Below are 72089 nucleotides of genomic sequence, written 5' to 3'. Positions count from 1 at the left end.
CTCAAGCTTCATAAATGCACTCAGGAGATTTTTCTCCATCCGAGGCTATGCCAAACAGCTCCGCTCAGATTGTGGGACCAATTTTATTGGAGCATTCAATGAACTGAAAATGGGTTCACATGGTCCTTGTGACTTGGACATAAGCGATTACCTCCTTTCACAAAAGTGCACCTGGGTTTTCAACCCTCCACACGTGTCTCATATGGGCGGAGCCTGGGAACGCATGATTGGAGTTGCTCGATTCAATGCTTCTCCAAGTCGGACCTTCAAAACTTAATCACGAGGTTCTAACCACCTTCATGGCAGAGGTCAGTGCCATTGTAAATGCAAGACCGCTAATCCCTGTATCTGCTGACCCTGAGGCACCTCTCATTCTGACGCCTTCTATGCTGCTGACACAGAAAATTGGCACCTTTCCTCCTCCACTCAGTGAGTTCTCAAAAGGAGATTTTCTCAAAAACCAGTGAAAAAGGGTCCAGGCCTTGGCAGAGACCTTCTGGGCTAGGTGGCGTCGTGAGTATCTAAGCACATTACAGAGTCGACAGAAATGGCAAGCACAGAAGCCCAACCTCAAAGAGGGAGATATAGTTCTGTTGAAGGACAGTCAGACAAAAAGAAATCAGTGGCCAATGGGAATTATTGTGAATGCAATTCCAAGCAAAGATGGTCTGGTTAGGAAAGTGGAAGTCAAAGTGACAAGGAATCAGACGGTCAAGAACTTCTTCAGGTCCATTTCTGAGGTGGTTCTGCTTTTCTCACAAACGGACAAGGAAATTCGCACAGCTTCCAAAAACTCTTCAACATGTTAGTAACAGCACGACTGACTCAGGTGACATTGTGTAAAAAACTGAGTAGAAAAAAACGTTGGTAATATGTTGAAAGTGGCATATTTCTTAATATGCCAGACGGGGAGTGTATTGTAAATCAGTTAATGTTTATCTATGTGTTGTGGTCGCCATCTAGCAGCAGAAAAGTGTAACTGCACTGTATCAGAAAGGGCTCAGATAACCCGGAAGTAATGTACTTCCTTTTTTGACCTGTCCACACGCAACGGAAGATCTGTGTCCGTCCAGTACAGCTAAGTCTTGCATCTAAGTCCACATAAACGGCTTCATCCGTAAGTTATGCATTATATATCATTGTGTTACCATGTTTGGTTTATTTATATGTACTTTGCATACTTTTTTGAGTGGTGTTTTGGAAGATGGCTACGAGCTAACAGTTAGCATCAGATAAATGTGCTAGTCCTATAGTTAATAACTTGAGTGTTATGCAGACTTATTTACATGTGTACATTTCTTTGCATGTATATATGGTCATTTAGACATTTGGGATGTGTTATGTTAATTATCTCATCTTTTGTTGGAGCACAAAAAAGAACATTTATATTTGTATTGTTTGTGTTCTTTTTTCAGTTTTACAAATTTAATGTATGAATATTCCCAATCATTAAATCCTGCCACGACATCACCAGTCTGATCCTTGGAGGATGCAACATTGGAGAATTAGAATACTATGTTAAGCTAGCTGAATAGCTAAAAATCACGTTGCTTGCCAACAACTTTTAGTGAAGACAGCATAGTTGTCCTTATCTTTGGAGATACAAGCTGCATTGAACCACACAGTGGGATCAATTCACATTTTACTCACTAGAGGGCACTGCCTGCTAAAACATCAAATGTCACTTCTTTGTATAAGTTGCTCGCTTAGTTTTAAAAGAGTACATCGGGGTTACATCTTTACCTTTTTTAATTGGTTACTTGTGTTTGTTGTGGATGTTTGTCATTTCCAATAAGTACATGCACACATACTGGTAAAATAGATACTTGAGAAGATATTTTCTCTAAAACTGAGACTGACTCAGGAATAGTTACCAACAAAACATTGTCCAAATCAAGCAACATTTCCTCAGACATTCTACGACTAATTATTTAGCAAAGCTCTTCACAGATACAAGTAGGAATGTTTTTAAAACATAAAATATTAATAAAAAAGATCATCACTAAATTAGCGTCTCACCGAATCCTCGTGGCTCATCGTTCCCGTTGTGATACGACAGCTTTCCGTCTTTCTCGGAGCCCCAGTTACTGAAAAACAGCAGGAATTAGCAGGACTATTAGAAATAATTAAAAAAGAGCAGTCAGAGACAGTGTGTGTGTGTGTGTGTGTGCAATCAGTGCATTAAGATGAAAACAGTTTTGTGATCGCAGAATTCAAGTTCTGAAATGAAAAAGCAAATACACACTGTCTCTTTTTATTACCTTTATTTAAAATCAGGCCTAAATAATGACAATGATGACGTGCATGTAACGAGAAAATAACCACACATTTACACGCAAAACAGAAACGAGAATACTCTGAAACAGAATTTGGGAAATTTTGACAGGAATAGGAAAATCTGAGGTTTTTATGAAAATGTCAACCACTGATCCATGAAGATCCTAGAAATAGTTTTTTTAAGTTACATTGTTCAGTAGCACTTTTTGCTTGAAAATCCTGTCTTTGTTAGGGATGTAATGATTCACTCAACTCCCGATACGATTCGATTCACGATACTGGGTTCACGATACGATTTTCTCACGATTTATTTTACAAAATGGGAATGTTGACAAATGACTGAAAAATATTCCTTTATTTTTTTGGGGAAAATACTGTACTATTTTCCTTTTATTTTTCATTGTCAAAAGAATCCCTTGATAAACTATGCAAAATGATGCAATTTAACTAAAAATAAATCTTGAATGAAATACATAAAGGAATAATACAAATGAAGAAGAAACCTATTAATTTAAATTCTGGTTCTATAGTAAACAATTCAAAACTGCATAATAGTTCTTTTTCTTTTTAAAAGTGCAACTGAAAATGTATTTTGTGCCTAAACAATTGGACTTTAAAAAAAAAAAAAAAACAGTCATTTTACTGTATTTACGTCAGATATTTGTTTAGACCAGCAGAGGGCGCTGGTAACCCAGTGGTCGGTTGGCATGCAGTTATTCCACCAGTGAAGAAGAGAAGCTACGCTAGCAGACAGAGCTAATAGAAAAACGTGACTTTTACAGATATTCAGGTAATATTACAGATATTCTTTCGGTGCTAAAGGAGTAAAGAATCATTTATGAGCATGTTTAACAGTAAATGGCGGCCAGAAAGAAAATAGTAGCAGATTCCGCCCGTCACGTCCGCTTCTGGAAGGATTAATATGTAGCGCCCTCTGCTGTTTAAAAAAAAGTACTGCGATTCAATTTTCAGAGCATCGATGTGAACCGTGGTACCTATGAATCGATTTTTAACTGCCTTACGATTAATCGTTACATCCCTAGTCTTTGTTCATTTCTTGGTCATTTTTTTTTTTTCTTTACATACATTTCAAATATTTTGTCTGCTTTCTTTCCATTATTTCTTTCATCTTTCTTTAGATTACAGTAATTTCCAGTTAATTTAAATTAAGTTGTTCAAAACTTAATAAATAAACCTGCTTAGATTCAGTAAACCATTGATTCCTGAGGGGAAATTGGGTGACATTAATGCCGTTACATTCTACGTTACGTACTAAGTTAGCGTTCTACGTTACATACTGCGTTAGTGTTCTACGTTACTTGTTAGCGTTCTACGTTACATTCGTACTGTGTTAGCATCCTACGTTACGTGTTAGCCTTCTTAGTTACGTACTGTATTAGTGTTCTACGTTACGTACTGCGTTACATTGCGTAAGCGTTCAACGTTACATTCTGTGTAAGTGTTCTGCGTTACGTACTATGTTACGTAACGTACTGCATTAGCGTTCTACGTTACATTACACAACGTACTGCATTAGCGTTCTACATTATGTTCTGCATTAGCATTCGACGGTACGTTCTGCGTTAGCGTTCTACGGTACGTTACGCACTGCGTTATACATTACGTACTGCGTTATACTTTACGTACTGTTATACATTATGTTACGCACTACGTTATACACTGCATTATACGTTACATACTGTGTTAGCGCTCTACGTTACATACTGCGTTATGTTACGTGACGTACTGCATTAGCGCTCTACGTTACGTCACTTACTGCGTTACAAAACGTACTGCATTAGCGTTCCAGGTTACATTCTGCATTATCGTTCTACGTTACGTTCTGCGTTAGCGTTCTACGTTGCGTTCTGCATTAGTGTTCTATGGTACGTTCTGCGTTAGCGTTCTACGTTACGTTACACACTGTGTTATACATTACGTACTGCGTTATACATTACGTACTGCGTTATACATTACGTACCGTTAGCGTTCTACCATATGTTATGTACTGCGTCACCGTTCTACAGTAAGTATTGTGATAGTGTTCTACTTTATGTACTGTTAACGCTCTACGTTACCTACTGCGTTATATGTTACGTTACGTACTGCATTATGTTACTTACTGTGTTAGCGTTCTACATTATGTTACATACTGTGTTTGCGTTCTGTTTTGTACTGCATTAGCATTCTACGTTATGCACTGCGTTAGCGTTCTCCATTACATTTAGCGTTAGTGTTCTACGTTATGTACTGCGCTAGCATTGTACAGTACGTACTGTGTTAGCGTTGTACGTTATGTACTGCGTTATGTTACGTACTGTGCTATCTCTACATTACAATACGTTCCACGTTAGCGTTGTACGCTACGTTCTGCGTTAACGTTGCCCGTTACATTACGTACTGCGTGAGCTCCACGGTAGCTCGGCGAGAGAAGGTCCAGGCCGTCCTCTCTTTGAGATCCTGAGGGATTTCTCCTTTCTCCTCGTATCCCAAGAAGTAGAGGGTGAAACGCATGGAGGGGAAGTCGATCTTCTGCAGCAGCCTGAGAAAAAACAAGCACAGAAAAAGACTTCACCCATCACCGTGGTGACAGAAGGCGGAACGCCACCACGAGGAAGACTCACGTCATTCCCAGAACTCCTGTGTAAAATGAAATGGACTTTGCCGGGTCTTTGACTCTCAGCATCGTCTGCTGCATCATGAAGTCCTGAAAACACAACGTTACACACAGTGAACACAAACCTTCCCAAATCCTTAAGATTGATCATTTAAGGAATATTAAAAAATATTAACTTTTCATAGGAAATATTCATTGGAATCATTCAGAAATTGGGAGTAAATTTAACTGTTTCATATCCAAACTAGGGTTGAAACATTCTAGGATTTTTTAAAGTTGGAAATTTTCCACCGGAATTAATGAGACATTTATGAAAATTGAACATTTGCCATTAATGGGAAACAATATTTGAGCATCATGGAAAACATCAGCATCAATTATTAAATTTTACTCCCAATGTATGTGTTCTTTTTCTAATGTCCCCTTGTGATGTTATATATACTGTATGTAACTGTAAATTAAATAGCTCAATATTTCTCTAAAGATAAATATGATATAATTAATATGAGCTATTTAATATACCATACAACAATATGTATAATCTCTTTTTAGAATGATACAATACTTCAATAGGAACTATTTGATGAGATAGTCAATCTACAATGAGATATATATATATAATGATAAATATACTACATTAATATGAACTACTTGATTAGCTTCTTGGTCTACATTGATGTGTATAATGTTTAATTTAAAACTGTCATAATTATTACTTAGGTTTTACTTTTGCCAGTTTTTTTTTTTTTGTTTTTTTTTCAGTGGCAGGAATATAATTTTCATCCATACAAAAGACAAAAACATTTGATCAGTAAACTGTTTAATCATAATGGGTAATTATTTTATCCATCGTTGTGATGTATTTTTGTGATAAGCAAATACACTGAACTGTGGATATACACGTAGATATTTATGTGGGTTTTTTTTCAATTGATTTGTGTTTCTGAAAAAATATATATATCTTGATTTGATCTTTATTGAGCTTGTGTTCGCATAATTATGTGATTTCACACGTGGCATTACAAACTATCGGGACATCTTCAGTGGCGGCTGGCCAATAGAGGGCGCTAGGGCGCCGCCCCACCACTCACCACGTTAGTTTGCGTAAGACATGAACAAAATAAAAATAATAATGAATTAAAAATACTACAAAACAAAGTTATATCTGTATTTAGATAATCAGAATAAATATTATATAGATAATGATGTGTAAAGTTGTTTCGTTCATCTGTATCTGATTGGTGACGTGTTTCCTCCTTGGGGCGCAAAAATCTTTACTGTCCACTCTCGTTACAAGTTGTACATGTGCAGTAACTCTTCTTCAATATGAGTCAATGGAGAGACTCTGGGCGTAGTTTACCTGCGCTCAGAGACACTCTGCGGCTGTGCAGAGTTGAATGCAGCTGGAACATTTACACAACGTCTCCCTCCCGCCAAGGGAGGGGCTGACGTCACAGTGGTCCGTCATAAAGTGGGTTTGACAGGTGAAGCCGTGGGACGTTAGAAGCAGAGGCAAAGTGAAGAAAGAGAAATGATATAATTCTGCATTCTCTGCTGACTCAGCATCGATAAAGACAGGTAGGAGCATTTAAAGCACTTTACAGAGAAGGCAAAGAAACATGAACAAACTAGGAATAAACTACATTTGATGATTTCAAATCTTGAATATGTCCACATTTTGGGTCTTAAATTTTATTTTGTTTATGTATATTCATTTACCACTTCCTTTGTCATCCTGTTTGTATTTAATTACTTGTTAAAATAACTAAATTAAAAAAGGTAAAAATCTGAAAAAATAAATAAATTAAAAAAAAAAAAAAACATTAAATTCCAAGAATTATAAAAACCCTGAAACACACTCACTCACTCTATTGTATATACCAGAGTTTCTCAAATTAATAGAAATAAATCAACTCATGAGCCACGAAATATTGTTTCTTTCCACTTATTTACAAAATGAAATTCTCTAAAATGTGTTATCACTGGTTCATTCCATCATTACCCCCCCCCCCCCACACCCCCCCCACCAGCAGCCACTGGACATCTTATCGCGATACTTGACTCGAGCACAACATTAAAGCTTCCGAACTCCTCAATGTTGCATTAAGTCACTGATTTTCCATTTAAATGGAGATTGACGTGATTTATTTCTCACTTCCCAATGGTTTCGTGCGGTAATTGACGCTAAATTAGCTTAAAAACAGCTGATTGTCGCTTTGAAAGCAACCCAGGGCTTCACTGCCGCAGTGCCTTTGAGCAAACCCTCACCTGAGTGATGGGGGCTCCGTCCTTACAGCTGGAACTCACCGCCTCCTCAGACAGACCCTGTTTGGACGCCATGACTCCTGAACGCACCTCCGACACACGCACGCACGGTCCGTGCTGCCTTCAGGGGCGGCTCAGGAAAAATGGCTTCTCAGGTGTGGCTCACCTGAAGCCACGTGACAAGATGAATAGTGTGTGTGGTTTGAAATAAAACAAAGTGAGCCGCCCACAACATTATGACCAGAATCGGTTTACATTTAATGGATTTATATTTTTAAATACATTTTAGCATTATTATTGTGCAACAAGATATCGCGATATTATTATCATGGTATCTGTCCTGAGCGAGAGGGTCTTTACTGTGAAGGAGACAATAGTCAATGTCCATGTTCATCCGTCACTGTTGTTGCATTTTATTTGCAGTGTCATTTTTGTTTATGATCAATTAATATTTTGTTTTTTAAAATTCCTTTTGAATTAAAAAAAAAAAAAAAAAAAAAAAAAAGATTTCAGTGATTATTTAGAGTATGTGTAAATATGCCAAAATCAAACCATGGTTGTTTTTTAAACTGAATATTATCGTGAGCCCACTATCTTATATCATACCACTAACACAACAAATGTGTGGGTAATTTACATATATACAATTTGTGTATTTTGATATTGATTTGTATGTATGTTGTTTTTCTGTTATTTTGTAGTCATTTTGTGTGGGTTTTAATTTTTTTAAAAAAATATCATGTGTGTTTTTGTTGTGAATTGTTGTTTTTCTGTATAATCTTTGTGTATTTTTGGTTGTGGTTTTGTAAAAATGTTCTCTAGTCAATTTATGTTTCTGTAAAATTTAAGGAAGGAGGAATGGAAATCAAGAAAGATACAAGGGAAGAAGGAAGGACAAATAGAAATGTTGGCATCAACATTTGTTAATGGACAGCACGTGTGAGCTGTGACACACACACACATATATATATATATGTATATAGAAAGTCTTTTTAGTGATTTTGATGAACACAAACCAAAGAAGTCCCAATGAACTTTGGTTGATTAATAAATAAAAAGTAAATTACTGGTTTTTTTTTTCCAATGTTTACAATTTTCTCCTTCAGTTTTGTTTATTCTGATTAAATGTTTCTTTCTGTTGATCAGATCAGTTCCTACCTCAAGTGGAGACAGTGAAGAATGTGAGAGCTCCACGTGTTTTACCAACAGGTCTGAACATGATCCAGGAATGTCACACATGATCATCATCATCATCATCACAACAGTCTCAGAAGATGATGCACGTTTGCCGTTAAATGTATGTGCGTATTAGAAAACGTCAAAACTGTCGAAAAAATCCTGTGTTTTTCAAAGGTTCATTATCCATAAAAGGTGACATTAAATCTTTAAAAAGTACAAACTGAAAAAGTGGGGGAAAAAAGTTCAAAGTGTCAATATTGGAACAATGACTTTAAACTGGCAAATAATCAGCATGACATGTCATGAATGTGGTTAAAGTGGCAAAAAAAAAAGCATGAAATGTGATTAAAAGTGAAAAAAATTTATATATATATATATAAAGAAACAATAGAGCATTCGTTCTGCATTTAGTGCTCAGGCCCAAATAATGGATCAACATATGTGACATTAGGTGGAAAAGTAATGGAAAGGGTTTAAAGTGCTGAAAATGTCTTGAAAGTGGAAATAATGTGCAGAAAAGGCATTGAAATTTGATGGAAAAGTGTCAGAAATGGGAGTAATGTAGCAAAAATGCATAAAAAGGAGCAAAAATATGACAAGAAAAAGTGATGAAAATAGGTTAAAATTTGTCAAGTTTGATGAAGTCGCAGAAAAAGGGTAATAAGCAAAAACGAACAATGTGTTCAGAAAAAGTTCTTAGTTTCTTGAAGGCATCTGGCGACCGCCTCCCAGTGTCTCGCGACCCCAAATGGGATCCTGACCCAAAGGTTGAGAGGGCCTGTTATAAAGCAACCAAAACCAATTTAAGTTGTCATTTTGACTGAAAAAGCTGTTATAAATGACCTAATGGCTCATTTCCATTAGTAGGGGTGGGGAAAAATAATTGATTTCATGCTATATCGTGATTTTTTTTGGGTGCCAATTTGAAATCAATGTTTTTTTTTTTAAATCGATTTAAAAAAATAAAAATAAATTAGGGTGCTTTATCTTTTATGTTCTCACTTACAGTGGGTACAATGCTTTCAATGTGTTGCAATGGTTACTTGCTGCACTTTATTTTACGATGGCAGTAACACTGCATTTTCTTTTTTTTCAGTGAAAATGTGCAAAAACACTAATAATAATAATAAATAGGATGTTTTGAAGCAAATTGTTTTGACTGAATTTGTCCTCTGAATGATCAATATTTTTCATCTCTACATTTAATTTTGATATTAACTGGGTAGAATATCGCAATATCGTATCACGGCCCCAAAAAATCGTGATATGTATCGTATTGCAACATCCTTGCCGATACTCGCCCCTTTCCATTAGTGGTATTAGCTTTACACAGCTCCGTACTCCTCGCTTCCGGGACCGGATACTGTTTTTTTTGGAGCATTTCCATTGAGCACCAACCTGACACGTGAAACTGCAAAACTCCACGGATTACACTTTTTTTACCGCCATCTTTACAAGATCGCAAGCAAAAAATAATGGGTGCCAAATGCTTGCTCTCGGTGCGTGAGTTTACTCTACGCTGTGATGATTCTCTGAACCAATCAGTGTCTGCTTTGTGCCTATGTTATATTCTCAGACCAGGGCAGCTTTTTTTGGAACCTCAACAAAGGAGGTACTAAAGAAAGCAGCACCAGGTACCACAGGAGGTACTTTTTCCCAGGCGAAAAGCGCAAAAAGAGTCGAGCCGATACAGCCAGTAGAAACGCACCATAAAAAGCTACTAAAAGTTCTAAAAATCTGCTAAATGATCTAAAAATCAGGCTGAATGTTTCACTCCAACAAAAAACAAAGGAATGTTTACAGGCAGTGGGGCCGTGTGACATCATCAATCACGTGATTTCAAGATGGAGGAACAGGGGGCGCCCTTGGTTGGGGGCTGCTGTTCCGCACTGGGTGGGTGCCATTGGTGTGCCTCCTTCCTGCGGTGGCGGCCGCCAGTCGCTCACGTGCCGGTGGGTGGCATTGCCTCATGGCTTGCGCTGTCCGGTGGGCCCTGGGCTACTGTCCTTGGTTTGTGGGCTGGGGGGGGCGCTGCTCGGGAGCTCGCCCTTGGGAGTTCCTGGTCCCGGGGGTGCTCTTGGGGACCGGCGGGCTTGGCCAGTCATGGAAGGGGTCTTCCAAGGCGGTCTTGCATGCCAGTGGGTGCTTGGGTGGTACCCTGTGAGGGTGGGGTCTGGAGTTTTACCGCCTCTGGTCTGGTGTCAAAAAAAAAGGTGACCTGGGGTGCTCTGTTGGTGCGCCTGGGGGCTGGCGGTGCAGCATCCCCTCGTTGCCCAGGGTGGCTGGGGGTGTGGTCGTTGTCCTTGGGCGGGCTGTTCCCAGTGCTGCTTCTATTCTGTGTCCTTTTGGCCTGGGATCCAGTCCCTGCTAGCTCTGGGCCCGCTGTCGGTTATCCACCGGCTGCCCGTTCGGCGCAGCTCTGGCCGTCTGCTGGAGTCTCGGGCGGGGGGCTCTCTGGGGCCTCCCCTCGGGGCCTTGGGGTTGGGGTCGGTGGCAAGGGTGCGCTGGGTCCTCGGCTCCTTGGTGCTTTCTCGGGTGTGTATGTGGGAGGCAGTGGCTGCCGCTCGGCTTGGTGTCTTAGGGGCGTCTGGAGGGTTGCTCGGCCGTGGGGGAGTTGCCTGGGCTCCCTCTCTTTCTGCTAGCCTGGCTGCATCTTTGGGTCCGGGGCAGTGCTTGGGATTGCAGTGGCGGATCTTGCACATACATCGGTCTACGATGCACTGGCATGCCTTGGACTGTGGGATAAAACTTGTAGTTGGCTTAATTTTAGACGTGTTGATCCCAAATACCTGTTTTAGGTATTACCACTCACTCCTTCCCTCTGTCCACAGCCACCATCATTATACCTAAGCCTCACGCTTACAACTTCACATCTCACTCTCACTTTACAATAATCAACTCATCCCCACCCTTCATTTAATTTCAATGAGTTTAGGCCACATTTGTAAAAACAGTGGAGGATCCCTTAAAAAAAAAAACAAAAGAACAAAGTTTATAGAGCTAGTTTTGATCCTTTTCTGACTTTTTAGGTCAATGAATCTTCAGATCAGATTTGGAGTCATCAGATTAAACTCTGATACACAGCATTAACATCTTTATTTCAAACTATTATCGTTTATATTGAACGATCACCTTTAAAAACACTTTTTTCTTTTCTGTTTTTCTATTAAAGGTCTCCAGAGTCCAGGACAGATGGAGGTTCCTGGAAGAACCAGTGGTTGATCATCATCTGTGTTGTGTCCTGCGGTTCTCCAGCAGCAGAACCACCAGGCGACTCTTCAGCGTGGGGAGTTTACGGCTGTAGTTCTGATGGAGGACGGAGCTCAGCTGGAGTCTCAGACCCCTCAGGTCTATAGGAGAACTGCAGCTGCTAACGTTCAACAACACGTGGAAGAAATGCTGCCACAGCTCACTGTGAGGGTTCCTGTGTGTGTGTGGGGGGGGTGGGGGGGGGGGGGGAAAGAGGGTGAGAGGAAGGAAGGAAGTAAAGAAAAAGAACATTCCATCAAAGTCTCTCCTTTGACATCATCATTTGTTAATGGACAGCACGTGTGAGTGAGATATGCTGTTTTCAGACCAAAAAGGCCACGTCTCTAATCTGATTCTCTTAAGGTTAAATGAAACTTTTTTGTAGTTTGAGCTTTTTTTCTGTTCGACAGGTCCCTTAGTTTTATGGTTCACATTTTTAAGTTTTAAAAGTGTTAAAATCAAAGATGCTCTGGGTTTTATCGAACATTTGCACTTTTTTTTCTTCCTTGACACATTTTTTTTTACATTGAGTGCTAAATTCTCCAGGGCCTCATGTACAAAGTGTACGTCTCAATCCACAGATGTTTAAATTAGGAATGTCCCGATCAGAATCCGTGTACCGTTCATTTGTCATTATGAAACAAAAACACAAAAAACATTCATTTTTTGATATTTGTTTCCAAAACCAAAATGAAAAAAACGCCTTGTATTTCAAATTTAAGCTTGTTTGCTTTGGTACAGAAAACGAAAAACGTCAAACGAACACCTTTATCCATTTTCTCCATCACCGATTGGCCAAAGAACGTGACCCGATAACGAATCCACTGTCTTCAAACACATCTGATTGAAATGACCAGGATCGTTGTCAGGCTTCTGCAGAGCTTGATGATGAGTTCATCATTTCAATCAGGTGTGTTGGAAGAGAGAAACATCTAAAACATGCTGGAGAGTGGCCCTTAAGGACCAGGACTGGGGACCCCTGAACTACAGGAATAGTGCATTTATGGTGATAATCGTTTGTTTTGTCCAACCTCTGTGTCGCATTGGGTCATAAACAGTGTTGGGAACGTTACTTTAAAAAAGTAATTAGTTACAGTTAATCACTACTTGTTCAAAAAAGTAACTGCGTTAGTCACTGAATTACTCCATAATAAAAGTAACTCATTACCAAGGAAAGTAACTATTTGTTGTTAAAAAAAAAGTTGCTCTATGTCAAAGAATTCACATTTTTTTAGATGCGTGTGTCATGAGGTGCTTCATTAAATTTGAGTTGCTTACAACAGATGTGGACAAAGTCTTTACTCCTGGATATAATGAACACTTCACATGTACGTTCTTGCCTTTGACCACAATTAATTTAAAGTAGTGTTTGTATCGTCACCTTAAAAATGTCAACTTTTCATCAGACTGCTCCACGCTCACCATCTCTGCTGATTCATCAAATCTGCTGTGTGTGTGTGTGTGTGTGTGTGTGTGGTGGGTGTGCTGGCACGTCGCCTTAGCCAATCATAATCACTCACCTTGTTTTTCACCCGCCTCCTCACAACAGTCGAGTCAGAAGCCGGGGATACTTTCGGATAAAAGTTTATTTAATCAATGCATGTAACGCAGCGCATTTAACGTTCAGTAACGATAACAGCGTTGTAACGGCGTAAAAAGTAATTAGTTAGATTACCCCGTTACTGGAAAACAAACGCCGTTATTTTAATCGCCGTTATTCAAAACACTGGTCACAAACACGTCAGATCAGCAATACGAGGGGATAGATCAGGTACTACTGTGTGTCTGCTCCCTGGTGCTACCGTTACTGCCCACTGCTCCTCAGGAAGGGGTTAAATGCAGACAACACAGTTCATGTAGTATGTAGCTTTACATATATGACAATAAAGTAAAATATATATTCCTTTTTACTAGAACAGCAGGTTACACAGAAGTGCCTGAACACATATCACTACGCCAATGTGCCAAACCACAAGATGTGCTAGAAACCACAAGAGCTGAGTACACCTTCGCATGAACGAATAATGCATACACTTCGGGATTGGAATTGACAAGAATTTAGCGATTTCGATTCCATTATCGATACTTATCGATTTGATTCCTTACCGATTCTCTTATCGATTCTCATTGGGTGAGGTAATTAAATAATACAAATGGATTTGTTTGCTTTCACTGTTTATTATATTATCTTTGTCTCTTTAATTTCCTGCAGGGATATCAGCTCTCTTTTAATCCACCAGGTATAGATTGTTTTCACTGGATAATAATATATACAATTACAGTGCTCCTTTTGAACTTGAACAACTTGATCCAAAACTAATTCAGACATAACACAAATAATTATTCTGTAAAAAAGATCATATTAATCAACAGTACAGCTGCATTTATCAACTGTGGTAAATTAACTATTTTTGTGCAGAAAAATGAGAATGTTTGCCTTGTCAGGAAGGATACGAGATGGTTCTGGATTTAGGGCGTCTCCAGCTGATATTTATCAGCTAAACCTGACACCAATGGCAATGGGTCCTTCTTCATTCACCACCAGAGGGTGGCGCTGTCTTTGGTTGGGATGGGAGGAAGGTTTCTATGTAGTTGGACTTCTTCATCCACTCTTTGGACTATTTAAGGCCCGATAAAATCCACGTTAATGGAATCTCAGACAGAATCGACCACTGAAAACGGAATTCACTGTTGAATGCGAAAATGGACAGAATCGGCATGAAATGCAGTCACCGGAATTTTTCTTTTTTGGGGAAATGTTTCCGGAGGAGACTGCTCATCAGGTGGACCGCCCGCCCGCCGCCCTCCCATCCTGGCCACTTCAAACACCGTCAAAACTGCAAAATCCCTGACTTCTAAATACGGAGGCACCAGTCTGTGGTTTAAACAACACGCTGCTTGCATGTGACGTCATCACGTATTTGCGCCATATAAGGAACCGTCAACAGGCACTTCCTGGAGGGGGCGGTTCAGAGTCTCTTGACGTCACAAAAGTTTGAACTGGAGGAACCGTTCGTTTTTCAGAAGAGGGCAAAGCAGCAGCTCAGAAAGCAGAATTAGTGAGGATTGCTCAGAGATGCAGGAAGGAAGCCCAATAATACTTTGGGGGTATTTTTGATAAGGAATAAACATTGTAACAAGGTTTAGAAGCTCAAAAAAGTTGATTTGCATGATATAGGACCTTAAAGACAAATAAAGCGGTATCGGTGCATGTATCGAGTGTCTATTTCCCCCTTTTTTCTTCTTCAGGTTTTTTTTGCGGTAGTTTCCTCTTCCTTTTCTTCTGCATTTTTGGAGGTAGTTTGGTGGCCAAACAACATGTCTTATAAAAGTGTGTTTTATTCACAAGTTATATGATGTAATTATATATATATACGACTTATACAAATATAAAAAAGTGCGTTGTGAAAGTTTCCTCCAACAGGAGGGCCTGTCACTTGGTACCAGCAACAACTGCTGGTTTTGCACAAGATACATACAAGTATTAAAAAGTTACAGATCGTATTTGCCAAATATGTTCCAAAAGTCCCGTGCACAGAGACAGCCAATAGAATGTCCCCGTTTGATGACACACACATGCAGATGTTAATACAGACACACAGATTGGATTATGCACACACAAACAGTTTTGTTACAATAATGGCCTCATAGTCGGCTAATCAAAAAAATAATCAATAGATTAGTCGACTACAAAAATAACAGTGATGGAATCTTTACCTTCTGAACACTCCATTTGTCGTCCACACACCGCCGTCGTTGGTCACCTGCATGTACGTCCCAAAGAGCAGGCAGTGGACAGTTCCTGCTATGCCAAAGTAGTCAGTCTGAGAGAATAGGAAAGAGATTTAAACCTCAGTGGTATCACAACTAATAAATACTGGGTGTTTCTGTGTAAACAAGTGAGAGAAAAACACAGAAAAAAGGAGGTGTGTGTGTGTGTCACCTGATAGTTCCAGGGTTTCCCGCTGAGCATCTCCGTGCACTGGAATCCTGAGGTGAGACAGCGGGCGGTGAAAGCAGTGCATTGTGGGAAAAGCTTCATGTCAATGCTTTGGCCGAAGTCGACGAGGACGAGGCCGTGGTCTGAGATCTCTGGGTCGAAACATTTGTTCTCCAGGAATCTGACGAGAGTGAACAACATCCTGTCATTTTGGGCTGTTACGGCTGAATTTACGGTTGACCTCATTTGGAGACATGATTTATTGCTCTGGTTGAATGATGGAGGCCAGGCGAAGCATTGATGGTTTTATAAAAAAGGGTTTACTAAGAAAAAAAGGTACAAGATGGAACAAAGTGAAACAAAATTAGCGTCCGTCCAGGCGGACGTCCGAAGGAAGTGCCACTCTCTCTAACAGTTTCAGCTTAAGGTTTTATACAGATGAGAAAAGGTCCCAACCCTGAGAGACAAAAGGGAGGGAGTCAGATGCTCCCACAGTGAAAATGTTGGAGAATGATGAAGACATGTATAAAAGTGAGGAAGATCGGGCGCCACTCTTATCTGTCCTTGATAAGTGTGTGCGTCAGTGTATATCTGCATGTGAGCAGAGACTCTGTGCTGCACTGAGAATAATACGATCTGTACTGTTTAATCATGATTCAGCTGTTCAAAAGTGTAAAGAGTAATGCAGTCATCATGTATTAAAACATGACAAATTGTACACATGAACATACATTTGACGATATGATGATGAATACAAAAATGACCATAACAGGGCCCATGCTAAAAAGTTAGATAATTATATCCTGGATTAATCTCTGTTAGCAGGCTTCAACTAACCATACATTCCCTGTCAGAGAGAAGCTGTCCTACAAAGCACGATCACAACACGCTGAGTTAGCGTGTTGATTTCAGTCTGGTTAACCAGTAAGCTCTTGTAACAGAGGTAGCTATTACAGTGTAAGACCAAGCGCACAAGGAGGAACTGTAGAACGTCACTAGTGAGGAATAACTCTTTAAAAATATAAATAACTAAAATCCATAATTCAGTTACTGCAGCAAAAGCAGCAAGTAAATAATGCAGGAATTAATGAGTGTTAACTCATTCAGTGCCAGCCATTCTCAGAATTTCTACCGCCCTCAGTGCCAGCCGTTTTTGAGCATTTTGACTGATATTTACAGACTAATAGAATATTTTGTGCTATGACAATCTGAATTCTGATTCCATATTCTGAAAGATTAAAGTCTCTAATTTCGTCAGAAAAAAACATTGTTTCTAGCTTTTTTCATTCTTTTGTAATCCGCAGTTGAACAAGGGCAAGTTTCACACAAGTCACCAGTTTGTGACAAAACGCTGAGAAAAACGATTAGTGACTTTGAAGCAATTTTTTTTTTTGCTTTAGGAACACCTCAACATCCATGCTCTTCCCTTCTTAGCTAATGCTAGCATCAGTGGCTAATCTCTCATCCAAAGGTGCACTGCTGCCACCTTCAGGGCACATTTGGTCACTACATCAACAGATTAGCCTTATATTCACAGTAGAACTCCGTCACAGTGTATCCTAGCAACTTCCGTGAAAAAACGTAATTGACGTAATATTACGACTTTGGCACTGAGCGTTTGGATTTGAAATTAAGTAATGTTACATCAATGGCACTGAATGAGTTAAATGAGTGAAATTATTTTACATTATCTTACAGGACTGATGCTCTTTGCATCACCTCAGAATACATGAATTAATGAATTTCTTTATTGGTGTGAAAGCGCCCCAATGCACGCAGGCTTTATCAGCTGACTTATTTTACTTCATCAGTCAATCAGACAAAAATCTATATATTTCCTATAGGATGTCATTGGTAAATGAAAAGATTGCATCAATGTCTAAATATTCTCTCTCCTGTAAGTGTCTCATCAGATTCACACAGTGATGTGTTCACAATGAGCCACCTTTTATTGGACAGCTCGCTTTCTAAGACATTTGATTGGTCAGGAGGCGGGACTTTAGCACTCCTAGTCAGAACAAAATCTGGTCCCGACCAGGTTAGTTGTTCAGCCTAAATTACCATGATGATTTAGCTCCGTAAAACGTTAACCAGCTTCGTAGTCCAGCACACACTGATTAAATCCTGGAAGTTAGCGTGATAAGAGGTAATCTCGCGTCGTAACATACTCCCTTTGTGATTTGGTGTTTGTGAAATAATCATTTCGTATATTTTTCTTTTATTTTGAGTCAATTTTTGTATTTTTGTTGTGAATTTGGGCTCGATTCGTGTATTTCTGTTGATTTATATATTTTTCTCTCATTTGATATGTATTTTTTTTGTTGTCGTTTTGTGTTATTCTGTGTATTTTTGTTATGGTTTTGTATAGTTTTCTCTCATTTTAAATCAACTTGTGTATTTTTATTGTATTTTGGAATCTTTTATGCAGTTGTATATATTAGTATTATATATTTTTTGTTATTTTTCTGTTTTTGTAGTCATTTTGTGTGTTTTTCTGTTATTTTGTAGTCAATTTGTGTATTTTTGCTGTGATTTTGGAATCTTTCTTATTGCATTTTTGTCTATTCTTCTCTTGTTTTTGTAGTCGTCTTATGTCTTTTTGGGGTAAATGTGTGTTTTTGAAGTCATTTTGTACATTTACTGTGAGCTTCCAGGTACCCGTGTCTACACTGGGTGGCTAAAGTGAGCTGAAAGAAGGCTGGTGCGTTGGTTTAACGTACCTCTCTCCCAGCAGGAAGTTGTCAGGCTTGATGTCTGCGTGGACGATGCCGGCGTCATGGAGCCGCTCCACCATGTGCAGCATGCACACGGTGAAGTATAGGACGAGAGGCTGAGGCATCACTTTGTCGCTCAGCGTCCTGTAGATGTTCACGGCGTTCTGAGGGAGGAGGAGCCAGGCTTTACAACAAAGGTCAAAGGTCACTCGTAGGGTAACTGAAAAATCCCTAGATAGGTCGCTCTGGCACTTAAGTCGCAATTTGTTGTTGTTTGTCTGTTCTTTTTATTATCTATTATCTCTCTCAAGTACCCCCTGTAGTGCCATCGTGTACCCCCATTAGAGAAACACTGCACCACATGGTCATTTATAACAGTCAATGACGACAGAACATAAAGCATTTGAGCTTTCTAATGTCCTCCTCTCACGTGATGCTCTACTGAGGGGCCAGTTTGGATGCTATGAAGGGCTGGATTTGGCTCTGGAGCCTGGAGTGTGACATGCTCACCAGTAAAGTGCCGTAGTTATGGAGATCACACAGCAGAGCGCTGCCGTCAAGGAAGAGGTGAGCAGAGCGCACGTAAGTGTAGAGGTGCCGCATGTCTGGCTCCAGCCGAGTGTCCAGCTGCGTGTCGATGTAAAACTCCCAGGGATTGGCCGGTTTCTGGACCTGCAGAGGACACGGGAGGAGAACCTCTAAACACCATAAACGTTCAGGAATCCTCATCTTTTCAGTCAAAGTTTACTATTTACCGTAATTTCCTGGTTATAAAGCGCACTGTTTTACTGGCTGCATTACAATAATTTACCTTTTAATATTACCTTTACCATAGACGGAGCAGAGATCATGCCGTTTTGATCTCTGCTCCGTCTGTGCATCCTCCTTACAGAAGTGTCTCCATCAGCCTCAGAGTGCAGATCACCGTTCAATCCTGAACAAACCTAACGCGGTGATTTAACAATTTAGGTTGCTTATCCTTCTTTTACAAACTGGCTGACTTTTATTTCATCCATGCTGCTGCTGCTGCAGCGGGCTCTCTCTCGCAACATTTTTCCACGTCTTTACTATGATGAGGCAGTGTACATCATAACAAAATGAGTGCTCAGAATGATTCAGTGTGAGCAGGAATGATTTAATGTAAACAATTTCATTGTTCCACCTGGTATAATGTGACGGAGCTTAGATTTGTGGCGGCATGAAGCTTATAAATTCATGTTGGGTGTGGGATACATATGTATGTGTAGATACGTATATATGCATATGTGTGTATCCATAAAATGAAGAGTCCGTCCTTAAGACTGCTCTACTGTAAAGTGCCTTGAGATACCATTGGTTATGATTTGGTGCTATACAAATAAAGATTGATTGATTGATTGATTATAAAACTGGGAAAAATCCACAATTTAGCCACGTCATTGTTTAAGCTGCAGGGTTCAAATCGTGAGAAAAAAGTAGCGGCTTATAGTCTGGAAATTACGGTAATTACCACTTTTAGGGATCTGATATAAAGGCTTGTAAACCATGTGCATCCCAAAATCCTTTGGTGGCACTGTTTCCTCACCTGCTGTAAAGAATTCAGTAAGATTGGCCACGTTTACCTGAGAGCTTTAATTCCTTTTTAATTCAGAATAAAAGTTAAATCCTCTTTAAACTGACCTTGTAAACACTTAATTCCTAATGCTAATTTAATTCCGAATTAAACTTAAATTTGAATTAAGTGGCTGTTTTTTTCTGATTTCAATTCCGAATTAAATAATTATTCTATCTTGTAAACACTTAATTCCGCCTCAAGTTAATTCCAGTCGTTTTGCGCATGCTCGACTCGCCGCAATGACATAATCCAAGATGGCCGCCTGAACTGGAGTCGAGACTATTTATTTAATAAGAGCTTTAAAAGACACAGATATAATGCAAAGAGCAGATGGATGGAAGAATAAATATGAGGACATCCACACGGACAGACTTAATACACACACGGACGTCAGCAAACAGAACAGGCTTTATCGGGACAAGAAGCACCAGAGCTTCACTAATGATGCACAGATCATTATAAAGTTATTTTTTCTCTCAACACCCTGCATAGTGGAGGCAGAACAGCTGTTGGATTAACTGCTGGCTTTAATTGACCAAAGTACGGACTTCTATATCTTTCTCCTGCTCTGCGGATGAAAGTGAAACCGTGTGTTATTGTTGAGCTGCTGCTTCAACACTACAATCAAAATAAAAGAAAACAGTTCTCATGCGGTCTTCAATGTTGTAGGTGAAAGGAAAAGGTTTGTTGTGTTTTTTCCTGATAGAAGTGAATACATCACATTTGCCTCCTGTCCAATCAGAACCCTTCCCAACGCCCAGACCAAAAGTGGAATTGAATAAAGCCGAATAAACCGGTTTTCCATGTAAACCTCAAATCGAAATTACGATTTCCATGTAAACACGAAGCAGAACACTTTACGAATGAAAAAACATAATGTTATTGTGGCCAATGCGGCGCAAATAGGTGAGCGTATAGACGTTGGGACTGCCCTATTTAAATAAACATTTCACTCCATCAACGTGGAGAGATGATTGCACAGAAACACAAAATGACAATTAAAGAAGTGAAATTGGAGGCTGGTGGACTTAATAATGTAGAAAAAAAATAAACAGATAAAAATGTTGTTTAATACATTTTAAAACCTAATGTTATTTTTTCCTAATAATTTAATGCGTCTGCTCCATCAATTCCTGTAACTTTGCTCTCATCAGTCCATTGAAAACATCATCCAGCAGGTCTGAGCTTCTGAGTATAGCACTGTGTCATGCACACTCTCATATGTGAACATTGTCCCATCGCTGCGTAAATCACACAGCTGATCAGCTGTTTCTGGCCTGATGCTCCTTGCCACTAACGCGGCACGAGAGTTTGAGTGAAAACATGGAGAGGAAAACACAGCAGCTCACTGGAGCGGAGCGTCCAGAGCAACATCCATGGAGCTCCATGCACATCTCCACTGTGTTTTGTGTCAACATTTACTGCAGCTATGATCTGTGCGTGTGTTTGCACCTGAATGTGGGTCGTAGAAAGCAGTTACCGCAAACAGTTCCAGATTTGATTAATTGCATTAATTTGATCCACTGCAATAATTTATTTGCATTTCCCCCTCCCATTTTTTGTGCCCCTTATGAGATCTGCCGACTTTACAAATTCATCAGAGGTAAACACAGCAAACAGATTGTGGGCGCATTGTGACACACTCAACACGCGCAGTCCTGATTCCCTGGGGTTTGTACCCCTTATTAGCGCATGGAGTGACGTTTTGAGCACGTTTTAATACCCCTAAACCTTTAGTGAATCTGCCCCTTAGTGTAAACATTAGTATTTGTTTTACTAAAGGATGTCAACCTCTTACCTTTAAGACCATCCTCTCTGAGCTGACAGGGTCGGTCACCTGGTACACCGTAGCAAACGCTCCTCCTCCAGCCACGCTGTCCACACGGAGCGAGCGGTCTCCTGTCAACAACCACATCAGCGAAGGTTAAACAGAGCCTCTGAGTGGCTGCAGCAGAAATCACAAACTGACAGCAGCACAACAAAGGAATTGACTCGTGTGCAGATGTGTGTGCATGATTTTAGAAACCAATGTCGGGCTCTGTTTCTCTAAATTAGAACAGTTATAACTGGTTTCTTTGTTTTTATTCCAATCCTGACTGGGGGGCGAGTCACATTTTTTATGATTTAGGGATCTATTCTCCTATGTTTTTGGCTGCGTGTCCTCAAGTCCGTTACTGCGCGCCTTCAACCCAGTTACCCCAAATTTCCACCAAATGCGTAGCTGCTGTGTTACAGCATTTTCATAAAAGTCAATGTGCCAATTTGCACCACATCCGTATGCGGTCCCTCCACAACAAGTCTCTCCATTATTTTTTTTTGTGGATGCCACAGCTGTGCTGCATGAAATTGACAAAAATAAGGTGGACAGAAGTTGTGCACAAACACACATTAAAATGTTTCTGTCTGAGCCACAGTTAAAATCTCTCTTTATTTCTGCCTCATACTAACGACAGATGAATGTTTGTTTGTGTGGAAAGCCTGATTTTTATTAATTTCTTACATTCAGAAATGATATGCGCATTAGACATAATCCTCCTCTGTCATTAATACGGTACCTGTAGATCTACAGTGTGATAGATGTGATGCGCTGGAGGTTTGAGGAAATAATGCGAGTGATTCTGCAGAGCATCCTGCTTCCTACAGAGGAGACAGATGTTTATAGTGAAACGGACCCATTCCTACATAATACGCAGTATAAAATATAAATTGATTAAAGCCTTATGTAAACGAGCCACAACTAAAGCTGAGCCTCATTTCTAAAAATGTGTGGGAACAGTTCCTGGTATTCATCCTCTCATGTGCATTTCACCAACCTCTGTATATATGACAGCTTGTTCCACTTGTTATTTACTCTGTAATGGATCGAACTGTAGCTTTACGTTGGACATTTTATGAAAATAGTTGGAGATCAGTCTGAGGTCTGTCAGAGTTTCATTTACTAAGCAGCAGCTGATGTGCACACCCGCACACAGCTGATCACCTCCACGATGCTCCACCCCCCGACCCACCCCCCGGAAAAAGAGTGGACGATACAAATGAAATATCATGAAATGTAACATTTGGTCCTAAAACTGGTAAATGTGTAAATGTAAACACATTGAGCCCCCACCACCCCCATGACAGCGTGACAGTAACTGGGCTTCTATTACAGGTTTTTGCAAAATAAAAGCAATATTTCTAAATGTCCACAAAGTATAATTGCGCTTTGAATGTGTTTCCACTGAACGTTGTTTTAGGAAGGAGCCTCTAACTCACGTGAAATCTCATCCCTTGAGAAAATGGATGCTCAGAACCTACTTATAATATTGTGTATTCCGTTGTTGTTTCACGTCTAATGTGGCACTAATCATTTTAAAGTATAATGCTAAAAAATGTCCCGGTTTTCTCTTGTTTACACATACTGCGTACCTCAGAGAGCAGTGGTCATATGACCAGGTACGTCATGTTCTGTGATGTGTATTTGCAAAAAATTGTGCTTTTTAGCAATATTTGAGTGTTTTCAATGAGAAATAATGCTCGGTGACTAAAGACCAGTAATGGACCCTCAAAGCCCTGTTGAAGCAGCTTTAGTCTCTCACCCATGCTGAGAGTCATTTTGGGGGCGATGTTGGGCATCCTGCACTGCCAGCTGATGCAGCAGGGGTGGGCGGTGAGGGGGGGGCTGAGCGCTGACAGCAGACCTGAGATCAGCTCGCTGTCCCAGGGGTCCGACACCAGCTGAAGAGATCCAGTCCTCGCTGGACTCTTCATGGAGGCGTCCTCAGCGTCGGTCTGAGGGGGCGGGGCTGTTGTCATGGAGACGTCGAGGCTCTTTGAAGCACGAGGGCTCATGAAGGCGTCCATGTCTGAATCGACGGGGGCTTCAGGACTCCTGATGGTCATCCAGTTCACTTTGATTGGACACTCGGGGCTCATGGGAACGTCATGGTCTGAATCCTCGTGGATCGTGAAGCACTCGCTCTGCGGTCCCAAAGAGTTTATGGCGGCAGCTTTGGGCGGCTCAAGGCTGGCATACACCTCCCACCCAGGCCTGGAGGACTCGCTGGAGCAGAGGGTCTGGTCTCTGAAGGACAGTGCGGCGGGAGGCTGGGTCATGGTCTGGTCTCTGAAGGACAGGGCGGCGGGAGGCTGGGTCATGGTCTGGTCTCTGAAGGACAGGGCGGCTGGGGGCGGGGGCTGGGACATGGTCTGGTCTCTGAAGGACAGGGCGGCTGGGGGCGGGGGCTGGGACATGGTCTGGTCTCTGAAGGACAGGGCGGCTGGGGGCGGGGGCTGGGACATGGTCTGGTCTCTGAAGGACAGGGCGGCGGGGGGCGGTGGCTGGGACATGGTCTGGTCTCTGAAGGACAGGGTGGCGAGAGGCTGGGACATAGTCTGGTCTCTGAAGGACAGGGCAGCTGGGGGAGGGGGCTGGGTCATGGTCTGGTCTCTGAAGGACAGGGCGGCTGGGGGCGGGGGCTGGGACATGGTCTGGTCTCTGAAGGACAGGGCGGCGGGGGGCGGTGGCTGGGACATGGTCTGGTCTCTGAAGGACAGGGTGGCGAGAGGCTGGGACATAGTCTGGTCTCTGAAGGACAGGGCAGCTGGCGGTGGAGGCTGGATGATGGTGACGGAGGAGGAGGTGAGCAGAGCCTCGCCCACGATGGTGCCCTGCTGGGCCGAGGACGGCAGCAGCTGACTGACCCTCGTCTCTGAGAGCTTCTCATCACTCGGGCTCTGCTCGATGATGGGGCTGAAAGAAGAAAAGCAACGACCAATCAGCTCTATGCGTACTGACTGGTCCACTCACCAGACTTCAGCTCAGGATCAGAATATACTTTATTAAAGAGGCAATAGTATTAAAAATTCCCTTTGAATGAGGCTAAAGCAGGGTTTTTTTTTAGCCAAATTAATTCACATGTAATATTATAAGGACATTTTTGTTATTCTATCATAACAAGTCCATTTTATAGGTCTGTTTTAAAGGAAAAATGTCAGTGCAAAAGGAGGAAATGTAATTGGAAAATATATGAGACGTGTGTGAGGTTTCTTTTTTCACACATTTAAGTAGAAGCTATCAAAGGAAACTGGTGTATTTTAGTGTGGCTTATTTACACTGAAATGACAAACAATTACATTTTCTTGTGAACTTTTCATTGAACAAATTTAATAAAAACAAACAAAAGTCCCATGTGTTGTGCATTAAAGGCACCGTATGTAGTGTGCACTATTACTGGTTTAATAAAGTCATTATAATTACAATCCAACTTTTGTTGCCAGAATCTTACCACCCTGTGACACATATAGCTCCTAAGCAGTGATTACTCATGCAATCCACCTACTGGGGTTTAGAAAGAGATGATACAAACTCTTTGTATTACATATGACTAGTTGTTTTTGGACTGACTTTCATTTAAACAAATGTCTGGTGCTATTTTTTTGTTTGAGATTTAGTTGTTTAAAAAAAAAAAAGATATGGCCCAAACCGACTGGATTCCACGTAAGAAACTGGCAACCCAAATGAGAAACTCATTCTGCTCTCTGATTGGATAATCTGCTTGAAAAATATAAACACAAACAATGTAGACATCATGTCCATTGTATATTTAATTAAGAATAAATTCACTTTAAACTTTTGATCAGAAAAGGCCAAATATGATTTGTGCATGTTGACCTATTATTTTCCAAAAACAGCGAGTCCATGCTGACATGCTAGGTTAGCTTGAATAAACTGTTTATTAAAATCATACCGGCTCCACTCCAGACCCCACCTCTCAGATCAACTTGGGTGTGTCAATTGGCTTTTAACTGATACCTGCCAAATAAGGGCATGTGGAAGCCTGACAAGTTCGGTTTGGTCCGAACAAGGCCCATGCATCACAGGGTTAATACCTTCAACGTTTTAGTAGCCTAATAAGCCTGATAAAAAAATTGTGTTTTGTTTAGTGTTACCTTCTTCTCGGCCGCTCCTGTCACTCTTCCTTCAGTCTTTCTTTTCCCATTATCCTCTTTAAAAGCTCCATACACGAGGCACCCACTATACAGTCCTCTGTCTTAGCGTATTTGACTAAATTTGCCTGATCTGAGTGCGAAACAATTATCTGTGGCTGAGCTCTGCAGAGCTGCGCACTCAAGTCAAGTGGCCTAGCAAGGCCTCAAGCTTCTTTATATGACTGATAACATTGGGAAGTGGCATCATTTATGTTCATTATTATAAATATATGTAAACTGTAACGGACTGGGTCCCATGTCATGAGTTATGTTCCACATGTAGTTTATTCAATGGTTTACAGATGTTGTAGTTTTCCATGGCCGTGAAGGCATCATTGTTACGTGCAGCATTCTCTGCCACTGTTCATCTTTGTTTACATGTGTTCTGCACGTTGATTGGCTGGGAGGCTGGTGAAGGGCGGGCGTAAGCGGGGAACATTCTGTTTTCACGGGTGTTGAGCGAGGTAAATGTCGGAGTAAGACCGTCCTGTTTGTGCCCATATTATTTATTTTGGCGTCGACTTCGAGCTACAGTTGTCGGGTTGTGATAACTTCCATTAAAGGAGACATATCATGGTTTTAAATCCTTCTTTTTTACATATAAATCATACAGTTGTGGTCTATATAAAGCAGAACTGCAATGCTTGGGTCTGAATTCCTCATTATTATAGCTCCACCCCTTTTCTGATGTGCTTCTGAGAGCAACTCGTTTTGGTGCGGTCTCTTTAAATGCAAATGAGACACTTCATTCCCCGCCCCCTCTCCAGGTTGCAGAGGTGACACTCGGTTCAACTCCACCCTGTTCGGCCATTTTTGTAGTTTGATAGAAGAGATACGATTATGTAGCGGCGCAGAAACTTTTTATTCACACGTTATTTACAAAATGTCAACAACAGAAGACTTGTCCATCCAGCTTTACATGTTCGAGCCAGAGTCGGACCCGGCGGAGCGAGATGAAAATGAAGATGATGAACCTGCAGAACAACGTCTTCATATGGATGTTAACAAGTGAGCTAACACAAGCGCTGAGCTAACGCTGCTTCATCAACCTCCGCCAGTATAAAGAAGGATTTGCCGAAAGACTTTGTCTGATTGAGGGTTCAATTCCTTCTATCTTTAGAGACGACGAACAGAGCACTTCGGTAAGCTGTAAATAACGCTAAAAAGTGTGATGATAAGACGTCCCTGTCATTGTTTTGTTAGCATTAGCAGTTGCACCGTCTTCATATGTTAGCGCTGTGTGCTCCCCGGGCTCGGTTGAAGTTCATCCGAACTTGTTTACTTAGAAAACTCGATTCTGATTTTTTACCCCTTTAAAAAAAAAGAAAAAGAAAAAAGATACTGGATTTAATTATTGCAAATATTTTCTTTTAATTGAAAAAGTGAAAACAAATGTCTGTGTTGGGAATGAAGTGCAACTGCAAAGCTTTAACTAAGAATGATAAATCCCCTGTGAGTTTGATGAAATAACAACCTGCCCAAACAAGAAGAGGTTGTAGCGGGGGTCTATCGCTAGCCGTGATTACACATGATTAAACGGGAAATCAATCTTCCAATTTTGGTTTTTAATTCCCCTCAATAAATAATCCGATTTCGTTTAATGGTGTAGCCTTACTGTGCGTACTAACGGGTCCACTCACCAGACTTCAGCTCAGGATCTACAAACTACTCGTATATATTACTCAAGTAGAACTACTGTTACTTGATTGAAATTAGTAAATATAAGTAAATCATACATAAAATACTCAAGTACAAGTAAAAAGTAGCTCATTTAAATAGTACTCAAAGTAAAAGTTACTAGTTACTTTAACCCCCCACATTTATTTTTCATAATAAATCTTGCCACAGTGCCCTGGCATACAGTAAATATCTTATGTATAAACTTAAAAAGGAAGAAACCAAATCATGCACAATTGGAATTTAATTAATGTATACAATAAAAGGTTTGCCAAAAATTACTATTCTTTTTAAAATAAAATAACGCCAATGAATTCAATTCAAAATATAAAAATGATCAGGCTCTAAGTATAGATACATTTATGAACTCTAAAACTGAAAAAATAACCTCCATTCAATGCTGTTTTGGTGCCGTGCATTACATTTAATCTGATTGGTCAGCAATGATGTGATGCATTTGAATGTTGTCTGGTTATTTCATTATTTTGTAGTTTCACAATGTCCTTTGATTATTTTAAAACAAAAATAATAATTTACACAGCAGGGCGTAGGAATGTAAAGAATTACTTATTTTAGAAATTACAAGTAAAATTACTGATTTAGAAATATAGCCATAAAAGCAACTCAATTACAGTAACGTACTTTCACCTCTACAAAAGGCTGCAACAGTTTTCCCAAATTTAAATCCCCAAATATTTCCTCTGAAAAGTAGATTTTTGATTACCACAGCAAATCTAGGAGTCGCTTTTTTAACCCTCCTAGTTTTTATACCTCACCATTTTCCTCCTAAGTGACCAAAACATTGCTTCCTTTAGCAATCACAGATATGTTCATATGCCTTTCTTTTTTCTTACACTTTAAACCTGATATCTGGAGGATGAAAAGAAAGAGAGAAAATTCAAAAGCAAACATCTCGATGTCCCTCCTTAAACAGCTCCACGACCTCCCCCAGCCTCTGCCAATCTACCAGAAGCCTTTTGTGCACACACATTGTGGAACATCACAAGGTTGCATCGGGTTGCAATGATATAGGTCTATGGGTCATCGTCATTCATTTGGCCAAATAATATTTACCTGTTTACTGTTGTGGCACACGGCCTTGATTCCGTGCACAGTACTGCATTCACTTTGATTGACAGACTCCGCTACAGGAAGTCAAAGCCTACTGGCTGTGCGATCGTGGCGCTATTTTCTATTTGTATACGGGTCTATAGGACAAAGGCGGGACTTAAATACATTAATGTCTATGAATGACCAGAGGCAGTTGACCATAGTAAAAGACTAGTTAGGCATTTTTCCCATTACAAAAGAATGATACATAAACATAGATTTCTCAGAAACTCTGGATATCAGCTATAAGGACAAATCTTTTCCAAACAGCTTTGCATACCTGAGTTTTTTTGCAGGCCGTACCACAAAAGCACCTTCCTCAGCATCGCTGTTTATTTCTGTAGGGCGGGAAAAAAAATTCAGGATTGGAAAACAGACCAAATTAAAATAGGAAAAAAAACTTTTTGTTTCTCTGATATGTTAAGAGAAATTTATTCAGGCAACATTTTTTTGGCGCTACGTTACCTCGGTCCTGGACCTTGTGTTTTTAGAGTCAATTTGTGTATTATTGTTCTTAATTTGTATTTTTTTTTCGCTCATTTTATATGTATTTTGTGTATATTTCTGTAGTCATTTTGTGTGTTTTTTTCTATTAATTTTGTATATTTTTGTAATCATTTTGTGTGTTTAAATTCATTTCGTTTATTTTTTGTTGTCATTTGATGTTCCAGCGAGCTCATTTTGTCAAAAGCGCTGACTGCAGAAGGGCTTTTGCTCCATGTAGGAGCAAAAGTGACTCGACATCTTACACTGAAGTAAAGAAAACATCAAATCAATCAGCAGATGCCTCTGAAGCAGACTGGCAGCTGACAGTCGAAACACGTCAGGAGATCAAAATACATTTTCTGAAAAACTGTTGTCTGAATAAATGAAAACCGTAACATATTATTCAAAAAGAACACCAGATGAATTTGCTGGAAATAACTGTTTGTTCTATGGCATCACCACTGCAGTGAACATCTGAACGGTTTTACTGAAAAACATCAGACACAATTTAGAAAAAGAAAATAAAATAAATCAACAATCAGCACATTTTCAGATTTTTGACATATATTCACTTTGAGGCCTCTGAACCTTTGCCATAATGGATCACCAGTTATAATGATGACCAGTTGAAGTGATACACCAATGTATGCTCAGGCAGTGTCAGCTGATTTCACCCTACAGTCACTAACTAAACTACCAGGTACATTTCTGCATTTTTGTTTTCATTTTGGAGTTAATTTGTGTGTTTTTGTTGTTGATTTGTATATTTTTCCATTATTTTGTATGTGTTTGTTGTTTTGTGTTTTTCTGTTAGTTTGTGTATTTTTGTATTCATTTTCTAAGTTTTTTAAATTCATTTTGTGTATTTTTTGTTGTGATTTGGTGTTCCAACAAGTTAATTTTGTCTTTTGGACTGTTACATTACCTCGGTCCTGGAAAGTCTTGCTGCTGAAGAACTCCTTGTTGGTGCAGGGGGTGGACACGCAGTGAGCCAGCATGGCGAAGTCCGAGGTGCTGTTGGGCAGGTGGAGGGAGTTGTAGCACGCTCCCCACACGGCGCTCTCATCCGGCATCAGATCTGAAGGTGTGTCCTAATGAACCGCACATGGGAACAACACTAAGTACTGAGCAGAGACTAGGAGCTTTAAAGCAACACATGCACGTACTGTGCACACTTACGTTGGGTTTGTCAGCCTTGGTTGCTGTGGTGATGTCGGACAGAGCTCGAACTGGTTTGGGCTTCGTAGAAACGAGAGGAAGAGCGGCACTGGACACGGGCAGATGCACAGGAACGTAATCTCATCATGACACAAAAAAAAGGGTCTCAAACACATCTGAGCAAAGTGCTGTTCTAATCGTTTAATGACTTCTTTTCCTTTCCCTCCTTTTTGTGGGCGTGTCTGTGCGTTACCATTAGTGTTCGCTGAACATTTTGTGTGGTTTAGAGCAGGGGGTGTCAACCTTTTAAGGGGGAATAAAGGGGAGAGATTTTTTGGGTCCATCCATGAAGTCAGCAAAATGATGGTCCATTGTTCTATGAATCTGTGATAACCAAATTTATTTATGAATCTAAATACTATCCACTGTTATCCAGGAAAATGGGTTAAAAGTGACGAAAAATTTTGGAAAAGGTGGTGAAATGGGATTTTATAAAACACAGAAATTGGTTAAAAGTTGCAAATTAGAGTGGCCAAAAACAGACAGAAAAAGTGGTAAAAGGTTCAAAGTGTCAATATTGGAACAATTTCTTTAAACTGGCAAATAATGGGTATGAAAAATTGTGAATGTGGTAAAACTTGCAAAAATAGGCATGAAATATGATGAAAAGAGGTTAAAAATGACAATAATGAGTCAATATATGTGACATGAGGTGGAAAAGTGCTAAAAATGTGCAGAAAAGTAATTCAGGTGGCAGAAATTAGAGTAATGTAGCAAAAATGCATTAAAAAGAGCAAAAAAAGTGATAAAATTTATCAAGTTTGGTGTAGTAGCAGAAAAAGGGTAAAAATAAGCAAAAATTGGATGAAAATATTCCTAATTTCCTGAAGACATCTGGCCACCCCCTCCCAGTGTCTCACAACCCCAAATGGTGTCCTGACCCCAAGGTTGAGAACCCTGGTTTAGAGGAAGCTTTTAAAACATACTGTGAAACAACCTGTTGGTACTGTCTGTGTGGGGTTTGCATGTTCTCCCTGTACTTGTAATGACTTTCTTCCAACCATCCAAAATTATTCATGTTAAACAAACAAATGAATAAATGCAAAACAGGCAAAGTCTGCTGTGCAACTTAAAGGATGTAGCGATGCCAACACAGCGTGTGCCTTTTACCTGCCGTTTTCCTTATCACTGTCCTGGAATATGGTAAAAGATGCTTTTGGTGGAGGTTTGGTCACCACAGAGACCTTTCCTATAAATTACAGCCAGAAAAGGAAAGCATCAGCTGCAGGAAAACAAAATGGACCCAGAGAAAGAGGAACCTCTATAGCCCTGCAGATATGACAAAAAGATGTTCACTTCAGGAAGAAAACATGAACATTTGTACATGGGGGGGTTTGAGTAGCTGAATCAATTTTTAATGGGATCCACGGCATAATGGGTATAATCTTTCTAGGGCTGGGCAATATGGACCAAAACTCATATCTTGATATTTTTTTTCTCAAAATGGCAATATACGATATAAATCTTGACACGGCTGCACAATATGTGCCACATTTGGCTTGTTCCGCTATGAGGGACAGCATGTGTGAGTGAGTTCTGTAGTGTTGCTTGTTTAGGGGTAGTTCTAGGTTAGGACGCAACTGTGCTTCTCATGCTGTTCTGAGAAGTAGCATAAGCAGCAACTCCTAAAACAAGTATTTCGATATAAGATAAGTTATACATTAAAATATATATATATAAATACATGAGATATTGCAATTTTCTATATCACAAAAATATAAAACTCGTTATACCTTGAATCCTAATATATTGATCAGCCCTAAATGTTCCTGAGAAATGAATGAAAACGTGTAAATTAATTCATGTTGTAATGGGGATTTAAATCAAATTGTTCATTCTTTAAAGGGCATCTTTGTCATACACAGTTGTGACTGCAAACAAATCGCAATTTTCCCCTTTCCATGTGTAGAGCATTGTGGTATCTTATATCTTGCTCTGGATGCAATTTACAGTATTTTCAGCTATTTCATGACAATCCTTGTCCCCAAAAACCTACATTTTGCCACAAAGATCAGGTTTCTAAGTCTAACAGAAATAAAGTTATTTTAAAATTGAAATTTGATTTTGAGTGAGAACCAATGGTGGGCCAGTGTGGTTCCCATTAAAAATGGATTCAGCATTTACTGAAAACCCCCCCCCATGTACAAAATGGAGGAACGCGAACCTGTCCCAGCGTCAAACTCATTCCTCTGAGCCTCGTGCAGTATCGTCGTGTTGCTGAACGGTTCTTCCAGAAACGTGGGAGCCTGAAACATGTCCATGATCACACCTGAGACACACACACAGCCCTGAGTTAGACGCGCACACACACAGCACAATGGGGGCCATCCGTCGCCGCTCACCCAGCGCTTCACGTGTGTTGACGGTGGGCGACGGCAGAACGCGAGAGGGCGTGGCTTGGACGTAGCCCAGCGAAGTGTTGGGAGTGACGTGAGAGAGGTTGGCCGTGACGCTCTGAGAAACTGATGAAAAAATAAAAACATGTTTGGTTAGCTTAGCACGTAGCAATGCTGGTTCAACATGATCGAAGGGCAAAGGGGCGGAGCTAGGTTATCTGCTCAAACTTTGCCTTTATGGACATCTGTAGTTTTAGGTGAATTAATTTGACTTACGGTCAAGTCTCTCCTCTGTCTCCAGTGGCTGAGCCATATCTCTGAGGAAACAAAGACACTTAGATCAGATGTAGGCAAGAGGTGGCCCTATGTCTATCGCCCCTAAAACTAATGAACAAAATGACTCCCAAAACACACAAAACTACCGCAAAATACAACATAGAAATAATGCACAAAAGTAAACTAAAAAAAAAAACAATGGCCTTCATTTAACAACGGTATTTATCAATTCTTACGATCAGATCTGAGCTCGTGTACAATAATCTGAGTGTGTGGATTTCAAAATAATGTATTAAACAAGCCTCCGATGTCATTAAAGCATAAGCAATCAGAACTAAACTGATTATTAAAAGGAATTAAACAAAATATAATGAATTTCAAAAGCCCACATTATTACTGTTACCACTTTTCTTTTTTTGCAGTTAGACATGGGAAAGTATTTGAATATATGATGACCATATAAATAATTATGTTCATGCAGGGCACCTGTCTGTGTGCTATTAAATAAAAATATTGATGATTAAGCAATTGATGTTTTTTGGCTCTCAGTGGGAGGGGCTAAAATGTCTCAATCTCAAATGCAGTCCATGAATCAGTCACAAATCCATTCGATGATATATGGCGATATTTTGCCGTGCGATAAATCATCGATCCAAAAAGTGACCAAATCAATTTTTAAATCATGTTTTTAACGGGGGAAAAAATGGAATTATGCTAACATATGCATAGCACATAAACGCCCAGTCACTAGGTGTCAGTGAACGCACCATCAGACCTTGTTAAACATACTGGACACTTTTATAGATGTATGTGGTTATTTTTTAAAAAGAATTTAAGAACTTAACAGAATCAGAATCTATTGTAGAAGCAAATGTTAAACTTGTTTGAAAAATTTGATTTGACAGTTTGATAAACATACGACTTTTATTACAGTCAGTTACCATTTACTGGTTATTGCAAGTTAAAAAAATTATTTACAAATTGTATTTGATCCCATTTTGTACTTGTGAAGGTGAAATTTGTAATTATTGATATTGTGATGTATATCATATTGTTTAGTATCAGTATATATTGTGACAAAAACAAAAAAATACAACAAAATGACACAAAACAACAACAAAAACAGCAACAAAATGACACTAAATGAAAACAAAAACACACAAATGACACAAAATGATGACAAAAAGGCATAAACGACAACGAAATTACACAAAATGATGATAAAAACACACATGGCAAAAAAAACTACACAAAATGATGACAAAAATGGCAGCAAAATTACACAATAAGACAACAAAAAGTCACAAACGGCAACAGAAATGTTCTACTTGTGAAGGTGAAATTTGTAATTATTGATATCGTGATTAGGGCCCTATAAAATCAGTTTTATTTTTTTTCCACATTCCGTTTCATTTTTTTCCACTTTAATTTTCTAAATTCTGTTTATTAGAAATATTTATCGTTTTGTTAAAAAAATATTAGTTTTTAACTCCTGTGAGGAAACAAAATAAATAATAAATTAAAAAAACTCTTAATTAAACAAAAATGTATGTCAAAAATAAAGTACACACATTTAAAAGGCAGATATAAATTGTAGTGTCATGATTTATTCTGATTTCTCCTTTTTAATTATTTATATGTCATATAAAGATGTATGAGAACAGCATTAATGTCACCTGATTTCCTCTCAGGGATCAATGATTTACTGAATCTGAGCAAGTTTATTATTTAAGTTCTGATCAACTTGGTTTAAATTTACCTAATTTAAATGATCCTATCTTCTGTGTAATGTAGAATTTGACGTCTTTTTTAGGAAAAAACAAAACAAAACAATGTTCTGGCTAATAAGCCATGCACTCTCTAAATAGAACAAAAACATTACATTTTTCATTGCTTCATAAAAAAAAAAAAGAAAAAAAAAATCAATTATGTATAAACTTTGTTTTCATTATTGTGTTTCCAACGGACTTTTATTTTGTAAACCGGAAGTTCTCACTAAAACGGTTGTACTTGAGGTAGCTAGCTGACTGTGAATGTGTTACTATGCGACACGGACAAAAAGCTGGAATAAAAAGAACTAAAGGACAAAACGGACTGAGTTATTCTTAGTTAACCAGACATAACGGTTCGAACACTGAGCAGGTGAAGATGATTAAAGCTGATCATGTTCTCACGGAGCACCGCTGCACTACACGAAACACGAACGGAGCTTTACAGGCACAGCAAAGTTAAACTGGCACTAGAGGTATTGTAGTGAGGAGTCAGTGATGATTTGCGTTGTTTTAGAGAGTGTTTGTGGTGATTTAAGATGAGTTTAATGCAGCCAGGACAGGAGGAGAGAGGGCAGTGCACCTAATGAGCGGTCCCCGGAAACTGTTCCCCATAAAAAATGTTCTTAGCACCACGGTGACGGCGTTTCATGCCGATTTTATCAATTTACGTGTTTAAACGTTTTTATTGGTCGATTTCGTGATTCCGTCCGCGATTCCGTTAACGCAGATTTTATAGGGCCCTCCGTGATGTATATCGTACTGTATTGTTTCATGCAAATCGGGAATGGTATTGTGTTGTCAGATTCATGGCAATGCACAGCCCTAGTAAATAAGGTCACTCACTGATGGGAGGGGCTGTCTTCTTCTTCTGTTGTAGAGCTGGGTGGATGCTGTGTAGCATCCACCCAACGCTCTGCAGTCGCGCCGTCTGACTGAACAACGGAGAGCCGATGGGATGCCATGATGCTCGCCTCGTTTGTGTCGCTGCATTGAAAGTGAGGAAGAGGAGGAGCAGCAGACGACTCGACGTGAAGCCTCGGCAGCTCCGACGGCGGAGGATTCAGGCTCGCCGTTTCTACTGAACACACCTGCAGTGAAAGGAGGAGTTCAAATTCTTGATCAATCTTTCAGGACTTTTTCCTGACACTCTGTGTAGCGGCCGTTTCATATTCCTTCCAAACATGTTGTGAATCTTTCCATGTGAGTAAATAGGAAACAGTAAATGTGAGGACTGGGAAGTCCGACATGTGTGAGGTTATCTTGTATGCATGTAGCGGCACTGCACAAAACAACAACAAAACACACAAACGGCAGCAAAGTTACAAAAAATGATAACAAAAATGCACCCACAGCAACAGAATTACACAAAATGACGATGAAAACACAAACGGTTTCAAAATTACACAAAATTAGGTTTTACACCGATCTGATTGGCCGATATTTTGCATTTTATGCAATTAATGTGATCGGCTGTAATGTCTTAACATCATTGTTGTGATGCAACTTTCTGTAGATGCTCCCATTGCATTGTTTTATCATCTCATTTACACTAAAGAGTTGTTTATGTATTTATTTATTTGAATTAGGACAATGCATATTCATCAACATGTCAGCATAGAGCAACAACGTAAATATGCAGGAGTTAGCACAATGGCTAATTTTCATCCGTTGTCCTAAGGCAGGTTAGTATAGTAGACATTCAACAAGAAACAATACAAAGAATACATAAATCACAGGACATTACACATTAACGTAGACCATAGACAAGTTACATATAGGTGAAAATTAAGACTTTAAGGCCCAGGGTAAAAAATGAATAATCTAACTGTGAGTGCATGTCTGGTTAGTTTTCAACCATTGTTTCAGCGTAGTTTCAAATGCTGAATAGGTATCACAGGTTCAAACATGGGCTGGTAGCTGTACGTGACAGCTTTATTTCACTCATATTTGTGCACAAAAGTGAAAACCTGAGTGAACAGTGAAAATGTATCTCGATTGGAGCAGAGCGGCTGAGCACCGGACTTCTTCCCCAGACTACCGGCTCTGAAAGAGTCTGCTGTTAGTGTGTGTGCGCGTTTGTATGTGTGCACGCGCTTGTTTTGTTTAGTTTGGCTTTCATACCGGAGACTTCTGTCCGTTTCAGGGTGATGGTGGACACACAACAGTCATGTATGACATGGGACTTATAATGAGCTTATAATCGAACACGCTCCCTTACTCCGCACACTGGTCGAGCAGTTAAAGGGCCACGCACCCACTTACACACTGACAACAAATGCTATGCTCAGGTCTTGCATGGAAATTCTTCAACTCTTCCACTCCCTCACAGTCACAAGGCTGTGTTTAAGTCCTGAAACAAGGAACCTGTTGATTTTCCATGAATCGGTATCATTTAGTCCCAAAGGAATTCGTAAAAAAAACCCAACCTGAATTCATATGATCGGAATGGTGATTGGTAGGAATGTCCACAAGCGTAGGCGGCAGGCGGAATTGCCTACTACTACTCTTTCTGGCCGCCTTCTACCCTTAAACATGTTCATAAATGATTCCGTACCCCTTTTGCACCGAAAGAATCGTTAAAATCCATGAAAGATTTAAGATTTCCACACTTTGAGGAACTTTTGCAACGATGTTTCACCAAGCAGCTAGCCTGGCGAAGCCACACCCAGTTCTTTACTTGTTGTAAGGAAGTAGTTCTGGTGATGCTGTCGTTTCTTGAGCCGAAAAGAAAAAAACGTCAGATCCCGTGCGCAAAGCAGTTTCAAAATATATTGTTGAAACCACAACAAGAAGAGACTTTAAAACCATAAGTCTGTACTGTACTCCACGCTGTTTTCATCTGCTGGCTTCGTTTAGGGAAAAAGAACTACACTTGTCGCTCTGATTACTCTGCGCATGTTTATCCCGCCCCCCCTCAGCCACCAGAACTCAAATGCCTGCTGAGCACTTCCAGACTAATCGGCTGGATGAATAATACAAGGAGATTAGGATGACTTCCAGGCTACCAAGCAGCAGCTTTACACGCCTCTCCCATCAGCATAAACCAGACCTTGCTGCTGAAGCACACCAAACTTCCGCGGGCTCCAGTGGGGCGCAATTCGGCCTCAAGCCAAAAACAAACCTCAAAGTTGGACTCGGGGAATAATTTCCATGAAATTAGGACTTTTTTTGCACCGCGATTGTGTTTTTCGCCACTAGCGGGCGAAGTTCTGACTCTACCCATGAGAAATGCACATACTCGGAATCGGGCGGAGAAGACCTTTCCACTGACACCTCAAACTCAGAACACAAATGTAATTCTGCTTTACACAAACTTTAATGATCAACTTTTGTGCTTCATTAAAATAAACTTGTGTTAGATATATTATGAATATTAATGTGCATTGATACAACTAAATATATTACCCAAACCAACTACAAGCAAACCACACAAAAATTATGTTAATCATGCAGATACAGTATGTTACAGTGCCAGACTTAGAGACCAAGTGCCCATATTACTGGTATGTTATAAGTTGGTACATTTTCAACTGGATAGAGGTAAACTGATAATTATGCTCAATTCTTTGTCATCATTATCATGGATAGCATATTTCAATTTGTAAATGCAAACAAAAACTAGGTGAGAAAATACATCATGCTAAGAAAAGTGCTACAAAATAGACAGAAGAAAAGTCACAATTACACTAATATAATGCACCAAAAGTCACCATGTAGCATATTTTTTGCAAAATTGTCCAGGGGGGCATGCACCCCGACCGCCCTAGTTGTTGCACGCCAGCGGCGGCGGTGACGCAGTGATTTCTGGCTGCAAGTTTTTCAGCCTTGTACTTTTAATTTTGGCCTACTACTTTTTTTCAGGACATCAATGGATCGGTGATTGTTTTTTAAACTCACTGATCGGTCCAAAAAATCCTAATCGTGTAAAGCCTACACAAAATAACAACAAAAACACAAACAGCAACAAAAACACACAAACGGCAACAGAATTACACAAAATGACAGTGAAACACAAACAGCAGAAAATGTACACAAAATGACAACAGCACTCAAATGGCAACAAGTTTACACAAAATAGCAACAAAAACACACAAACCACAACTAAATTACACAAAATGACGACAAGGCACAGCGTGTTCAAAGGGTAAAGGGGCAGGGCTACCTCATCAGGCCTCCCACATTTTAAAGAGTTTCTTTTTATAAGTTTATCTTGAAGTAAATTCTGCATCTGCATTTGTAGAAAATATTCCCAAAGAATATTCACCTCTAAGTGTTTAAAATTAAGAGCTAGTTTTTTAATGAGAGGACATTAAAAGTGTTCAAAGTGCGTTTCTGACCGTGTGTGATGGAGGCTTGATGGCCAGTTTGATGTCATCTCCATATTGGTGACCATGCAGCTCTGATAACACACAGCGTATGCTTCGGATCTTCTTGCTCGGTGTATCAGTCACTTTAAAAACAATCAAAGCCCGCAGAGATGAAAACAGGCCGTGTACACGACGGATTGAGCTCAAACAACTTCTTCTTACTCATCTGCCTCTTCATGTCTTCCTGTTTTTCCCGCAGCTTTTTGAAGTACTTTGCTGCTCGGACCTCCTCGAAGCAAAGCTCAGACCCCTCACAGACCAGAGCCTTCTCGTCATACTGCGGCACCGTCTGAACGCTGGAAGCCTCAGCTGAGCGGGTCAGCCCCGACGTTTCAGAGCGCGAGACCCTGTGGACGGAAAAAAAAAACTGTGAAGCAGCGCCGCCAGCAGCTACTGAAGCTACTGTTGCACTTACGTTATAAAGGCTTTCACTGAAGGCAGTTTGGACACAACGTCCACCGGAGCCTGGAAAAAAATGCGTTTTATATCGGGTTTTCAAATTGTGGCGTGTTTGGACGTCAAGGACAGAAACGCACCTTGTTCTGCGATGCAGGAAGGGAAGGCATTCTGTTCAGCAAACCTGAGTTTTGCAGAGGGGTTGGAACGCCTACGAAAAAAACAACAACAAAAAGACAGTCAGGACTGAACTAATGCTGAATGATTAACATTAATCGCATCGATATTGAGGTTTTCACTACTGTAATAACGCGGACATGGACAGAATCGTGTTAAAACGTCTTCACTGGTCCCGAAACATAGGGAAAAGTTTCGGGGAATGCTCACTAGATGCACCACCCTCCCCACTTGTATCCTGGCCGCTTCAAACACCACCTAAACCACCTGAAACACCGTCGCCTGTGAAGCTCCGTCCGTTTCTCGTCAAGCGCAGCGGCGCTTTAATCAGTTTCACTTGCTCAGAGTGTTTGAACATCTCATCAGTAATACAGAAGAACCGTGGATAAAGTTGTTCTGTTGTTGTGGACGAGATCATCAATACCAGAGATTGTAGAGTCTGAAACATTGTAGATTAATGATAACTTCTGATACTGTCAAATATTCTGACCCCTAGTGGTGAAATAACTGATGCATGTTGTATCCATTTATTTTTGTTTAATCAGTACGGTCTGGAATGATGTCATCAGGATCAATTAAATTAATTTAATTTAAATAAAGTTGACCAAAACTTCATCAATAAACCATTGAGTTGAAACTAGGTGACATTAACGCTGTTCTTATACATCTTTATATGACATGAATAACAGAAAATGAGCAGTCAGAATAATTAATGTCAGTACAACTTATATCTACCTTTTAATTGTGTCTTACTCATTATTTTAAATTACACTTTTATTTTTGACATACATTTTGTTTAATTATAGTTTTCTTTTTTATTAGTATTTTGTTTGTTTACTCGTGACAACTTTAAAAAATGTAAAAATAAAATGCGTGCGTTAATAAAATATATCTTCAGTCAGGCCAACTTTTGTCAAAGCTATTTTCAGGACAAGGATGAACAGTTCTTTTATGATTTTTCATGAGATGTCTCACTTTATTTTCTACTTGTTCTACATCCCCTGTTTTTATTATTAGTTAATGATTTTTTACTTGGTGTCATTCAACTTCACCTTTGTTAATTTCAATAAATGTTCCTTTTTTTTAATTGAGCCTTGTAACATTTGTTATCATCATTGTGTAATTTTTATGATGTAAATTAAGGGAACAAAAGTAGTATCAGCTCCAAAATTCGACTCAAGAAAATCAGCAGTCTGTATCGGTCGCCGGCTCAGGCTAATAGAAAAAAAAAAAAAAAAAAAATCGGTATCAGCCCTAAAAAAACCTTATCGGTCAATCCCCAAATTATACTAATATAATGCACCAAAAGCCACTATATAGCATAATTTTTGCAACATTTTCAGAAAAGGGGGGTGCATAATTAAAGTAGTTATTAAAAAACCTAATATGTATATATATATATTTTTTTAATTGAGAGCAGAAAAGGTTGGACTTCATTAAAATAAAATGTGAACACATTTGACATTAAACGTTGTTTGGCCTGATGTGAGGCAGTTTAATAGCATGTAATGACATATAATTAGGGAAATCAGAACTAATCAAATTCAGGCAAAGTAGCTGCTAAAATTATATGCTTTGAATTATATGGAATGTTAAATCTTTTATTATTGTTGGTGTTCTTATGCAAATTTTAATGTTTTATATTTTATAAAATTCTTCTTTTTTTTAAACATCTATGACTTCTCTTATTTGCCATCTTTTTAATTCATAATTTTATTAAATGACTTCTGTGGACATTGGTCTCCAAAACCTGTTGTAATTTTCAGCGTTCGTCGATACGTTTTGTAAAATCCTATAAAACACTTCTGACAACAATTGGATTTGTTTGACAGGTGCTACAGAAATACAGTTTGATTGATTGATTGATGGACAGCAGAAAAATGTACTTGATATATCCTAAAGTTTCATATTATTTGCTTCCATCTCTTACCTGATCCAAGCGTCTGACTTCTGGTTCTGGTCTGAAATTGCCTGCAACAAAAAGCAGTTTGTAGTGAAGTGTTGCACACAATAAAACAGAGACGATGTATCATTAAAAAACAAAAGAGGAAGCACCGCAGCTGTTTTTTTTTTTAACGGTCTTCAACTAAAGCTGCTTTGATCAGAGCTTTTAGGACTGATTATTGATCACCGATCACATGAAAAAAAAAAAAAAAAAAAAAACGCCTCTCAGGACGATATTTAGTTGTGTGTTGAGGAAGGTAACAAGCTGCTGTGTTATCGGGTGCTGAATGTAAAAATCCATGTAAAACAGCATGTTCTTCATCATTGTTAAAAAAATCTAAGTGTAAATGTTAAATCTAAATGTTAATTGTATATCGAAATGTTAAATCGGTCACCAAGTGTAAAGGTAAATGTTTCGGAATTATGTAAAGTGGGCAGGTCAGCGTCTGTCGATCACGAGGCCCCCCCCACACCAAAGAGCGGTAATGACTGGCGTAAAGGGCAGTTTAACAGATGTAGATTCATTGAGAGTACCAGCATGTTTATGTTTTGCTAGTGATGAAGCCACTGAGTATGCAGAAGACCAAGGAGGGTGGGGTGTGGGCGGGCCTCATAATCAACAGGCACTGACCAGCCCACTTTGTGTAATTTCTAAACATTAACTTTACACTTGGCAACAGATTTAACATTTAGATTTAGCATTTACATTTAACAAGTATGATACATTTTTACATTTAACATTTACATTTATTTTTAACAATGATATAGAACATGCTGTTTTACATTAATTTGACTCAAAGGAACAAAAAATTTGCTAAATGTGAGTAAAGTCAGCTAAATGAGGTGAAAGTAACTAACAGTAACAAGTACTCACTTTACTGTAGTTCAGTTGCTTTTATGGGTACTAAATGAGTCATTTTACTTGTACTTAAGTACGTTTTAAAAGAAGTAATTCATTACATTTCTCCGCCCAACCATTACTGAGTAAATTATAATTTTTTTATCCACTTTGTATAGTTTCTAAAAATTTTGCTTTACACTTGACGATCGATTTAACATTTGGATTTACATTTAACATTTAGATTCAACATTTACATTTAGATGTATTTTTCATGTTCACACATTTTTAACAATGATATAGAACATGCTGTCTTACGTGAATTTCTGTCTGGAATGAAAGAAAAATGAGCTAAATGTTTGAAATATGTGGGCTATGAAACAGTGACAGAGTTGGGAACCACATACTGTGAGTGCGTTCTCACCTGTACTCGTGGAGAACGACGTCTCCAGGCTGAGCTCCGTTCTCCAAAGCTTTCTGATACACACCGTCGGCCCGTTGGTTCAGTCCTCTCTGTTCAAACTGCCGGGCCCAGGACACGTAGAACGCGGCCGTCTTTGTCCCCACGCCTTTATTGAAGATGTGACTGTACACTGAGGTCGGGTCGGGGTAAAAGGTCGCCTGTGAGAGTCCCATAAAAACATTCAATTACAACAATAAGAACGATTGGAATTATTACATTATCATTACATAATATTAATAATGTGCTTTCAGAAAACAATGTTTTTCATTATATTACTAAAATAAATAATATAATTATAAGATATTAACAATAAATTGCATGGTATAATAATATTATATAAATGATTAATTAATGAATACCGGTAATTAAATATAAGAAAACATTTATTATCATTCAATAACAATACATTAAAAAAAATTTTTATGTTTAACAAGAAAAACTATATATTTTTTAGATTTTTTGCAATTATAAAACTATAGCTAAACCTAATTTACTATCATCATTATTATTGTTCAATTATTATCATTTATTGTAATAGGATTAAAGTAACATTTTAAATGTTTGTTTAGAAACACCATTAAAACCTTTATTAATAATAATAATAAAAATACTAAATTGCATTACTAACATATGATGAAATATTTAACAAGAAAAAAATAACATTTTCAGATTTATAATAAAATTTAGCATTTATAATATTATAGGAAAACCTGATTCAGTATCATCATCATTATTATGTTTTATTGTAATAGGATTAAAATATCATTTGAAATGTTTGTTTAGAAACATCAATATCTTTATTATTAATGAAATAATGAATATAATAAAATCACTAATAACTTATTGTCATCATTATTGTATGTGAGTAAATAATACTATACCGGGTAATAATAAAAAATGTTCCGTGTGTACTTGAGTCACGTTGTTGAATAATGAGGAAATACAGAGAAAAAGAAGAATGACCAAAAAGAGCCTGACTTACACATTTAATGCAGTAGTTGACGTATCTGGCATCGTTGGCGTAACGCTCAACGTTTACAAATCTTTGGACAAGCGTGTCAAACACCAAGGACATCCCTGTCCGCCCGTCTGCTGGTAGTCTTTGCTCCAAGTAGTCCACAAACCTACAAATTAATACACATTCATAAACATTACAAGATCCAAAAGCTCTCACAGAAACATTCAATGGGTCATGTACGACTTCAATATCTACAAGTCCAAAATAAATACGTCAATAAACTAAGGCTGCACGATCTTAGCTCAAAACAAAATCCCAATTTTTTACTTTGAAAACTCGATTTTCGATTCCGATCTTTTTTTTCTACTTAAAGATGTAGTCCGTAACTCTTACAAAAGTGACTTTTTGTCATATTTGCTAAAGCTGTCACTATGTAAGGACAGCTTTATGCCGCAACCAAGCAAAAAAAACAACCAGAGCCAGGATTGTGGTTGATGGACTGTCTGACAGCTGTTGCTCACAGACCCCGCCTCTTTCCCGGGCTGGAGCGCCGTCTTTTTTACAGTGTATGGTCTGGAGGAGTAGAAGATGGAATTGGTGACTTTTCTGCTTGAAAGGTAATTACTGCTGCTTGATTTACATTATGTTTGATTTGTAATTGTTACTCTAGAACTCTGTAGTGCATGTGTTGTTTGTGTGCGCGCAGCAGCCTCCGTGTGAGCTGCTGTAAGTGACACTGTGTTGTTGTTGCTGCTGCTGAGGTGTGTGCACATTGAGAGAGAGAGAGAAGCGCTGCAGTAATATGCTTTTAACAGAGCATGTTATATTACTGTGATGTTGCTGTCAGACAAACGTTAGCTTGTTAGCTCCTCTGAGGGAGGGACTTTGGAAAGTTTGGAGGCATGGCAAGAGAACAGCAGGGAGGGAGGGGGAGAGAGGTATCTGAGAGTTGGGAACTGCACCTTTAAGAGAAAAAAAAAAAAGAAAAAGAAAAAAAAAGACACGGAATTCCGTTATTACTAGTATTTTCTTTTAATTGAAAAAGTGAAAACAAATTTCCGTATTGGGAATAAAGTGGGAAAAAAAAAAGAAGAAGAGATTGTAGTGGCGGGTTTCTATTAGAGGCGTCTCGATCGTATACTAATATCGGTCCGAGATCGGCCATAAAACAAATATCGTATTTTTTATCGGACTGCATCTAAAATCTCTGATATAGTGTATTATATTATATGTATTCAATTGTAGAATACTGTAGATAATATGTTGAAGGTTAAAATGTATGTAACCAAATGGTTAATAATAAATGGGTCAGTGTTTGTCATCCCTACTGTTGCTGACTATTGTTCTCTGTTTGAGTGACATCACTTGATCAAACCTTTTCTAACATTCCACACTACAAAAAAAGTAATAAAATTATGTATGATTCATGACAATATCGGATCAGATCGACATCAGCAAATACTCAAGGCTGCAATATCGGTATGGTATCGGAAGTAAAAAAAGTTGTATCGGGACATCCCTAGTTTGTATCACTATAAACATGTGTTTTTCAACAGTTTCTAAAGGGAGAGAGACTCTTGATTAAACAGGAGAATCAATTTTCTGATTTTGACTTTTTTTAAAATCCCCCTCAATAAATAATCCGATTTTGATTTTAATAAATATGGAAATATATATATGTCAGGTTTGGGATCATTGTGTAATTAATCTAATTAAACACAAACCTGTGGAACCATGTTACCTTTCTATGTCTTACACATACGTAGTTAACAATTAAAATGTCTTTCATATCAAGCTTTTTCCACTACCTGTCACTTCTCTATTTAAAATACCGTAATGGAAATGGGGGCGTACAGCGACAGAAAAAAGGCTCAGACGCCCACACCAAAAACATCAATACCAATATTTTCACTAATTAAGACGCCAAACAAGGTAACCAAGAGATAAAAAAAAAATATTATCCATCATCTAATAGATGATAGACACACTCAAATGACCTGTTATCATAAGAGATGCTAACCGAAAGCTAACACAAGAGGAAGCTTCAGTTCTATGGGGTTATTTAATAAAACACAGTAATTATGATTAAAAGTAATTAAACTTTAGTAATTGAGAATGTAATTGTAATTACTTTCAGTGGAAAAAAATAATTGTAATTTTATTTGTAATTGGAAAAAAATGTTGGTCACTGTAATTATAATCAGTTGTAATTGAACATGGATAGTGTAATGGAAAATGTAATTGACTCCAACCCTGAATCTGTATTCTTTAAACTTGTTCTATTATTATTTATATATTTATTCATATATATCATCTATTATTGTATTGTTTATTTTCAGGTGTCTCTTGGGTTTTCTGTTCCTTCTGATGTCTTTTCTTTTTATTGCACTTTATCTGAGCTGAGCTAAATTTCCTCAATGCGTGATCAATAAAGATACGCTAACTCTACTCAACTCAAATTATTGGTGGACAGATGATGAGTTAATTCCACATTATTTAAATATGTTTGTTTTTTAAACGGCATTTTTTAAGCTGTTAAAGCACATAAAGCTATGTAGATGTTCTAAGGTTAATCTCTAGTTTATATTTGCATGTGTATATGGGTGTACGCATATGTTTTAATTTGGTATATAATTTAGATTTTTAATTCACATTTCCATTGTCTTTTGACAAAGATTTTTATGTACGTTGTCCATATTTAAATTTTTCTACACATATCAAATTTTAATTGTGCATTTTATCTCCTGGTTTCAAATGTGTTTATTGAAAGGGGTGGAACTCTCTTGTTCCCTCCTTGCACCTTTAATGTTGTTTTTTTTTTTCCTTTAATGTGTGCAAAATGAATAAATGAAATGAACAAATATAATTTAAGATGAGGTCTTGTTTTCATGTGTTTGTATGTATTCAGAGTTACTTGGTTTATTTTTGTTGTCACTTTCTTTTCCTCTAACTTTCTGTTTTTGTTGTTTGTCGTGTGTGTATTTTTGTTGACATTTTGTTTTGTTTTTATAGATAATTTGTATGCTCTCGTTGTTTTGAAGTAATTTGGGGTATTTGTTGTGTTCTAAGGGTTGTTTTGTATGGGTTTTTTTTTTTGGTCTTTTTTAAATATTTGGAGTCATTTTGTAGATTTTTCTGTCATTTTGTTTGTTATTGACATCATGTTGTTGTCATTTTTTGTTTTCTGTTGCAATTGTGTATAGTTATCTGTGTTTATATTTATTTGTGTGTACATTGAATTGTGCGTACATTTATTTGTGTGTATTTGTTGCTTCCGAGTTTAAACGAGAAAACAATGATGAAATATCACAATATGCTAAAAATAAAAAAATAAATAAAATAAAATAAAGAGTCAATCTTATCACTTAACGCAGTATTTAGGCCAGATCTGTAAGAAAATGTACGTCGAAAACAAAAATGAGTTCTAAAACAAGTGATATTTGACAAATGTCCAATAAATAAAGAACATAATCGATAAAACATGAGTGCACTCACTTCTCCCATTGCTCCAGAGGGTCGTCTCCAGTGTAAGAGCTCAGACTACTTTCAAAATGCCTGTAAAAATGACCAGAACACATTTTAATACACATTACTGCTCATTTTTCCATCCTTTTCGTTTGGCGGCTAAGCTAACAGCTAACAAATGACAATATTAACGTTTGGCGGTGACTTACTGTAAATACGCCGAAATATCCATTACAGCCAGCAAATGTAAACCCTATGCCTGCTTAAAACATGTAAATAAATCCTTTGTGATAGATATAATGTGTTTGTTGTAGTGACTGGCTTTAAAATGACAAAGTTAGCTGACGCTAAGCTGCGTCCTTTTTCCTGTAAGATTCAAAACTTCGCGCTCAGCCAATGGCTGACGTCAACCACGCCCAGAAACTTACTACAAGGATGCTGGGAGTTGTAGTCCAATAGGGGTCCCAGAGGCAGAGGTTATTGTTTTGACTCCTTTGTGTTTAACTCTGTCATTAGTAATATATGGAAGCCCATTCCCGCCAGTAAAATTAAACAAAAAACTATGAAAATTAAAATTATATATATATATATATATTCCGGCCAGGAGAAAAAAACAAATAATGATAATAATAATAATAATAATAATAATAATAATAATAATAATACAATATTAAGTCACAATTATGAGTTACTAAGAATACTGAAAATTAAATTAAAATTATTAGCTACTTAATCATAATTATGAGATACTATTTCAAAATTATTAAATATCCTAGGACAGAGAAAACAAAAATGAAATTATGTTAAATGTTAAACACCAAGAGCTACTGGTTTCCCATGTCTGCTGGAAACTCAAAATTATGAGATATTATCTTACTCTCAAAACATACATGTTGATCCCAGACAGTGTTTACCTGTTTTACAAAAACATTTTAAAAGAATACATTTCCATTTTTCCCCTTTAGAAAACCTTAATATTGATTTATTATTATTATTAACAATAAAACTTGATTAATTATTTTAGTTCATATCGTTGGGGCGCCAATTGTAAAGTTGCGCATGGTTTAATAAACTTAAAACAGCAACTTTTAAAATATGCATGTCAATTTTTACATTACTTTTGACCAGATTTACAGAAAAAAATCTAAATCTAAATTTCACAGATATTGCTGTAAACCTGGTCAAAAGTAACATAAAAAAATACACATACCTTTTTTAAATGTAATTTGTTGCTTAATGTTGCAAAAGGTTAATATTTATTCAACCATTTGCAACTTTACAATCGGCACCCCACACACATGGTGTAATTTGTTTATATAATATAGTGGTCAAAACCCTTGATCTGAAGCTCAACTTAAATTTAGTGCTTATAGTAAATGTATGGCTAAAAGTTACAGTATATTCTTGCAAACTAAATTTCTATCAAAAAACTAAATTTCAAAGTTATATAAAGCAATGTAAATTTTAAATCTTGATGACCTGTTAAAGTTATCATAATGTCAGAGTTTAGGCCAAACCCTGATGAATGTGATCATATTTTGCACAGAAAAGTGTATTTTCAAGTATTTTTATTGAATTATATGAGCATGTTTAAGAAAAGAAGACAAAGCATACAACTGTGAATAACTGGCATCATGGCTTACAATTATAGAGTAAAAAGAAGTTAAAACATGTTCTAGTACCAGAGAAAACAAAAATAAAATGATGTTTAATGTAAAACACTAACTTTCCCATGTCTGCTGGAAACTAAAGAACAAAACAATCTAAAATGTTTATTTCACAGAGAATCAGAGCAGTGACTATCAGTGAGAACATGTTTAAGTACTTGTACTCGTTCTAGAAAAGCAGTATTGGCACTGACAGTAGGTGAAGTGTTGCCTTCACATTCACACATTCTTCTTCACTTCTTGACCGTTGCATAAGTCACTTCTTCTTCACCTTCCTCTGGTTCTCTGACCTAAAGGAGACAATGGAGGAGTTTTGAGGTGATTGTGTAAATTTAAAGAGAAACTAAAGCCCCGCTTTCTGCTGACCTGCCACTAGGGGGGAAATTTAGTTGCGGAAACCCGGTGGCCGGGAAGTGTCAGGTGAATGCATTTAAAGAAATGAACACAAATGCAAAAAGGTCACAACACGAATGCAAAATGGCCACAACGGAAGTGTTTCAGACGGACCGGTATTACAGACGGACACGTTTCTGGCAGATGTTTTTAACCCACCAGAACAGTTAAGAACAAGAAGAAGACATCGAAACGCGTATGAAAGTAAGTGAAAGTTGATTAGGATACTCTTATATTTTTCACATCAGGCTATCATATCATAATACCCGTCCGACTGTCCGACTGTAATACCGGTCCGTCGGAAACACTTCCGTTGTGGCCATTTTGCATTCGTGTTGTGACCTGTTTGTATTCGTGTTAGTTTCTGTAAATGCATTCACCTGACACTTCCCAGCCACCGTACTTTTCCCACATGAAGATCATTAAGTCCAAGTACCGTTCCACCATGACTGATGAACATTTGGAAGTGTACTTGAGGCTGGCTGTCAGCAGCGACTGTCCGGACTATGCATCCCTCGCTGATTCAGTTCAGTGCAAGTCATCAAAGTAAACTTGGGTAATTACAAAAAATGTTCATGGTGTGTTGTGCAAAATTAGCTCATGCGGTTATGCAAGGTACATCAACATACATTGTACATGTAAAGAATCCTCAATACATGTGAAAATAAGTATATGTGAAATATATGTTTTGCATTTTTATGGTGGGTAGATCTGGGGTAGATCATTGTGACTTGGTAATTTTATAAGTAGCTCGCATGCTGAAAAAGTGTGAGCACCCCTGCTCTAGAACGTATTACTTTACGGCAGTCACGTGACCACAGGCTCAGATATACTCATGGAGCAAAGGCTTTTGCAAGTATTTTAACGCCTGTTCGACTCCTGGTCATGGCCGAGGCAAGCAAAAAGTTTAAAACTGCTAAGGCCCGGCCCCCTCAGCCGACCCGCCTTCCACCGCCGCACGTTGGGCCTTCAGCTGCGGCGGCTGCTCCTCCAGTCGCGGCGCGAGCCCAGCCCCGCTTCGCACCCCAGTCCGACCGACCCAGCCCTTAACCCGAAGTTACAGGTCAACTACTGTCTGCATACACAATCAAAAGACAAGGGGGGCTGGCCCGACTGTTTGTTTGTTGATTTTTGATTATTTGACCAAAAGCTAAAAAAGACCAGATAATCAATTCCATGATTAAATTCAGGATCGGGATGTTGATAGAGGCTCAAACAAGACAAAACAAGACAGCAGAGCAGCAAGCAGGGAAATGAGGGAGAGGGAAAAATAGCATCCTTCTCCTCTGGGAGCAAGCAGGAAAAACTAGAAGCGTTTGTAGCCACTAGGGGTGCTTGACGTGAAAGTTACATGTCTAGCACCCCATAGTGGCCAAAAGATACACAGTGTGCCTTTAAGTAACTATACTTTTTCTTCAGTATTGATGACTAGTACTTTTGCCACCTCTGATTACACATCACCTAATGATGTTGTGTGTGTCCGTCCAGTTGTTTGGTTTCTTGTGCTTTAGCGACTCTGCTAAAGTGGGAGCAATGGTTTGGCGTACGGAGTCACTTACCTCTGAGCTGGGCAAGGCCTCTTGGTTTTGGCTTCTGTAGCTGACGGTGACATACGTCACACTGCTCTCCTCCTCATCCTGAGGTCAAACAAAGGAACAAATCACTTCCTCAGCAGGATTTATTGCATCAGCAGTTTAAATGTCTTTAGCTCAAGCCTGTCAAACTCTTTGCATTACTTCTGTTTATTTATGTCTCAGGAACATTTATCTCATGTTAAGTCTAATAGTTCGGTTTACTACATTTAGATTTTAAATTTTATTGGATTTTTAAATATGAAAACTATACATTTTTGGAAACCTTATATTATAAGCAATCAGAAAATCAATGTTTCCATTTGCCCCAAGTATTGAAATTTTACAAAATGGCTACAGTGAAAAGCATTTTCATCAATATCTCAGCTTCTAAATAACCTGGAGCTTTTATTTTACCAGCTAATCTATCATTTTCAGAGCCAAGAAATGAATGCTCTTAGCATGTGCTGGACATAATGGAAGAAAGAGCCAATTTGCATGATGGCAACTATGTTGAGGTCCAAAGAAGACTGCAAAACTGTACAACAAACACAGTCCGTACGCATCACACAGTCTACCATCGTAGTTGCCATGAAAACACAACTAACAAAGCCCATATCCAACGTGCCTGAGACCGTCACGCACATGCTATTACATGCATTAGCTACTGGCCGCCACACTGCCAAGAAACATGGACATAAAAGACGAAGCACTAAAAAGGACGAATCAGGTCCATCAACATTTAGGAGGTCCCATACATGTCCACTGGCTAAAGAAAGATGTTTCTTCTGTCAGAAAGATGATGATGAGCATCTCTATCAGGTGAGGACAGTCACCGCTGAAAAATCTCTTTAAAAACTGTTTGGGCGAAAAGTAGAATATCTTATATTTTTTGTTTCATGGGTGACCTCATATAATCAGGGGTTGTAAATTGTCTCATGATCCCCCGATTCCGAATATGTGCTTGGTTTTCGGGTAGGGTCCGAATTGCGCCGGCTAAAGCTGAAACAGGTTTTATTCCTGAGTCCAAATATGTGCTCGGTTTTCAGATAGAGTCCAAAATGGCCCCGCTGGAGGCCCCGGAATGTTGGTGTTTTCCTCTGTCACCCTGGATTTCCACTGGATGCGTATCTGCACCGAAATTACTCCGCTGTGTAACTTCAGCGCAATATGCAGTCCAGCAATCCCACCGCCTCCGGTTTTGCTGTGCATCTGTTGCAGTAAGTAGTCAGGATATCCCGCGAATTCACGTGTAATCGCGCGATATATGTATGTGATACAACCATGGATAAATACAATATTTATATGTAAAATACGGTTTTAAAAGTGGTTGGATTGGGCCAAACATGGTATCAACGGAAAGGTCTGGTCCCCTCAAATACGAACATGTGCTTGTTTTTCCGGTAGAGTCCGAAATGGGCCCGCTGGAGGCCCCGGAACGTCAGTGTAATTCCATGTAGGGGTAATTTCAGTCAATGGATGGAATTATGATCCGCTCTTCGCACAGAGTATTATATTTTATTAAATCCAGATATTTTATTCTGTGTCGATGCACTACTTCCTGTTCCACACAGGCTTATTTTTGTTAAATTGCTGCAGCACAGCTCCAGCAGAAATAGAAGTGCTGCGTAATTGCAGCAGAGGGAAGCATCATGCTGCAGCAGTTACGGTGCTGTTCTGGTGCAGATTCGAATGAGGTGGAAATTGACACATGGACTTGAATGGAAACCTATCACTTGCTTTGCAGTTACGGAGCAGTTACAGATGCGGTGGAAATTGGGGGTAAACATGATAAGCAGCTTCATGTGATGCTACATGCTAACTGAACAAGTCGTTCATGCATTTTTTAGCATTGTTTATTCATGTACCAGAGGACAGCCTCCATTCACCTCCTCAGCATCCATTTGTGCATCTTTCTCGCGGTAATCCAAACACATTTGTTGTGTTAGGTTCCTTTACAAATAAAGACCACTGCTTTGGGTGAACACAAAGCCTTTTTATTATGATGGCTGCCACGCACAAGCCCTTCTTCTCTGGTGTCCTTTCATTGCAGTACGTAGACACCCTCTATGCATGGTCTGTGGCAACAGCACAAAATCATCTGACCGTTCATTTACTGTGCAGTATCTGAGCCGAGACCAACCAGAGTCTGTGTTAAAAAGGTAGAAATTAAGCCCGACCCTGGGTTCAGGCAAATATTTAAAGCTCTAAGTAGGAGTGCAGTACTGTGATTGTGGTTATCGTGTGCGGCCCCCAAAAGTAAAAGCATTGAAATAGAGAAAAACATTGTTTTTAAAACAATGGCTAACATAAATTCCACCATCTCTGAAACTATTGCAGATGACATCATAGACGGAACCAAAGAAAGTAAGACAATAAGTCCCAACCATTAGTGAGGCTTGCTGCATCGGTTGGTGAACCTCTGAGTTTGTCTCTGGCTCATCCTGAGTGCAGTAAAGAGACAAAGGAACAGACAGATTAATGCAGGCTTTCCACACAAATCTGAAGAGAAACTAATGATAAAGCTTTCAACAAATCAAGCAGCTGGTTAAAGAGTGAAAAAACAGATGCTTCATCTAAAAGGGAAACACACTAAGTTTGTGAGAAGTGGTGAGTGTTTAAATATACTCACAGGAACACGAGCTCGCTTTGGGGCGTCTGTAACAAACCAATAATACAGATTATTATCTCAACCACTCAGAGATGCAAAGAGTTTTTATTGTCACAACCGTCAGCGACAGGAAGTGGAAAGTTACTTTTCTGGCTCAGCTCAAATCTTTAAAACATGAAAAGAAGCAGTTCAATAATAGAACATATAATCATAATACAGATGAATATTAACAGGGTTTAACTAAATGATTTTTCATTTTAGAGTTTATATTTGACATCATCATCTGTCTCTTCTATGATTGCTAAACATTCATTCACCTGCATGAGGATTACATTTATCTCCTAATTTAATCCTCACTCAAAACTGTCCTCATTGGGAGATAGATTAACTCACAGAGGATTTTGTCCAATTGATGAGCATCTTTTTTTTAAAGACTAGTTTGAAACTGAAGTAGACTCATTCAGAAATAAAGAAACCTCTATTAAATGGTATCAGGAGCTTAAACAGAGATGTCTAATTGTTTTGTTGCTTCTGAGTCAAATGAAGCTATCTTGATGGGAGACTTAAATCTAAATTGGTTACAAACAGTCTGCGATGACCTCAAACCTTTTTGCAATTCATTGAATCTGCTTCAGGTGGTGAATGGTTCTACAAGACCAAACCTTAAATGCCTGATAAATCTACCCTTATTAACCTGATAATAACCTAACAAATGCTCCTCATGAATGACATCACCAGTGACGTGCAGTCAGGGTAGGCAAGGTAGGCAGTGCCTACCCAAGGGTGAATTGATATTTTAATTATTTGTTTTAATTATAATATAATTATAAATTATTCATTTTTCCTTTTCCGATAGCTTACAGTACCGATAAGTTTGAAAGTGTCAGCATTTTGTGCATTTCATAGCCCAAATTACTAAACAACTCTATTTCCTGGAACGGCTGCACGCACTCCGCTGTAAGGCAGGAGGAGGCCACGCCCCCTCCCAAAGGCGCATCGCTGCTCTGCCTCTGTCTTCATAGTGTGTTTTTTTGTGTTTACGCATGGGCAGTCAGTTCCCCAATATAAATATTATTTACGTAAAAAACAGCTCTTTGCACGTAACCGCGCTATGCTAAATGCTATACGTAAGTTCACAGTGCATTAGTGAATTGATTTCACGTGGCCGCTGCTGCTACGTTCTCTCTCGCTCTAGCGAATGGGCGGGATAACACTACAGGCAGGATGACAGCGTGAGACACAATAGAGAAACTTTTTTTGAGGAAAAACGACAGCTTTTAAAAGATCAACACCTGAGTTACCAGAGCTTCAGCAAAGGTCAGAACATGTTTCATACTTTTCACAGTGAATGGAACAAAAGGAAGAATTGACTTTGTGGATGCTCCTCACTGAGGCTGTTCTGAGTTGTTGTTGTTTGCATTTTCTCTGTGTTTCTGTGTTTCCAACACAAACAGTGGATGTGCTGCCGTGTCATGAGATATATCTTGTTGGAGAGTATGGAGGCTATATTGAATAATTGTTTATGTTTCTTTAATGGTGTTTATGATGTTGATTTTGTTAGATGGCTAAACACTTGTTCATGTGGATCTTGTTGGGTTTTTTCTTTCTTATTATGAATTTTATATTTTGATAAGCGCATTGAGATGACTTTGTTGTAAATTGCTTTATACAAATCAAATTGAATTGAATTGAATTGAATTAACACTTGCCAGCAGAAACATATGAAATTGTCATTGATGGTCTCGATTTGCAACGTGCCTACCCAGCCCTAGTGGTCACGGCACGTCACTGGACATCACTGACCATTGTGTTATTGTCAGAATAGCAAAGATTCCTCAGCTTAAGCCTCAAATTGTTTTGAGACGAAATCTGAAGCAATTTGTGGAGCATTAGAGTAGAATTCAGCTAATTCCTGATATTTAAAGTGCATGGACATTCTCCTATGCCGAGTTGGGGTCAATTACGTTTTTCAGTTACAATTGCATTTTCAATTACCCATGTTCAAATACAATTAAATTACGACTACAGTGTCCAGAAATTTTGCTGATTACAATTAAATTACAAGGATTTTTTTATCCTTAGAAAGTCAATTACAATTACGTTCTCAATGACTAAACTTCAATTACAAATAATCAAATTTACTGAGCCTGAAATAAATATCCTAAATACAAGTTAACCTTCCTCGTGTTTGCTTCCTGTTAGCATCTCTCATGATAACTCTTCCTAAATCAGCTGTAAAATACACTCAAAACGAATATCTATATCATCTAATTTATTTCCTATCTATTGGTTACATTGTTATGGTTCATAATCAATGAAAATATAGGTTTTAATATTTTTGGTGTGGGTGTCTGAGCTTTTTTGTGCCAGTGTACCCCTAGATCTTTTTTTTTTTTAAATGGTAAAATGTGTGTAGAACTAAAACTACACACGCACACGCACACGCACACGCACACACACACACACACACACACCTTCTTCTGCTGCTCCAGTTTTCCTCCTGGATGTGATGAAAACAGTCAGACCAACTATGACCAGGATGGTCAACAGTCCGACTGAGGCTCCGATGATGATGATGATCATCTTGTTAGAAGTGGAATCAGACGTTAAATCAACTGGAGATGAAAACAATGAAGAACATATAAAGACAGTGTTTACATGTTAAAGGTGAGATTTGATTGGTCGTCCTACCTGTAGACACAAGTGTGTAGTTGGCAGAAATCTTCACTTCATTGCTTTTAACAAACTGGCAGGTGTATCTTCTGCTGTGGTTACTCTGATGTGTTATTGTCAGATGAGAAACACAGTTCATCTGTCCACTATAATGGACTTCATCATCATCTTTCTTCAGTTCATCTCTCTCCTCATCCAGCCATCTCAGGCTGTGTTCTTCACAACTGATGTATGTGTGCCTCCACAGAGTGCACGTCAGTGTGACTCCTCCCACTGGATCAGTGCTTTGATCTGCTGAGACTGAGGAAAATATGAAAGTATGCAAATAATTAAATGAACAGTGAGATTTGTGGTCAGGGTTGGTGTCAATTATATTTTTCAGTTAGACTTAATGTAAGTTTTCAATTACCCATGTTCAATTACAATTCATTTACAACTACAGTGACAAGCATTTTTCCCATTACAATGCAATTATGTTTTATCCTCAGAAATTCAATTACAATTACGTTCACAATGACTAAAGTTCAATTACAATTAATCACAATTCCTGAGCCTGAAATGAATAACCTAATAAAAGTTAACCTTCCTCTTGTGTTAGCTTTCTGTTAGCATCTCTAATGATAACGGGTCCTAAATCTGCTGTAAAATACACTAAAAACAAATATCTATCATCTAATTTCTTTCTTTCCTAGTTTTGTGTTAAATTATAATTGATAATTGTTTTTTTATTATCTGAACTCATTTACAATTGAATTACAATTACGACAGCAACATTTTTTACAATTACAATTATGCCATGATTGTAAGTAATTATCAATTATGCAATTACAATTCGATTGACCCCAACCTTGGTCAGTACTGATGGTCTTTAAAGCTGCAGTGTGTAAGTTTTTTTTTTTTTTTTGGCATCATTTTGTCAATAATCCATAATCACTCTTTGAGGATATTGTAATCTAAAGTGTTCTGAGTGGACAGTGAATCTCTGCTCCTTCTCCTGGCTGTAAATGACGTTAAGAAATACAGGAGCGTGATGCTGGATTTCAGCCAATCAGAGATCTTTCTACCAAACAGGGCGATCCATGAGCTGTTTTGGGCGTTAATATTGGTTGCTTGAGCTGCTCGTCAAAAGTCTAAGCGCGTTCACGATCTGAGAGTTGGGAAAATGCAAAGGCAGATGTTCCAGCAGAATGTGGAGAAGCAACAGTAAAAAGTCACAAACATGCTCAGGAGGAACAGAGTCTGCAGAGGTTACTCTGACTCAGGATGTGAAACCAATCCGCTTTCAAAGGAGGTGCGGCTTCTCCAGCTCAGTGCCGCGTCAAATTCGTCATCAAAGTGAGAACGCGTCATCATATTGGAGCGAGGTGTTTGGGCTCGCACTGCAGTAAGAAAGGAGCAAATCACCCTCTAACTAACAATTGAGGGAATAATTGAAAAAAAAAACTTGTTTTGTGTGTGATGTGTATTATTTATGATGTTTACAGCACAGAAAAGTCGTTTACAGCACAGAAAAGTCGATTTTGCTTAGCATGGGCTCATCTCCTCTCAAATCACCTACAGTGCAGGGCTGGAATGAATTGTGACTAAGTCGGCCAGTCACGTCTTGAACCAGCTTCACTCTTTGTTCGGGGTCCATCTCAGCAGCTCAAGAAGAAAAATGTAGGACTCTTTAGTGTCTGGACACAATTCCTTCTGCTACGCCACCTGTGTGTACAGGGCCAGCCCAGCCCCCAACCTGGCAACCCCACTTGCATGTTACTGGTACTGCTGTTAGGGTTGCCACCTTTCAGAAAAGAAAATAAGGGACACCCACAGAACCATAAACAATATCCTCAAAAACAGAAACATTTTGACATAGAAGAATTATTGCCCCATGTACCCCTTAGCTTATGTTATACATTATATATTCCTGTCTGCAGGCTCGTCTAAACTCTTTCCTGTGTCTCGTCCAACATAAACCTTGAATTTAGGCCTTTTTGTTCATTTATTTCTGATGTTTTGCTCATTTTAGAATTTGAACTTCACTTTTGGTGTATTTTAAAGAGTTGTGCAACAAATTATGATTGATGGATGAACAAAAGAAGTCTGTGCACATGTAAAAAAAAATCTATAATGTTGAAAAATAAACTGAAATGTTTGTGTACCTCCTGAAAGGTGTACCCCTAGGGCGGCGGTCTGCAACCATTATTCTCAAAGGAGCCATTTTTACTCCTCTCACCTGGATTAAAATTCTTCCAAAGTAAAAAAAAAAAAAAAAAAAAAAAAAACCTTCTCAATGAAGACAATATCGTGTATACAATTCTATAGGTAGTTACAATTATGTTGAACAATATTATCGATAATAATGAATATCTTTTTTGTTGATGTATTTGTAGTAGGTATGCACCAAATATTCGGTAACCGAATATATTCGGCCAAATATTGCAAAAAAAGCAACATTTAGTGAGTGAAAAGCTAGGCTGAATAGTAGCATGTGACGCAATGACTCAATCAAAAAACATGCAGTGACTATTATATACAAAAATAAAATAAGAACAGTTTAAATGAACATTAGATTAGACAAGGCACTTGTTTACTATGTATTTATGCTGATGTAACCTACAAGTGTAATTCAGCTACTAACACTGCTAATAGCTGAATAAGAGTTTTAATTAATTGAAGTTAATGTCTAGCACAGACACAATAACAATAAAGCAAACTAATTCACTTACTTAAAATCATTGCCCTAAATGGAAAAAAGTAATAAAATATCATTTAAGACAAGGTAATTCTCAAATATTTTTTTTAAATTGTATGTAAGCAATTTATCAAACTGGTTCCAAGTACAATTAACATCCAACAAAAGGGCTGACATGTTCTTATAGTCTTTCTTACTTTGTTTAACTAAAGTGGTGTATCATTAGCATTAGCATCACTTGCTATAACAAGGCAGCATATCAGTCTAGTGATTTCTATTTGTTATTGAGGTTACGCTCATTTATAAAATCCTACTTTAATCAGTGTTTGAACGCCTCATTTCACACAGTTTAGACAATCATATCCTTTACAAGATAAAACGTAACTGCTTTGGTAACATTAGGGTGATATGGACCAATATTCATATCTCTATATTTTTCCTCAAAATGGCAATAGGTGATATAAACCATTTATTTTTTTATTAATAGTTTTACGAGAAAAACAATAATGGGTCAAAGTCAGTGGAGCCACAAAGACCCTTTAATTAATCACTAGCAGCACAATAACAACATTTTGTGTCACTTTTGACTTTTTCCTTCATTAAGGCTGAAATGTGATTCAATTATGTAGTGTTGCTTTTTTCAGGGCAGCTCTGAGTTGTTGAAAGTAGTTTATAAAGTAAATCACATTCAGGACACTGTCTCTTTAAGAATGTGGAAACAGCCCCATTAGCTTCAGCAGCAGCAGATCTCTGCTGAGGAGTGACAGAGAGTTAGTTATAGAAGAGAAACACATGCAGTGTTTCCTCAAACATCTCTCAGTGCTTCAACAATCAGAACTGATAGAGGTTCACAGACAGACAGACATCTGCACTGAGCCTCTGACAGACAGTTGCTAACACAGCTGACTATGTCTGTCCGTGCACTGGGGGGGGAGGGGGGTTAGTTTTTTAGATGAGTAAACTAACACTATAACACACACACACACACACACACACACACACACACACACACACACGCACACACGTGCGTGCACACACACACACAGCAAGACACACAGTGAACAAAATTGGGTAGTTACATACCGTCTCAGAAGACGTCTGTCTACTAGAAACACTTTCTTTCTGAAAGCATGTCGATGAAGTGTGTGTTGCGTGAGGTGTCATTAGAGAGTCTCATCAAGACCCGCCTTACGTTGCTTCTGATTGGTTTATTATTGTGTGATGCCTGCCGTGGTTGGTCAGATTTAGGCACAAGGAGACATGGATTGGTCTGGGATTGATTACCTTGGTCAGTCAATCAGAGTAACTCGATTACTCGAATATAAGCGTGAGAAATGTCAAGTGTGGCGTGTGGTGTGAGAATGCGTGGCTGTCACATTCAAAGCATGAGGCTTGGCAGCCCAAGGGATCCTATAGTTCCCACCACGATGATGTTGTTGGCCTTGACATTTCCTGCATTTTACATTGTGTGTGACGATCTCACGGGCATGTCTAGTGTTCTGGTCATTTAAGCAAATACGGAACACTGGAATCACCTACTACTCTTAAACATGTTCGTAAATTATTCCTTACCCCTTTAGCACCAAAAAAAAATCTGTAACATTACGTGAATATCTGTAAAAGTCATATTTTTCCATTAGCTCTGTCTGCTAGCATAGCATCTCTTCTTCACGGCTAGAATAGCTGCATCCCAGTCACCACTGGGTTACCAGCGCCCTCTGCTGGTCGAAACAAATATCTGCCGTAAATACAGTACACTGACTACAATGGAATATCTATTATGAAATAACTAATAGCTTTCACGTTTTTCATGTTGTAGGTTTGTCAATCACTAAAGCTTCTGAGTTTCCTGGTTTTACCCCTTGGCCATGTTTGCACGTTTTTATTTATATTAATTTATTTTACTTTTAAATGTGACCTGCAATGGCTTGTTTTAAGATTTACGAGGATTTATCTCATGTGAAAACAATTGACAGGGCTCGAGACGTCCCGTCCCACAGAGTGCATCTCTCGCCCTCTCTGCGCTGCAAGTGAGGAGACGATGCACGCTCACACAACTTGGTTGCGGGTAATGCAACCGTGAATGCACCGAATATAAACACCACTGTGCTCATTTGGAGTGCGCGCGGTCCGCAAACGGAGCCAGGCATAAACGAGCCCTTCACTGAGTGCGCGCTCACATTGAGGGCAGCAGAAAAAAGGAAGAAAGTACCGAGCTCAGCAATAGAGCGTACACGCTCATCAGAATCATCATGATGGGACCAGAACAGATGGACTATGATTCCAAGCCAGATGTTCAGCTGTGGTTCTACCAAGGCAGGGGTCTGCAACCTGTGGCTCTGGAGCCTCATGTGGCCCTTTGACTCTTTTGCAATGGCTCCCTATAGCTTTAAAAAAAAAAACTATTGAAAAAAATAGTTATTTTTTTTACAGAGGCTATTAATGATTAATGACAAATGGTAAGTGACTGTAGGATCTGATTATCTCTGTGATGTCAGTGGAGCTGTAATTATTATTATTATTATTATTATTATTATTATTATTATTATTATTATTATTATTATTATTATCATTATTATTATTATTATTTATTTATTTTTCTACTTGTCTGCACATGCTGTCAAAGGTCAACTCTACAAGAAGTGCAATCATTATGAGACAGTAATGTATGTTTTGTTATTGCTATGAAATAAATTGATTTATTTTATTGCTTAATTGTGACCATCACCAGCCCTCCCTAAGGAAGGGTAAGAAATATTTTATTATAGGGAGGATATAAAAAGGGAGAGCAGTGTTACACCTATGGAAATAGAAAGGGTGGGGAAGAATAGATTATTTTACAGTGAGGGCAAGATACTGTTTTATTTCTTGATGTCATTTTATTTTATTTTATTTTAAACTGTTTTTAAGTTGCCATATACATGATCAATATAAATCAAATCAAACATTATTCTATATAACTTTAACTGTATATAGTGTAATACACTGTATTGTCTTCATTGAGAAGGTATTTTTTGGCTCCAGGAGGACTTTAATCCAGGTGAGATGAGGTTAAATGGTTCCTTGTAGAGTAAAGGTTACAGACCCCTGACCAGGGGAAGAGGGTTAGGAGACCCCACTATCAGAGCTGGACCCTCTGAATTTAATTCCATGCGGTGAAACAATGCAGATGCTAAGATGGTTATGCTACTGTTAAGCATTTCTGCATTTTTGCAAAATAAAAAAACAGAATACATGTAACCTGTTGTTAAGCTTTGTTGTTATAAAAAAAAAAAAAAAAAAAAAAAGACCTGTTATTTCAGCCACTGCTTGTTGCAGAAAAACTTATTATTGACACTAAAACATTTAGCAAATATACAGTTGTGTGTGAAAGTCAGGGCACCCCTTTAAAAACAGCATATTTGATATATTTAAAAAGTTATATTCATATTTACTGTCTCTCTGGTATATGGGAAAAAAAGACAATATTGGCAGGAAACATTAATGCATAGTTACATTTTATTTTATAAATTGAACAAAGGCATGTGCAAAAGTCGGGGCACCCTACAGCATCAGTACCTTCAGTACTTAGTAACACCCCCTCTGGCAGATATCACAGCTTGTAAACGCTTCTTATAGCCAACAACAAGTCTCTGGATTCTATTATTTGGGATTTTTCCCCATTCTTCCTTGCAAAAGGCTTCCAGTTCTGCAATATTCCTAGGACGTCTTGCATGCACAGCTCTTTTAAGATCTACCCACAGATTTTCGATGATGTTTAAGTCGGGAGACTGTGAAGGCCATTCCAAAACCTTCAGCTTGCGTTTCTTGAGGTAGTCCATGGTGGATTTGGAGGTATGTTTAGGATCATTATCCTGTTGTAGAAGCCATCCTCTTTTCAGCTTTAGCTTTTTTACAGATGCTGTGATATTTGCCTCCAGAATTTGCTGGTATTTAATTGAATCCATTCTTCCCTCCACCCGAGCAATGTTTCCTGTCCCACTGGCTGCAACACAACCCCAAAGCATGATGGATCCACCCCCATATTTAACAGTTGGCAAGGTGTTCTTTTCATGAAATGCTGCTCCTTTTTTTCTCCAAACATACCTTTGCTTATTGTGGCCAAAGAGTTCTATTTTAACTTCATCAGTCCACAGCACTTGTTTCCAAAATTCATCAGGCTTCTGTAGATGTTCTGTTGCATATTTTTGACGTTGTATTTTATGATGAGGTCGTAGATAAGGTTTTTTTCTACAGACTCTTCCATGAAGGTCTTGTTTGTGCAAGTATCGGCGCACAGTGGAAGGGTGCACCACCACTCCTGAGTCTGCTAAATCTTCCTGGAGGTCTTTTGAAGTCAAATGTGGGTTTTGGTTTACCTTTCTGACCAGACTACGAGCTGTCCTCTCCGAGAGTTTCCTTGGTCTTCCAGATCTCTTCTTGACCTCCACAGTTCCTGGAACTGGAAGCCTTTTGCAAGGAAGAATGGGAAAAAATCCCAAATAATAGAATCCAGAGACTTGTTGTTGGCTATAAGAAGCGTTTACAAGCTGTGATATCTGCCAGAGGGGGTGTTACTAAGTACTGAAGGTACTGATGCTGTAGGGTGCCCCGACTTTTGCACATGCCAAAATTATGTTTTTCATTTTTGTAATTTTGTTCAATTTATAAAATAAAAAGTAACTATGCATTAATGTTTCCTGCCAATATTGTCTTTTTTTCCCATATACCAGAGAGACAGTAAATATGAATATAACTTTTTAAATATATAAAATATGCTGTTTTTAAAGGGGTGCCCTGACTTTCGCACACAACTGTATAGTGTTGACCTTTGACCGCATGTGGAGACAAGGTAAAAAATAAAAATAATTTGGCAGAAAGTAGAGAAAAAAACCCTACCTAAATGCCATGAAAATTCTATAAAAATTATCAATTATAATTTAACACAAAACTGGGGAACCATGTTACAGTTCTATGTACAGTTCTACACGTATGTAGTTAACAATATGTTTCATATCAAGCTTTAGGACATTTTACCATTTTAAAAAAGAGGTATAATAACACAGAAAAGTCTCAGACGCCCACACCAAAAATAATAGAACCTATGATATCATTGATTAGGAAGTAGAGGAAAAAGCCTACATTGGAGTGAGTTGAACTGGTGGAGTTTCTACATGTGATTCCTCAAAGCTTCAGTCATAGATCATATTCATCTGTTTGGGTCTGAATGTGACTTTCTCTGCATTGTTCATTGTCCTAGTAAATTTATGAACAGCTGCAATAATGTCATGTTACTCACGTGTTAAAATGTTCAGATACACATTAGTGTCGTGTTCATATGTGTTCCCATAGCGACAGATGTAACGTCCTGCGTCCTCAGAGGAGATGTTTGTGATGGTCAAAGAACATCTATGGTCCAGACTCAGTTTATCAGCTTGAGGTGAAACTTTATTAATCTGTCCATCACGAACAATGGTATGAGTACCAGATGTGTCTCTGTTGTACAGCCAGTTAATGATAGAACATGATGTTTCAGATGAATCCACAATGTTACAGGACATGATGACCTCATCTCCAGCTCTGTGATAGAGAAAGATGTAGTCACTGCTGCCTGCAGCAAAGAAACACAGAGCAGTCGTTATAAAGCTATAAAATAAAACAGGGTCAATTCTAATTGTGTAATTGATAATTATTTACTGTTATGGCATAATTATAATTGCAATTGTAATTTAAAATATCTGTTGCTGTCATAGTCATAATTAAATTGTAATTTAGTTTAGATAAATTACTGTAATTGTCATGAAATTTCTATTAAAATTATCAATTATAATTTAACACAAACCTGGGGAAACATGTTACAGTTCTACACATACAGTATGTAGTTAACAATATGCTTCATATCAAGCTTTCCCACATTTAAAAAAAATTTAGGGGTAAACTGACACATAAAAGTCTCAGATGTCCACACCAAAAATATTAAAACCTTTATTTTCATTGATTATAAAACCTAACAATGTAACCAATAGATAGGAAATAAATGAGATGATAGATATTAGTTTTTATTGTATTTTACAGCTGATTTAGGACCAGTTATCATTAGAGATGCTAACAGAAAGCTAACAAAACAGGAAGGTTAACTTTTATTAGCTCATTTATTTCAGGCTCAGTAATTGTGATTAATTGTAATTGAAGTTTAGTAATTGAGAACGTAATTATAATTGAATTTCTGAGGATAAAAAAATAATTGTAATTTCATTGTAATTGGAAAAATTGCTGGTCACTGTAATCGTGATCATCGTAGCGCGCGCGGGCGCACGCACGCACGCACGCACGCGCGCACACGCACACACACACACACACACACACACACACACACACACACACACACACACACACACACACACACACACACACACCTTGCTTTTATAGGTAGATATTCCTCTATTATTCTTTCGTTGTCTATTTTTTGTTCATCTTTGCTCACAGATCAAGAGAAACCATTTTTCCTTTAGGAGGAATTTTTAAAGACAGTGAAACTTTGTTAACATTTTCATGGTTGATTCAAACTAAATATTCATAAAACAACATCAACACAAGAAGAAGTTTACCTCCAGCCCCGATCACAAAGAGCAGAGTGAGCAGCAGGAGAAGCATTCTGCTGTGATGGATGTTTCAAATGTTTCCTCAGCCTCAGATCTGTGATGTTCCTCTTTGTGGTGATCTCACTGAGCACGCCCAGAACGTCAGCACCGGATTTCATCACATCTTTCTGTTTTTAAACTCCCACTGTTCAACGACCAACTGGTGTTCAGGCAGAACAACATAGAGACACAGAAAGTCAACCATAATTCATTAGTTCACTGATGTTTGTCTGTTTTTCCTTTGCTCGTCTTCAATTCAGATTGTGGCAATTTATTCTGTCATGTCAGTGAAATGAAAATAAACAGTGAAGTATTTGATAAAGTTGGTCAATATTACATCAAAATCAACACTTTGAGCTTTAGACACAAACTCACTTCTGTGTTGATTCTGATAATGTTTTTTAGCCCTCTATTCTTCAACATATAATAAAGCTCTGTGATTATATTAAAGATTAGAGCAGCTACGCTTGTTCACGGAAAAAAAAACGCTGACAAAGTCAAAAAGCTCTGGAGGATAAACATGTAGTTGACAGGGTCAATTATATTGTTACAATTACGTTTTCAATTACCCATGTTCAATTACAACTCAATTACTATTACAGTGACCAGCATTTTCTTCCAATTACAATTAAATTACAATAATTTGTTATCTTCAGAAAATCAATTACAATTATTTTTTCAATTACCCATGTTCAATTACAACTCAATTACAATTTAGGTGACCAGCATTTTTTTCCAATTACAATTTTATTCCAATAATTTTTTATCCTCAGAAAGTCAATTACAATTATGTTTTCAATTTTCCATGTTCAATTACAACTCTATTACGATTACAGTGACCAGTATTTTTTTCCAATTACAATAAATTACAATTATTTGTTATCCTCAGACAGTCAATTACAATTACGTTTTGAATTGCCCACGTTCAATTATAATTACAGTGACCAGTATTTTTTTTTCCCAATTACAATAAATTACAATTATTTGTTATCCTCAGACAGTCAATTACAATTACGTTTTGAATAACCCATGTTCAATTACAACTCAATTACAATGACAGTGACCAGTATTTTTTTCCAATTACAATTAAATTACAATTATTTGCTATCCTCAGAAAGCCATTTACATTACGTTCTCAATTACTGAAGTTCAATTACAATTCATCACAATTACTGAGCCTGAAATAAATAAGCTAATAAAAGTTAGCCTTCCTCTTGTGTTAGCTTTTTGTTAGCATCTCTAATAATAACTGGTCTTAAATCAGCTGTAAAATACACTAAAAGCAAATATCCATCATCTAATTTATTTCATATCTATTGATTACCTTGTTAGGTTTTATAATCAATGAAAATATAGGTTTTAATATTTTTGATGTGGGCGTCTGAGACTTTTATGTGTCAGTGTACCCCTAAATTTATTTATTTTTTTTTAAATGGTAAAATGTGAGAAGCTTGATATGTGACATATTTCAATAATTGTTAACTACATATGTGTAGAACTGTACATAGAACTGTAGCACGATTCCCCAGTTTTGTATTAAATTTGATTTGACAATTTTTTATAGAATATCCATGCCAATTACAATTACAAAGTCAATTATCTAAACTCAATTACAATTTAATCACAATTACGACAGCGAGATACTTTTTAAAATACAATTAAAATTATAGTTACGTCATAATTCTTACAATCCTGCTGCGAACTCCATAATTTCACAATTATTGATACCTAAGACCTTTTTTTGCAGAGTCGGCTCCAGGCAGCACTAACGGGGGGGCATTAAGAAAACTGCGGGGGGAACAAAAACACTACGTTCCGAGTAGCATCTAATCTCCCCGGAAAAATTGAAATAACTTGTTAGGTTTTCGGTTTAAAAACCAAACAAGCAGCGTTTTTCTGTTTTAAAATTAAATCTGGTTCTGTTTGTGTGATATGTGGATATTTAAGGGAAACTAGGACGACAGCTTCATGTTTTAATCTCACCACACAGAACGACCGACTGACAGACTTTTATTCTGCTGCGTTTTGATAAAAATGATCTTGTATCGTGTTGTCCACCTCAAACCGATGGCAGAGGTGTCATTTGTGTGTCGATGACGTTTCATTAAAGAGTTATGGATGCTGGAAGTCTGAATCTGTGAATATCTGCCAACTTTACCAAACAGTGTTATGGTCCAAATAGTATCCAGATAATCTGGTGACTTTTGCTCCCGGTCCGGACATAAAAAGAAGCAACGCATAAGTCACATTACTGGTGAATTGAAACGTTATTAATACATAAATAAATCAAAACCAAAGAATGGATGTTATGTAAAACATGCACAAATGTGATGTAATAAATAGGTGTAATAAATCTACTGGTGCGTCTCATTTCTTATGATCAACTTCCGTGTGTGTTGACGGCTGTTGTTAGCAGTATTTATAACGTGCAAAATATTTTTTTTACTACCCTAAAAAAAGCTGTCTTTTTTTTTGTTGCAAAAGTGTCAAATGGTAGAAGTTCTAACATCTATTGTTCCTCACACCAGCCTCACAGTTAATAGCCAGTCACCAGTTTATTTAGATACTATTTGGACCGTAACACCGCAAAACAAAACAACAGCATGAGCTGCTTTTTATGAGCTAAAACATCCACAGACTGAATGAAAACATGAGCAGGACCAGAAAACTGCTGAAATAAATCCTGAACAGTCCTATTGTGTGAGGAGACCTGGTCCAGGACCTGGGGAGGGAAACCAGGTGCAGCGGACTTCAGTTCTCGCTCAAATTCCCCCCGTAAATATCACACAAACAAAACAAGTTTAAAAATAAATGAATAAACAGAAAAAAGCTGCTTATCTGGTTTTTGTTTTTTCTGTCTTTCTGTTTTGGTTTTAAATCAGAAAAACAAAATAACCACACTGTTTATTTGTTATTTTGATTTGGTTTTAAAACGGAATAACCAAAGAACGAAGGGTACATGATTCCTAATGCTATATAAACAGCCACAAAAACAAAGTTAGCTAACATACCTTATTAAGTGGTCGCTACAGCATCAGCAGACTCTGCTCCTCCCGACCACTGACGTAGGTTTAAAATCCACTTTTTACGGCGTTGTTCTATGAGCTTTTTACACATTTCTCACCTTTGTGAACGACAATCTTCGGTACGCTATAAAATTTATTTTCCTTTTCTCGGTTAGAACGATTGAAGCAGCCGTAAACTACACAAAATATGGGCATTTTGATGATTTCAGACGACAGATTCTCAAGCTTCCTGCTCTCCATCTGAATTTAGCGCTCTAGGTTAGTCGCAATGCAGCAATGTGAGTGACGTCACGTGAATCAACAGAGCAGGCCATAGACATATACACATTACAACAGCTCTAGGGTATGTTCAATAGCACAAACGTTAAACAATAACACCACAGTATATTATATCTATGGAGCAGACTCCCGTCCGCTGTCAGTGAATGGACACTTTTAGTTGATCTTGGATTAATAAAAAGCTCCCCTGTAGTGGCCGGGAAGAGAGTGTGTGTGTGTGGGGGGACACAGTAAGTCAGCTGGGGGGGCACTGCCCGCAAATGGTCCCCCATGACGCCGACACTGCTTTTTTGGAAACGTGCTGATGTATTTAAAAAAAAAATAGTGTCAATCCTAATTTATATGGGACGCAAATGCTAAAATCAAATGTACAGTCTGTGATTCACAGCTCTACATGTGCGTGACTAGCTGAGAATAAACAGGCAGCTACAGACACCTCCATAGCTAAGCCCCTTACTCAAAGCACAGAGCACGTATACACAGGGGTGGAAGTAATGAATTACAAATACTCACGTTACTGTAATTAAGTAGATTTTTTGGGTACTTGTACTTTATGAGTATTTTTTCAAGTGTGTAATTTTACTCATACTTCAGTACAATTTACACCATGTAAACTACTTTTCTACTTTTAAAATCAAAAGTCGCTACTGAGTACGCCAACAATTTTAATTAATATTCAAATATTTTTTGAAATTTACATTTTTTGGCACCTCCCGGCCACCATACTTTCATCTGCAAATAATCTATGACAGATCTTTCCAGGCTGTTGTTCCCAGACTTTGGAACGATTATCCTCTCTCTCTGCGTTCTATTGACCCTGTCGACACCTTCAAAAGCCAACTAAAGACCTTTTTATTTGTTCAAGCTTTAAATTAGCTTCTCTTGGGCTGCTATGATTCTATATTGTGTGGGAAATAAATGTTACTTACTTACTTACTATAACGCAACATAAACTCAACTCCACTGCAGAAGCAGGTTTCTGGAGGTAGCATCTACACAGTGGAGTAGGACGGAAGATTTGGAGACTCAGACAACAAAGCCAAAATGGAGACAGAAGAAAACACTGAATAGGAGGAAGAACAGATGGAGGACGAGTGCCCGTGGCCATACCTGGAGGAATTTTTCTTGTACAGAGGAAAAAATGGAGAAGATATGTCTGCAAAGATATGTAACCAGGTCGTTAAAGTTTTGTAGTTTCCCACCGGTATACGCCACAAGAACGCATCATCCCCATCTTCCAGGCGCTTCTTAACCACGCCCTCCGATTAGCAGACTCACAAGCAGGTTTGTGCACACCACAGCGTCTGCGAGTTCGGGGCTCCTAGGCTGTACTGTACTGACGCTAAATGTGAGTAATTCTCTTTAAACTTTCAAACCCAACAATGTTCTTTTTTAATACAGTTGGCTGCTGCTGCTCAATAAGCTTTCAATTTGCTCGATTGTGTCCAAAACAGTCTGTTTCCACTAAACTCATGTTCCTTGATTGTGTCTAAAATAGCTCTCAGTTTGCTCTAAACATTGTTTAGGATCATGACATTTTTACTCTAAACCTAGCACCATGGCACTTTAAATGAATAAGGTGATGTTTAGCGTATTAGTTAGGTTTGGTTAACTTTTTCTAACGTTTGGTTTGTTTTTGGTTGATTTACTAACCTTGTTCGTTAGTTTTCTTTTTCTAAACTTCACATTGTTTGGCAAAGTTTTTTTGGTGGTTAAAGTTTTATACATTTTTTTGTGTCAAGTTTTTAAAAAATCTCATTAATAAAAGTAGTATTTTTTATATTGTTGTTAAACAATATAAAAAGAGAGAGGACGCCATCTAACCGCCGAAGCAGGGCCATCCCACCAGCCATGGACCAACAAGCAGGCGAACCCAAGCACCCCCAGCCAGGCACCGCTGCCCCACACCAATGCCAGCCTGCTTTAGAAGAGCCTGCTTTCAAAGAATTGGTTGTCACATTACAACTTCCAGCCAAATTCATCTCTAGACTGTCCGTGCCAGAATCTGTGAAACTGCTGATCAGATGAAGAAGACTTTGGTTGCAGCATTGGATAAAGTCACAATTGTTGCTACGACTGATTGCTGGTCAGCTCATCATAAAATTTACCCTGGGGTCACATGTCACTGGATAGAGAAAGAGTCCCTGGAAGGAAGATCTACAGCACTAGTGTGCAAAAGATTGAGAGGGTCTCACACATTTGACATGCTTGCCAGTGCTCTTGATGATGTCCAATGCAATACAAGATTAGTTGTAAGAACCACAACTGATAGTGGATCCAACTTTGTCAAGTCCTTTCAAATGTTTGGTGCACAAAATGATGCAGAAGAAGAAGCTGACCCAGATGCTCTTGACCTGACTGATCATATTGACTACCATGATGCAAGAGCGATCCTTGATGAAGACTCTGGTTTGGAATATCAACTCCCCCCTCATCAGCGATGTGCATGTCACCTGCTAAACTTGTGGCAACAACCAATGCTGCCCTGGAAGAGAGCATGAATGACACCTACAAGAGGCTCTCTCGTGCAAACTTTGCAAAATACCAAGCCATTTTGAACAAAACTGGCCGGTCTCATTTGGCAAATGATGTGGTAGAGGACAAGTGTGAGCTACAGATCATTCGTCCTGACAGGTTAGGGCTGTTGTGTATAAGAACAGGAGGTCAGAGCAGAGTCAACTTCCTTCCAACTTCCTCCCTCTCTCTGTTTGCCAGAGGTGTTAACTTGTCACGCCTAAACACTGACGCCTATACTGGGGCTGATAAGACCTCCTGCCACCTTCAACAGCTAGAAGGTGTTAAATTGATATAGACTTCTGTGGTTAACAGATGAGGCTTTCTGCAGAATTTCAGAAATAAATAACTAACCACAGACGGCAGACGGCGAGAGGGAAGGAGAAAGCATCTCAAGTCCCACGCCCCATCAAGTGTATAAAAGCCATGTAGTGTTGACCATTTGTGAGGGAAAGCGTGGCATTAAACCACAATAAAGGAATTAACCATAAAAATCTAATCAAAATTGAAACTACAAACAGAACACAAAACAATGAAAAAACTATTAGACTATTAAATATCAGATTGCTTTCATCTAAATCTCTAGGTTTACAGTATTATGCCTCACAGAGACCTGGCTCAAAAATGAAGATTGTGTTGCTCTTATAGAAGCCAGTCCTCCCAGCTGTGATAACCACCATATTCCCCATGAGGGCAGGTCAGGGAGGGGAAGTTGCAGCACTTTTTCACTCTAGCTTATCAGCAGCTAACTACAACAACAGCCAACTACA

General features: G+C 38.5%; 3 protein-coding genes across 5 annotated transcripts in view; all 3 read right to left on the bottom strand.

Moving 5' to 3' along the window:
* Nucleotides 1-7319, bottom strand: part of LOC114458265 (lactoylglutathione lyase-like) — an 11614-nt gene extending 4295 nt beyond the window's left edge. Inside the window, exons 1-4 of one of the 2 annotated variants that reach the window (XM_028440634.1) lie at nt 7163-7319; nt 4902-4984; nt 4679-4819; nt 2020-2087 (exon numbers count right to left, since the gene is read on the bottom strand). In XM_028440634.1, coding sequence (XP_028296435.1) covers nt 2020-2087; nt 4679-4819; nt 4902-4984; nt 7163-7234 — 364 coding nt within the window. In that variant the 5' untranslated portion in view covers nt 7235-7319. The remainder of the gene's footprint in view (nt 1-2019; nt 2088-4678; nt 4820-4901; nt 4985-7162) is intronic. The other variant, XM_028440635.1, reaches the window with a different exon arrangement.
* Nucleotides 7320-11560: 4241 nt separating this feature from the next.
* LOC114458260 (mitotic checkpoint serine/threonine-protein kinase BUB1) lies at nt 11561-47655 on the bottom strand. Of its 2 annotated transcripts, XM_028440626.1 has the most exons (24): nt 47498-47655; nt 47319-47378; nt 43848-43989; nt 42827-43023; nt 41551-41591; nt 39584-39654; nt 39463-39512; nt 39210-39394; nt 39018-39130; nt 35524-35768; nt 32909-32949; nt 32639-32758; nt 32461-32565; nt 31407-31485; nt 30258-30345; nt 30004-30169; nt 28873-28930; nt 23414-24567; nt 21634-21734; nt 18752-18913; nt 18248-18405; nt 15531-15708; nt 15305-15411; nt 11561-11762 (listed from the first exon to the last, which is right to left on the bottom strand). In XM_028440626.1, the coding sequence occupies exons 1-24, from the start codon at nt 47518-47520 to the stop codon at nt 11564-11566; spliced, it is 3843 nt and encodes a 1280-aa protein (XP_028296427.1). In that variant the 5' UTR covers nt 47521-47655; the 3' UTR covers nt 11561-11563. The 2 variants fall into 2 exon arrangements, with proteins under 2 accessions (XP_028296427.1, XP_028296428.1); XM_028440627.1 differs by lacking the exons at nt 43848-43989; nt 47319-47378; nt 47498-47655 and having other exon boundaries at nt 41551-41581; nt 42827-42885.
* A 1511-nt stretch (nt 47656-49166) lies between these two features.
* LOC114458262 (uncharacterized) lies at nt 49167-68543 on the bottom strand. The gene is made up of 9 exons (XM_028440631.1): nt 68512-68543; nt 65468-65660; nt 64159-64470; nt 56222-56503; nt 56005-56145; nt 53552-53577; nt 53307-53363; nt 50908-50985; nt 49167-49245 (listed from the first exon to the last, which is right to left on the bottom strand). The coding sequence occupies exons 2-9, from the start codon at nt 65511-65513 to the stop codon at nt 49189-49191; spliced, it is 999 nt and encodes a 332-aa protein (XP_028296432.1). The 5' UTR covers nt 65514-65660; nt 68512-68543; the 3' UTR covers nt 49167-49188.
* Between the last annotated feature and the right edge of the window lie 3546 nt (nt 68544-72089).

The sequence above is a fragment of the Gouania willdenowi genome (assembly GCF_900634775.1).
Source record: "Gouania willdenowi chromosome 24 unlocalized genomic scaffold, fGouWil2.1 scaffold_320_arrow_ctg1, whole genome shotgun sequence".
NCBI lineage: Eukaryota > Metazoa > Chordata > Actinopteri > Blenniiformes > Gobiesocidae > Gouania > Gouania willdenowi.
Note: the sequence above shows the minus strand (reverse complement) of the source record. Positions and strands in the feature narration are given on the sequence as shown.

Bases quoted from the DNA above. Each gene is read 5' to 3' on its own strand.
- LOC114458260 (XM_028440626.1), bottom strand. From the start codon at position 47,520: ATGGATATTTCGGCGTATTTACA. The intron at 24,568-28,872 runs GTATGCAAAGCT...TTCTTCTTTCAG, and splicing joins CGGCCTGCAAAAAAACTCAG to CCCCATCATCGAGCAGAGCC. The intron at 15,412-15,530 runs GTGACACACACA...CTATTCTCTCAG, and splicing joins GGAAACCCTGGAACTATCAG to ACTGACTACTTTGGCATAGC.
- LOC114458262 (XM_028440631.1), bottom strand. From the start codon at position 65,513: ATGCTTCTCCTGCTGCTCACTCTGCTCTTTGTGATCGGGGCTGGAG. The intron at 53,578-56,004 runs GTGTGTGTGTGT...GGTTTGTTACAG, and splicing joins AACTGGAGCAGCAGAAGAAG to ACGCCCCAAAGCGAGCTCGT. The intron at 53,364-53,551 runs GTGAGTATATTT...TACTGCACTCAG, and splicing joins CAAAGCGAGCTCGTGTTCCT to GATGAGCCAGAGACAAACTC.